Source organism: Carettochelys insculpta, chromosome 1, assembly GCF_033958435.1.
Source record: "Carettochelys insculpta isolate YL-2023 chromosome 1, ASM3395843v1, whole genome shotgun sequence".
NCBI lineage: Eukaryota > Metazoa > Chordata > Testudines > Carettochelyidae > Carettochelys > Carettochelys insculpta.
In genome coordinates, this window is record NC_134137.1 from 79,287,552 (window position 1) to 79,359,640 (window position 72,089).

The window sequence follows — 72,089 nt, forward strand, 5'->3', positions numbered from 1 at the left end:
ATGTCACATGACCTCTCCCCAGACTGTGGAAAGGCCAGGACAACCCCCCCGCCACTTCCCTGCCCCAAATCTCCCTAAATCTGCTCCTCCCCTCCCTGTCCTTGTGCTACCCTCTCCCCTCCGTTTTCCTGCCCTTGCTCGGCCCCCACTCCAACCAACGTGGCTTAAGGAAATAGTGGGGTTGAGAGTCCTCCACTGACAGCAGGGGGTCCGGCCCTTCCCCCTGCACACTCACTGGCAGCCATGGTGGAAGCGGAGCAATGCAACCGTAGCTCACTCTGCTCCCCATGCCCTCTGTCACTCCACTTCCTGCTGGTGATTGTGAGGTGGTCCCACCTTTCCCTTGAGCAACCTGCCAGGAGTCAAGAGAGAAGGGGCTACCTTGCTCCATTTTTCCTGCTGCTATTGGTGAAGCGGGGGCTGGACCCCTGCTGCCGGTGCCAGGCCCCTCCACTGGTTTCCTCAGACTCCCAGGGACTCTGGCCCCACTGGCTAATGGCTGGCCCCTTGCCCCTCCCACCCTTGGCATTTGTGGGTATGTATCACCTCATTTCCCACATGTATTATCCCTGCTCTTAAAAGCCACATGTTGGTACACTCCAGGGAGTTCACCCCCATGTGACAGAAGTCCATCTACTAAGATAGGTGAACTAGAATACCTAAAATTAAATGAGAATATTGATAGAATGGCATCACCAAAAACCTGGTCGAATGAGGGAAGGCAATGGCACAAAGTAACACAAGGGTACAATATATATACATTAATAATAGAGTAGGTTGCATTGACATGCAGTAGTGGCACTATATATGAAAGTACACATAGACAAAGTAAAAATCTTAAATGAGACAAACTGTACTATAAGCTCCCTATGGACAGAAATTCCATACCTGAGCAATAAAACCACAGGAATGGGAATATACTTCTCAACTCCTGACCATGACAGAGACGGTAACTGTAAAATGCGCAGAAAGATGAAATCATCTGCAAAGACAGAAAATGCAAAAATAATGGGAAACTCGACTATCCTCATATTGCCTGGGTACTTTTCACCTCGGGAAGAGATGCTGGTATAAAATTTTAGGCACCGTAAATGACTGCTTCTTGAAGTTGCTCGTCCTGGAACTCTCAAAGGGAGAGGCAATTCTTGATTTAGCCCTCAGTAGACCAGAGGATCCAAGAGGTGAATACAGCTGAACCACTCAGCAGTAGAGACTCCTTTGACAGGGGAAATGCCAAAGGAGCCTACCCAGTAGCATATCATTTCAAAAAGGGGAACTACAGAACAAAAAATGAGGAAGCTAGTAAAGCAAAAATATAAAAGAAGACTTGCAATAATAAAATATTTGGAAATTTCAAGGAAACAATTTAAAAACAATGTAAGACACGTTCAAATTATATGCAAACCCCAATTAAATAAAAACAGTCACAGGACCAAAAACAGTAAGGCCTCGTCTACACTAGCAGGCACTTTCAAAATAATTTTCGAAAGGCAGGCTTCTTTCAAAAGAACATACAATGCATCTATGCACAAAACACGTTCCCATATCAGGAAAAGCGACCCCTATGATCTTTGCCTCCAGCCACTTTTAAAGATTCTGGGACCCAGAAATCCTGTGGTTGGAAGCTGAGAGTGTTCTGGCTTCAGGGAGAGCACAAGCCTCCAGCAGCACACCCTCCTAGAGGCACCAGAGTAGCAGCTGCAAGGCCACTGGCACCATGGCCAGTACCCAGGAGCACTGCACCCTTCAGGGATCCCCCTTCCAGGCATCTGAGGGCTCCCAGGACCCCATCCAAGGGCCAAAGAAAAGGCCCCCCTCCTGGAGTGAGGCTGAGGTAAGGGACCTGCTAGGACTCTGCAGGGAGGAGGACGTCCTCCTCCATACCACCAGCCCTCATCAGAACGCAGCAACATTCATCCACCTCTTCACTGGCCTGACTTCCCAGAGCCACACCACCCACACCCCTGACCAGGTCCACTCAAAGGTGAAGGAGCTGCGGCAGGCCTGCTGCCAGGCCTAGGATGTGGTCAGCCCCTTGGGGGCAGCGCCCACCAGCTGTCCCCACTTTGACTAGCTGGACAGCCCCCTCCAACGGCAAATGAGGCAGCCCCCTCAACTGTGGTCCTGGACACGAGAGACCAAGACTGAGCCCAAAGACCTGGAAGGCCCCACAGGCAGCAAGATCCCCCACCAGATGGGCCAGGAGACCGAGGCCACCAGCAATGAGAAAGCCTCCCTCATCACCTCCATGCCATCTGGGTCATCCTGACAGGCCCTCTCCACCTGGGCCTCCCCTGAGTTTCTGGAGAGACCCTCAGGTAGGTCCCAGGCACTTTGGACATCCCAGTGTGTGGGGAGGGGGCACCTGTGTCAGCCACAGCTGGCAGTGGGCTGCTTACACAGCCACTGTCCCCGGTCCAGACCCATCCCAAATGGCTGTACTCCACTCGTGCAGAGACCCCAGAAAAGAGGTTCCCCCAGGGCCCGCCAGTGGACAAGGAGGCAGAGGCGTCCTTGGGTGGTAGGGGGTATGACCTCCAATGCCGGATCACAGGACTGATGGGTCATCCCTTTGTCCCATTGTGTCTCCACAGATTCACCATCTGGGGGCTGGCTGAGCCCCATCCATGGGCTGGGGAACCCTGCAGCAGTTGGCAAGAGGGCTGGGGCACCCAGACCTCCTGAGTCCACACAGAACCACAGCAGGGCTGTGCAGCAGCATCATCAAGGGAAGGAGACCACTGCCATCCATGTGGAAGCCCTGCAGGACCAAAATATCATCCTGCAGGAGAGGCTAGTGAAGAAGTGTGAGGCCTGGGGCCAGGTGACAGGCGCCCTTCACACCCTCACCCTGGTCTTGACCGCCTGCCTATCCCAGCCTCCTGCTCCAACACCAGCCACTGCCACAGCCCCCACAGCTCCCCCCTCAGCCTTCCCTGCAGCTCCCCTGACATCCTGCAGCTGCTGACCTCACTGCCATGATCTCAGACAACCTCCCTCCAGCTGCCTGCTGGCACTGGCCCAGCTGATTACGTCCGAGGTAGATCCCCCCTCCCCAGTCCTCTTCAGGGCCCTTTCCCCTTTCCATTGCATGGCCCTCATGCCCAGGATCATCCTTTCCCCTGCCCCATGGTGGGTGTGTGACCTAAGCATGGCTGCCCTCCAGAAGGACAGCCCTGACAGTGGCCTTACCCCCTCTGAACTGGTGGCAGATTGAATGGTGGCTGCCTAGGATGGCATTTTCCACAGGGCACTGGCTACCCTCTTCTGCGGGGGAAGCGCAAGCCACATCCAGGTGCTATGGTGCTGGCAGTCTGGGGCAAGCCAGTGACATAGCTCCAGAAACATCCATTTGGTCATGCAAGATCTGGAGCTAGTAGTCATTGACCCAGTCCCCCATCATCAGCCAGTTCCACCACTCGCTGCTATTGGGGTAGCCCCATAGACATTGGATCTCCTGAGGGATAGGTCTCAGGAGTTGCCCCATGGGGGTGGCCCGCAGGAAGGCAGCTATATGGGTGGCCCCCCACAGCAGCTGGAAGACTGCCCCTAGCATCATAGCCATCATAGCTCCCTTTCATAAGGGTGGGCTGGTCTTCTGAAAGAGCAGATTGCATCTTCAATCTCTTTTCGTTTGTTTTTTTGGAAGGAGGGTGCAAAGAAGCACACATTTCATAACATTCTCTTGCCTGGCCACCACCACTGCCAAAATAGGAGTGGCAGCAGCCAGATCTCTGGGCCCCTTTGAAATGCCAGGTCCCTGAGGTAACTGTCCCCTACCCTGTTGGCAGGCCTAATGTGAGGCCACAGCTGGCTGATGGAGGAAGCTCTGCCCACCTTGCCTACCATCACTATATGCATCTTAGAGACTTCAAGTGTCATTTCCCGCAAAACCTGAATATTCGGGTACACTTTGCAGCACACTCTGGCTGCATCTACACGTGCATGCTACTTCGAAGTAGCGGCGCCAACTTCGAAATAGCGCCCGTCATGGCTACACATGTTGGGCGCTATTTCGAAGTTGAAATCGACGTTAGATGGCAAGACATTGAAGTCACTAACCCCATGAGGGGATGGGAATAGCACCCTACTTCGAAGTTGAACATCGAAGTAGGGCACGTGTAGACGATCCGCGTCCCGCAACATCGAAATAGCGGGGTCTGCCATGGCAGCCATCAGCTGAGGGGTTGAGAGACGCTCTCTCTCCAGCCCCTGTGGGGCTCTATGGTCACCGTGTGCAGCAGCCCTTAGCCCAGGGCTTCTGGCTGCTGCTGCGGCAGCTGGGGATCCATGCTGCATGCATAGGGTCTGCAACCAGTTGTCCGCTCTGTGGATCTTGTGTTGTTTAGTGCAAGTGTGTCTGGGAGGGGCCCTTTAAGGGAGCGGCTTGCTGTTGAGTCCGCCCTGTGACCCTGTCTGCAGCTGTTCCTGGCACCCTTATTTCGATATGTGCTACTTTGGCGTGTAGACATTCCCTCGCAGCGCCTATTTCAATGTGGTGCTGCCCAAAGTTGAAGTTGAACGTCAATGTTGCCAGCCCTAGAGGACGTGTAGACGTTATTCATCGAAATAGACTATTTCGATGTCGCTACATCGAAATAAGCTACTTCGATGTAGCGTGCACTTGTAGACTTAGCATCTGAGTTATTTTTGAGATTACATTCGTATCAGCCTCACACCCTCCTTTCATTAAATCCACGACACTCCAGTTCAATATGTGGTTGTACAGCCTGGGGACAGAGGCACCATTTGAGGTCTGAACATCTTCAGTCGCTTGCAACTATAGAGGTTGAAAACTTTGTCAAACTCAACCCAGAGTTGGCCTGGCACCAACTTCAGATCATGGAACTCAGCACTAGAAGTTGGAAGCACTATTTAATTAGTGGACTACCAGAGTTTGGTGCAGCCTCAGTGCCTCTGTTGATTTCAGGCATAATACCATAGAAGCAGTAATCTCATTCTTAGGTGACAGAAAATGTTTCACAGTGTGAAGGTGTGCCTCCAAAAGAATTAAAAATTGCAAACTGCTAGTTAGACAGAGAGAAAAAGCATGCCTGGTCACTTCACCTATGTGGTCTTCTATCAATAACTGATCTAGGATTACTGCCAGATTGTGCACACAAGTTAAAAAGGTCAGACATATACCATCAGTTATAATACTGCTATACTAACAGCATCCCCCTTTCTCCCAGTAGCCTCATTTCTGTCTCAACCTGTTCACTCTAATGCCTATTCCAGACACTGGATTAGGTTTAGCAAAAGCAGAGCCAATCAGAATGGAAGGAATGGGAGGGCCATTTGGCCTTGGCGGCTAGCTGAAAAAGAGCTTCATATTTAGACATTTGTTTTTGGGGAGTGTTTTTGTTCTGGTTATTTGTTGTTTTTTTTTTGGCATTCAATAAGTTTCATAGATTGTTTTCATGTGCACCCCTTAATCATTAGCACCTATGCACAGGAAAAGGCTAGAAAAGCATTTGTTAAATAAAAAATATTCAAATTATGTATCACTCTTTTTGTGCCTCATTTTATTTTCATGTGTTTTTTTTAATTATTTATTATTATTATTATTATTATTTTTATTATTATTATAGCTAGAGCCCTTGAAAGCTGCAAGTGTCGTGGACCTCTCTGGGCTTCTGAGAGGGCCTGGGCCAAAGATTTCTATTATCTACAAATATAGCATATAGCCTGTCTCTTCACACAAACCTAAACTCTTTCTTGACAATATGGCCCACTGCCTCAAGACAAGGGGCTGCCATTGACACCCTCATATGCACACAAAAATAGTTTCAAGAGAGGGAAGGCAGCTTCAGTACAGAAGACAGAACGTGTGATATCACCACCATTCTTCCCAGGCAGTTCTGTTTAGGGAGAGCTGCTTTAAGCCCCCTGCCCTGGTTCTACTGAAGCTTCCAGTTAAAGGGGACACTCAAGGGAGCACATCTCAATTAGTGCTGCCCTGGCCCTGTTGGACCAGGTCCACCAATTCTGCAGATAGAACAGGGGTCTAGAGCACCAAATGTTACATCCTTGCTGTAGTGTAAGTCCATTGCTTTTTTATTCTATCCTCTGAGGCGAAGAACTTTTTCTCTTTGCTTCTTGTATCAATCTTTTACGGACTTGAAATCTGCAATATCCCCTCTTATCAGTCTTTTCTTTTCCAGATCAAGAAACCTCATTTTTTCAATCTTCCCTCAAAGGTCAATGTTTTCTAGACCTTTAATTATTGTTGGTATTCTTCTTCAATTTGTCCACATCTTTCCTGAAATGTGATGCCCAAACTGGGTGTATTACTTCAGCTCAGGCCTAATCAGTATGGAGCAGAATGGAAGAATTACTATTTGTGTTTTACTTACAACACTTCTGCTGTTACATTACAGAATGATGGCTTTTTGGCTTTTTGTGCAATGTTGTACTTTTGACTCAGATTTAGCTTGCGATTCATTGTGCCCCCAGATTTATTTTTGCAGTACTCCATCATACACAGTCATTTCCCATTTTGTAGGTGTGCATCTAATACACTTTCTAGTTGGAGAACTTTGCATTTATCCTTATTGAATGTCATCCTAGTCACTGTTTATTATTCCTTGTTTGTCCGTACTATTTTGAATCTTAATCCTTTTCTCCAAAGCACTAGAAACCCCTCCCACCTTGCTATCACCTGCAAACTTTATGACTATATTCTCTTTGCCACTATCTCACTCATTAGTGAAGACACTGAACAAAACCAAATCCAGAACTGATCCCTGCAGGACTTCATTTGATAAGCCCTTCCAGTTTGACTGAACCACTGATAGCTGCTCTCTGGGCACAATTTTCCAACAAATTATGCACCCATATTGTAGCACCTTCCTGTAGGTTGTATTTTTCTAGTTTGTTTATGAGAAGGTCATCACATGACACTGCCTCAAAAGCTTTACCAGAGTCAAGAAATACCACGCCTATAAGAAACACCCTCTATTGCTAGCAAAAGGAACTTTATACCACTGTTACAGCAAGGACCATTACTTTCTTTATACACAGATAAGCCTGGGAGCTATGTGATATCTCTGCAAACACAACAGACTTTTACTTTCATTAAAATATCCTCATTTCTTACCAGGCAACCATATCCTCAAGTTACAAGTTCTCATTACTACCTTCATTAAGCATTATTTTACCTTCCAATTTACATGATAAAGAATTAAGCATTAACATGTTAAACAAATGACCTTTCCTATATCACCTTCCCTCATGCACCACTACACATGATCTAGAGATTGAAATGTGCATCTATTTCAATTTCACTTTATCCATTTAAGGAGTGCTATCAACAAATAAAGAAATAATTTGTTTTTCTCTGCAAGGAGGCAAGGTTATTTGGATTTCCTAATTATAACTGGTATTTGGAATTACAGACCATTTCCTTCCTTTACAGGAAACAAGGAAGCATTCTGAAGATGTTTTTGATTGGTTGTGGGGAGATATGGCCTTTTTCGTTGTTGTTGTTGTTGTTTGGGGTTTTTCTTTCAAGTCATGTATTTTTATTCCCATCTTCTTAATACAGAATTTTCCATCTACTCAACTGCATGGCATAAAAATTATTTTCTTTTTTATGTAGAAAAGGTAGAGAATGTTTTTTTTAAACCGATTATCCTCTCTTGCATTATCTTTTACTTTTTTGCAGCTTTCTTCATTATGCCTGAAGCATGTCCTTGTTTCCAGGGCCTGCTGTATAGATCTAATGTCCCTCAACACAGTATCCTAGGACTGGGAGTCTGATGTTGTATTTACTGCATGAACAACAACTTAATTAAGTGGTGCTTTAGAAATATCATCAGTGCTTTGTTGCTGGTATTGCACTTGGGCATGTATCACATTGTTTTGACAAACGCATTGGGAGAAACGCTTTGTAGTTAGTCATGTTGCTGGAACACTACTGGCTAAGAACCCAGGAGCAAATTATTTCTATCATACAAGTAGGGATAATACCTTCAGTTCCAAAAATGAGCACAAAAGACACAGGATGAGGATGAAGGTTCTTCTGAGGCAATACAAAACCTGAATAAAAATGAGACTTACTTCACTTTCATTGACTTCTCGCCTGCCTGCTGTAGGAGATTAATTTTCTCTTTCTAATACTTTAATAACACAAAAGGGCCAGATCTTTCTCTGCCCCCCACCCCCTCATTCCCACAGCCATGCAATGTAGAAAAAATTAGAAAGCAAAGAAGTGACATTATTACGAACTCTGGGTAAGCCAGTGCCCGCATTTTAAACTCAAGTGGCCTGACTCTGCACTGCCTTTCACATTGTATATTCTTTTTACCTATGCCGCATGAATGTAAAACACTACTTAGTACAAAAATCAGATCCTGATTCTCCCTTGTCTTGCAGCCTGTGTAATCATTTATACCTATGAAAAGCCAGTGCACAGCAGATTCAAATTGTAACTGAACCAGAATGGTAGCATTTTTAGTTACATGGCACTCTATGGATGATGTACAAAACCACAGCACTTCTGAAAATCAAAATTGGGGATCCCAGAAAAGGATGTCTCAAGCTGCTGTCCATCTATTACTTAAATTGTTGAAATACTGAAAGAAACGTCATTTGCAGAGATAAGTTTCTTCTGATACTTCTCTGTTTCTTCTTTGCAAAGTGAAATTTAAAGATTTTCTTCTCTATAAAGTCTTTCCACTTTTTTTTTATGTTACTGTTTTAATTGTAGACATCTCTCACCCCTTTCTGGTCTTTCTGAGTATAGTCCCTCAGGTGATGGGCCTCAAGTCTTGACCAATCTGGGTTGAGATCATGCAGTTTTCCTGTCTCTTACACTATTTTCTGGGCCATCAAAATCTATGATAACCCTTATATGCCAGCCATGCTTAACCCACAGGCATACCTGAGCTCTTTTCTTTGGGTCTATGACTTGTGATCTATATGTAGGGTTGCAAACTTTCTAATGGCACATAATCTAAACACCTTTGCCACCTCCTCCCCACAGCCCCATGCACATCTCATCCTTGCCCTGAAGACTTACTCCTCACTCACCCATTCAAGGGGCCCACACCCATCATTCCATCCTCTCTACCCCTCCCTCACATTCACTGGCAGGGACTGGGGTTGGAGTATTAGATGTTAAGAATTCTGTCTGGGGCCCTGGGCTCCAGGGTGGAGCCAAGAATGCAGAATTTGCTGTGTGGGAAGTGGCTGAATGCTGGGGTAGGGGATTGCAGTGCAGAGTGGGGCACAAGAGCACCAGCTGGCAGTGCAGACTCCGGGGTGGAGGCAGAGATGGAGAGTTTAAGGAGTAGGAAGAAGCTGTGGGCTAAGGCCAAGGGGATCCAAAGCAGGAGGAGATGCAGACTCTGCGAGGCAGTTTGTGTGTTGTAGGAGGCTCAGGAAAGAGGCAGAGTGTTGACATGCAGGGGCCTGGTATGGGACCTGGAATGAGGAGTTTGAGATGCAGAAGAGGCTCCAGGCTGAAGTGGAGAGGTTTGGGGTGCAGGTGAAGCTCACAGGAGGTTGCAGTGCAGAAGGGGTGTCAGATATGTCCCTGTGGATCCTAGTTGTATATGGACCAGAGAGGCTCCATGTGCTCCCCACACCCACAAGCACTGCCCATGGAACTCCCATTGATTTTGGTTCCTGGCCAATGGGAGCTGTGGAACCAGTGCTCCAGGTGGAAGCACTCACAGCATCCCATATGCCCAGGACCTGCCACCCAGTTCCCAGGAGCTGTGAGAACCCAGAGCAGTTAGGGAGCCTGCCTTAGGACCACTGCACTACTGACCAGGCTTCTAATAGTCTGGTCAGCCAGATGCACTGGGATCGCTTTTCAAGCCTGACCACCCTATGTATATAGTGATCCAACAGTCTTCTGAAATCAATATATTTTTATTTTCTAGTTAAAACAAAGAAATTAGAGACAATAAGGTTGTTGTTTGTTTTTTTTTAAATCAGTCTATACATTTCTATCCCATCTAAAGGCTTATGGTCCATTGATACCACCCTAGGTAGGCCTGACTTCTTCAGGTATTGCAGCAGATGCCTGTTCTAAGCTTGATTCCTCCAAATAATTCTGAGGAAAAGGGAGAGAGGGATAATTTTTTTCAAACTTCTACAGTCCCTCTGTTCTTCTGCCCCTCAAGACTGTGGCCCTTTTGGACAAAACTGCCTTTTGAGATTGGATGGGGAGGAGTTAAAATCTTCAAAGTTAATAGTTTGGCATCATTCCCTAGCTACATTTGAGTGTTTGCGAGGAGAGGCTTATCTTGAGCCATTCTTTTAATTTCCTATTTTTGAGAGCTTCTTATTTAGCAGAAAACTGATATTGATATTATATTAGCAGAAAACTGATATTTTCATATTATAAACATCCCAATAGCCAGTTCAAGATGCAAAATTAAAAAATTATTACAAGCAGCTTGAGTTCTATGCAGTTCCCATTATTTATTTTTTCTTTGACTTACATGCTGGACTTACTTCATCTAACAGGCTGTCATATTCAGCTCTATGGCTACGTCTACACTAGGTGAAAAATTTAAAATGGCCATGCTAATGGCCAAATCACAGAATATTAATGAGGTGCTGAAATGAATATTCAGTGCCTCATTAGCCTGCTGCCAGCCACAGCACTTCGAAAGGACCCTGCAAATGTCAAAATCCTCTTACACGTATCAAACAAGTAATATAAAATGGTAAATGTAATTAATGTAATACTGAGCAAATACATTTGGCCAACCTCAGGGCTTTTGGATGCAAACCAATCACAAAAATGAATGGTTCTGCAAAACTGTTCTCTTTTGTTTCAAATGTCAGCACAAGTAAGGTGTTTTTGTTTGTTTGTTTGTTTGTTTGTTTGTTTGTTACCATATCATCAAAACACAGAGAAAAGGGTTGACTTCAGGAGCCAGACAGCAAGACCACGTCTTGAGGACATGAAGCTATCAGGGCATCCCACATTCCAAATGAAGAAAATAGATGTTGATTTCATGCTTTGTGCAGTCGGTGAAGTGAAAAGCTGTAAGGAGAGAGAAGCAGAGGAACAGTTGTTTTTCAGCTACAGTGGTGTTGTGGGCTCTGTCTTACGATTTTTTCAAAAGTCAGTGAACTATTTCTATATTCAGAATAGAACTGTACAAATAACATTTTAGTTAATAATAATTCTGTTGGTAATTAAAATAATAATTTTGGGAATCAAATAGAACATATTGTCAAAATTTTCAGCAAATCAAAAATCAAAAAATTAATTTGGGGGTGAAAAATGTTTCATTTTTACATTTTCTAACTTAAATGTTTCTATTCTGACCACTTTAACATAATTGTATGTCTTTATGTAGAATTAAATACCTTTTTGAAATAAACGCTTGTTTTGAATTAAAAAAAATTAACATTTCCTTTTAAAATGTTCCTTTCAAAACAAAACATTTAGATTTTTCAAGTTTCGAAGGGATTTTCTGAGTATTTTTCCCTCTCAGCTGAATTAGTTTGGTGAAATCAACATGAGTTCACAAGATACTTTGGCGTCTCCAAATCTATATTTCCTTCAGGAAAAAGTTTTGACTAAAGAATTTTATCCATCCCTAATTAGAAGTAATACTTCTCTTTTTCTCCAACAGCCTCTATGTAATTTCTGTAAATCTTTGTACAGTTTGGTCAAGAAGAGATTACACCATATCTGGTGTACTAACCTTTGTTGTGTTATTGATTTCTCATAGAAATGTAACTGTCATTTCAGCTTTTCATTTGATCAAAAAGGCAACAGGAATCGCCTCACATATTTTAACAAGAGAAAATTGTTTTACTTTAAGCAACTACAAAGAAGAATTTCCTCTTATTTTTATGTCTTAAGCAGTTGTTTTTTAGTCTGAAGCTCACCTTCTCAGAAGCGTGGAAATGAGATTATTATTTTATCTATTGAGAGTTTGGATACATATGCACAAAACTGATATACTTTATTGCATTTGTCATGATCCATACTTTCTAAGTATTATCATCACAATATTAAACTTACAAAGTAAGACTCTCCAAAACAGTCAGAAAATTCAAAATATTAAGGCTGATCTAACAACACCGGTGCTGCTGCACCTGGCTCCTGGCTCTCCACCACTCGCGGTATCCAGGAAACAGACCAGCACAGCACTTAGCTCCTTGCTGCACCCGACTCCCAGCTCCTGCGAGCCAGGAGCAGCAGCACTGGTCAGTTTCCTGGCTCCCCTAGTCTGCGGGGACCCAGGAACCAGGCAGCAGGGTTAGCACTGCCAGTGGTGGGAGTGTAGTAGGACCCAGTGGAAAGGTGCAGAATGTGGAGCTGAAGGAACAGTGGGATAGGTTCCCACAATGCACTGCTTCAACAGACAGTATTTGGCCACTCTGGTGTGGCACCATAAACTCGACTTTGTGTAGACTTTGTGGGAAGAGAGGATGTTCAAAACTGAATTTATAAAACACAGTTATAAAATCAAATTTAATAAAATCAAATTTATCTGGTAGTATAGACATAGCCTAACTCAGCTATATTGTAAATGAAACATTTTCTATTCCTTTCTCTGTTTGAGACTAAACTTTAATATTTTGGCTGTAATTAAAATATACTAGAAAATACAGCACATGTGTAACTCTGGCATTGACGCTTCAAGATCAAACACAACTTTTATCACGTAATGGTCATGTAGCATTACCAGTACTGGTAAATGTTTGTTAAGCATTAGATGTTAACACAAAACTGCAAAAAAATTTAAAAAATTGTGCTTTTTCTGTTTTCAGCTGCCAGGGCAGATCTGGTGGTTGTATTCAAATATGCATCCAAGACTATCTGCAAAGCTTTTATGGTGTACTTTAAGCGACTGCACATTTTGGCTTTAAGAAGGAGCTTTGCCCTGAAGGAGAAATCCTTCGGAGATAAGAAGAGAGGGAACACAAGGACTCTGAAAGTTTTGCAACTGCAGAGAATGATTAGTAACAGAGAGGAAGGAGGAGGAGACATCTGTTGGTGAAATGGTTTTTAGAGATAATTAAGTGCATTCATCCAGAAATAACAAACATTATACATCATTTGCAAGCACACGTGGCTTTCTTGAAAACAAGAGAGACTTTAAAGGTGCCTATAAAAATAATTAAGCAGCTTGGGGCCAGTCAAAACTGTGTCACTGGAATGACCTTCCTCTCCCTTCCATTTCCACCACTGTGATTTTGTCTGTGCTTCTATGAAGCCAAAAGAGCTACAGGGCCCTGTGTTTGAAAAAATCAGGCCACCCAGTCAGGGTCCTACATATGGACATAACCAGTTGGCTTTGCACATTTGTTTTTGAACAGCTTGGCTAGTATGACACTGGCAGCTAGCTATCTCGAGTGACAAGCTCAAGGGAGTATTAAGTATACCAATTCACTTGTTAGAACAAAAAAGGGATGGTATCACATTGCATGTGTTTGGCATGTTCTCCCAGAATCCCTGAGTGTCTTCCAACCATTCCAAAGAACACAAGACATCATCTCCACTGCCTGACAATTGAAAGAAAAATGTTGAGAACAAAGCCAAGCCTTATACATGAGTTTCATTGACCTGACCAAAGCGTTCAATTCAATCAATAGTGGTCTCCTGTGAACCACCCTCTCAAAGATCAGTTGTCCCAAAAAGTTCATTATCATACTGAGGCTGCCTCATTACAACATGACTGTGACAGTATTGAGCAACAATGGATACCAAAGCAAACCCTTTGAGGTCAAAATGGGAGTCAAACAAGGCTTTGGCATTGTCCGAGCACAGTTTTGCATCTTCCTCACCATGACCCTTCAACTCATTGACCCTTCCAGCTGGTGCATGGCTTTTCAGTGAATGGGAGATGTTTCAGTCTCAGGAGACTGAAGGCTAAAAGCAAGACCTCCATGATTGTGATCGTGGGGCTCCATTACACAGATGACAACATAGCTGCTGCTTTTTCTCCTTTCAGACCACCTTAAGCATCTTCACCACAGCACATGAAAATCACAGCCTTACACTGAACAGCAAAAAGACCAAGATGCTCCACCAACCCTAGATGACAGGACAGTCTCAGGTACCCTCTACTGAAGTGCAGGGAGAACTCCTGAAAAGTGTTCAGCATTTCCCTTCCCTTGGAAGTCGTCTTTCCGCCAAAGTCGACAATGTCACAGATATCCAGCATCATCTGAGAGGTGCAAGCTGTACTTTTGCCCTTCTGAGACAAAGGGTCTTTGAGGATCAGGGCATCTATGACAAGACAAAGCTCCTTGTATACCATGCAGTGACTGTTCCAGCACTAAAGTATGCATGTGAAACTTGGACAACAAACAAGCAGCACGTGAAGGCACATGAGCAATATCATCAATGCTGCCTCAGGAGAATCCTAAATCTCTCTTAGATAGATAGGCACACGGACACTAGCATTCTGGAACATGACCAGCATTGAATCCATTATCATTCACCAACAAATTCGCTGGACTGGTCACATGATTTGGATGGCTGATCAGTGCCTCCCAAAACAGAATCTGTTGTCTGAGTTGGAAGAAGGACAGAGGAGAGTTGTGGGGCACAGGAAGAAATATAAGGCCATCTCAAAGGTGTCAGGATTTTTAACACCTGTGGACATAATCGTCCCCATGGGCCAGGGATTACATGCCTTTGGCTGTGTAAAATCAGTGCAGACACATGAAATTCTAGAGTGTCACAGGCTGCCATTTGGCAGCATTACCAACAGTCACTTTTTGTCAGTTAGCTCCCCCTGGCAACCTGAACTCATGAATATTCTATAAGCAGGTGTTTAAAATCATAGTTTCTGATTGGGCGAACACCTGACTTTCTAGAACCTTCTAAGCCCGGGAGGACCTGACTGAGAACTGTGAAAATATGGTAACTGAATCATGAATATGAATATAGAACTTTGAATCATTCATGAGACTCCTGGATAAAAGCAGGAGTCTCTGGCCATTCTGTGACCCTGTACAGGGAGGTGTTGGCCGCTTCGTGCGGCACCCACCAGCCCTCAGGCCAGCTCTTAGGAGCGAAGAAGCTGAAATCACCTAGCTGAATGACTAAAAGCGCCGCCCTGTTATCGCGGCGATGACCTCTCAGCGCCACCATCCAGCGCAAGCGGCCTCAGAGGGGAAGTGACCGGGTGGTGAACTGGCCCACCTCATGATGGGTACGGCGTACCTGGTCACCGATCCCTGAGGTCGCCATCATACCTGCAATACCGCCATTTTGTCTACTCTCCTGAACTTCGACAGCCTACCAGACTTGACCTGCAACCTTTTTTACTGGACTTGACAACTACTGGACACGTAATTCTATTCACCAGCCCGCGTTTTCATGTGGTGCTCATGCATTTTGCTTCATAACCAGCTTGAGACACTGGGACCCTCCATGAGGGAGCATTGGTAGCTCCCCTGCTATGTACTCTCCCCGACGGGGGAGGGGCAGTTCCTGGGGGCCTGACCCCGGAGGCCAAGCCTCAAAGCCCAGGCTGGGTTTACACGTATATATAGATATATACTGAGGCACATTTAATTAATAAGATTAATATTGTTAATATTTATTAATTAAGTATACATTCAATTAATAGTTACAATTATTAATATTTAAGTTTAGTAATCTTAGTAGGATTATATTTATTATTGTTATAAGGAGAAGGCTTAACCTCTCTTACCCACATTACCCTCTCACCCTTTTACCTATCCCTCAAAATACTGCAGGTGCAGGCACAGCCTCCCTGCCTCCCATTGTTGTTCACCTATAAGTGGCCTGAGGACGAGCAAATTGCCTCCCAGGACCCTATGTAGTTGGGCCTATTGAGAGTAGCAGGGGGCCTCCCAAAGAGGAACAGCCCTGACCGCCTCCAGGCCTCCAACCCCTTTGGGGCAGGCTAGCACCCTGCCCCCGGTAGGAGGTGAGGCCTAGCGACCTCACCCCTCCTTTTAAAGGGAACAACAGGGATTTAAATACCCATACCTGAACACACTTACCTTTATTTATTATCCTAATCCATTTTTTGCCTTCTGGAATAATAAAAAAACTCAAACACTGGTCAAGAAACTACAAGGAAACAATATTAATTGTAAGTTTTTAGTTGTTGATAAAACTTTTAGTGTTGATACTTTTTAAATCTAATTTCTGTTATTCAATAAAGATATTAATTACTTTGTTTTAAACTTAACCCTTGTCCTGGTCTCATTGTCTCTGCCAGCCATTTCCCTCTAGGAGGCCTTAGCGAAGTCCAGAGTGTACCGGGGCGGCGCTCTTCCGTCCCGGGAGTTGCAGCAGGGTTTGAACTTGGGTCCTGGGATTTGTGCTAAGGAGGTTCACGTTCTCCTCATGAGGGTCTCATTTAAATATTATTAGTACCCTGTCCATAAGAGACCCCGACAGAAGACAGGCACATAAAAAAGTGCAGCATGAGTAGAAGAACCTTGCCCAGGACTATTCCCAGTGGAGAGTGACAATCTGTAAGAGGGATGGCACAATTTGAGACGTCCTGCTACAGTGCAGACAAGGAAAACCAGAGAAGAAAAGAGCAACAAAAGCTGCCCCAGGCCCCTCCAACAGCTACCAACACTTTCCCCTTCTGTAATAAGATCTGTGGCTCCAGAATTGGGCTGATCAGCCTGGACTCACAAATAGGAAGGTGACATGAAGATGTGCTACTCGTTATTGAGCAACTGCCAAGAGAGGGTATTTGTATAGAAGGCAATGTTCCCTGATTCACTCACAGTGGAGTTGTAGTTCCATAAGTTGTCATGGCTCTACTTCATGTTCTGCCATGTCATACCGCATTAGGCTCTGCCACTTCCACCAAATGAGCAGTTAGACAGGAATACTAATAAGTTGCTAGAGCACGAAAGATATAAGACAACGCCATTTCAATGGTTAGCTTTGCAATAGCACAAACTTCTCCATCCTGCTCTGTGATGTGATCAAATTAAAGTTTTACTTACTTGTGTTTGTTCCTGGGCATTTCAACATGTGCATTTGTAACACTGATAGGCAGAACCGAATCTGGGACCTCTGGAGCTTAGTGCATGAGCCTCTACCACTTGATCTAAAAACCAGACAGCTCTCAGCTAAGGCTGTAGAGGAGACTCATCCTTTCTCTCTGTAAGTGGTCTAATATCACTACATGGAACAGTGGACCACAGCCAGTAGGTGTGCAGGTTACACATGCAGTTCAGAATCTTGTTTTCTATGCTTAGGGTAGTTTCTTGTCAGAAAAATCTAGGGTTTCCAGTGGCTTCAGGCTATGTTCCATGCTTCAAATGAGCTTGGGACAATCTGGAACCCATTGAGTCAAATCTATATCACCATCCACTTTATGAATAAAATGATTACATGAACAGGCAGAGTGGGAAATGAATTTTTAAGTCTGGTATTACATGCTCTAATGGTACTGTTTGTCTCCATGCTCACCCAGGAGCATCCTCAAGGCATATCTCCCACATCTCTTATCCATAACAAGATATGCCTGTGTTTAAAAAAGGAATCTGTTCTTCCAGTTCTCTTCATTGTACTACATTCTTCAGAGTCAACAGTATTACTGCAGGCATGAGTGGTTATTGACAGGGCAGGTGAAATACTACTTAAACATGGCTGAGCTTTTGTAGAGTTTTGAAAATAATCCTAAACAATCCTTCTGTTTCGTGGCAACATCTGACAATGGGTTTTCACAAATGGATAGCCCTCTCATTTCCTCCCATCGTTTCCTCCTCACAGCTTGCAGCAGATTTCTTTTCTTCAAGAAGGTCTCGTTCCAAGCTCCAGTGAACTTCCTCCGTGTATCAAAATCTGCATGACTGCAATATGCAACCTGTACACTCCCTTGCTTGAGTTCACTCCAAGGACTGTGCAGTTGTACTGGTCAAAAAATTCCAATTGGGTTTCCCCCACAGGCAATTTGGGGGAGTAGCATCTGTTTTTTAAAAGAGGAAGAGTTATCAGGTTTTCAACAAAAACTGAAACATTTCCATTGCAAAAACCAATTAAACAAAAATATTCTAGCGTTTGGTCAATATTTTTTGATTTCAAATACTTATCAAACCAAATATTTTTATTAAAAATATTTGTTTTCCCACTTCTAATTTCAAGCAGAATGAATTTTTTTTCCACAAGGAATAATTTTGGTTTACAAATAATTGTTTAAAACAAAGGGGTTGTGCATCTGTACTATGCAGTGATAATAGAAGCACTTCCCTTGTACACTAAAAAGCTTTGACACATCCACTCCTTTCATGAACTGGAATGTGATGGCTTCACATCATTCCCACTGAAAGCGTCTGCTGACAAAGTAAAATTCAGTCTGGATTCTTCAAGGTGCTGAGTGCAATTAACTTTCATGGAGCTCAGAATATATTGTACAATACAATTTTGAATTCATTTCATGTGTGTAAAATTTTATAAAACATATGTAGGGAAACTAGAGATGAGGGCTGAGCTACATAAACTGGAGCCAGTTATCCAGGCCCTAACCCAGCCCACAAATGTCAGGTGTGTTAGCATTCAGCATTTTTACTGGAGACCACTTCCCATCCAAAGTGCTATTTTCTAACTAGCAAATTTACCAAGTATTGCATGTCAAACAAGGATTTTGTTTTTGTTTTTGTCTTTTTGAAAACCTATATGGTTTATAAAATAAACCATAACATATTACTGGTAAATAAAGGGGAAAAATGTTGGTTGTCATAAAACTCTGAAAGTAATTCAAGGAATTTCTCTGAGTTCCTCATTCATGTTTACTTGAGCTGTTGGCACAGGGATTTGGTGTTGGTGGGTGGGGTCATGGTAAGGGGTAGGAGGGGAGAAGTGACAGCAGGGATTTCGGTTTGTGGGCTCAGCCAGGAGTGAAGGGTAGTAGAGTGAGGGAGTGAAAGAGGGCTCAGGACAGAGGGTTTGGCATGTTGCAGTGGAGTAGGGGTCCAGCCAGATGATGGAGGTGACAGAGCAGTGGGTTAGGGAATGGGGTTGGGATGTCTCAGGGTGCTTACCAGGGACATCCACAGTGGTGAAGGTGGAGCTGGTCTGTGGGGGGTCAGGGCAGTGCTGCTTGGCCCTTGCACATCTTCATGGGGGTCCATGATGCAGTTCCTGACCCCAGAATCTGTGGCAAGGAGGGCTGGGCCAGGTTGCCTTCTTCAGCCCTAACCTTAGCTCCTGGGGGAAGTATCTTTCCATAGTCCAAGGGAGTCTGGTCTTTATTGAGAGGAGTTATGGCTTCAGCCCATTTTGGAGGAGCTGGCTACAGTCCCAGCTCTTGTGTGGGGATTGTGGGGGACATACATAGGCCATGGTGCTGGGCCCAATGTGAGCCTTGGACCCAGATCTAGGGTGGGAGAGGGGGTGCCATGGGGGCGAACACTGACCCCAGACTTGAGGGGTGTGCTGTGGGGACTCACCCAAGCTCCTTATTGGGGGAGCAAGTGCCAGGGAGGCCAGGGCCAGGCCATGGCACTGGCCCTGGCCCTGGCACCAGGGTGAGCCTGGGGACCTGACCATAGCTCTGTGGAGGACCAACTAAGCTTTAGAGTGTAGGGAGCACTGTGGGAGGAGGGTCATGAGGCTGGCACTGGTCTGTGGCACAGAGCTGTGACACTGGGCCAGCCACACCCACAGTCTCAGCAACAGCCAAGGGCTGGCAATCAAACTAGCAAGAAGAACCCTTTTTTTGAAAATTGGTGAAAAACTCAGTAATTCGGGAGCCACAATGCATGTGAGTACTAGACGGAGCTTAATAAATAATGCCAAACCATACTTTTTATAACTCCTATTTTAAGAACACTGTGCACACAATGATTTGTAATGTGATACACGTTCACTGTGGGATGTTCACAAATATTTTACATAATCTATTTCCTCATACTTTATGAGTGTGTTTGTACCACTGTTTTCCTGACTTTCACTCCCGAACCTTCTCTTTCTCTGGAGGACTGTAGATGTCATGTGCTTCTGCCTGTCAAATACAATAAGCATATAGAGACATCAGTTATGTCATTGCAAATAAATACATTGTTAATGTGGATTCATATCAATGAAACAGGACATTTAATTTTTTTTAGCATCTTAAGTACACTGATAAACCGGCTTACCAATATTTTATTCCAGTTTCTGCTGCTGACTTCCTTTGGAGAGTTGTTCAGTGTTTGGAGAGTATGCTGTCATTTTCATTTTCAAGCAGGATTGTAGACTTTCATCATTCATTTGGCTTCTCAGTTTGCGTTTCATGAAATTCCTACTTGAAAATGCTTCTACAGGTAAGTAAATCCAAAGATGGATAGGATATCAGATTCATATCTCTTCTTGCTACTATGGGCCCCTGGGAAAGAATTCCAAACTTCATAACTTGGTCTTGTTTTTTTAAGATCAAGTATTTCAGTCCATTTGTGTTAAAGTGCCAGGGTAAATTTGTGCCTTTCTAGATCTTCAAGTTCAGTCATCAAGCTTCTGAATTTAGAAGTCTCCATGTCCTGGTCCTGCAAATCAGCCAGTTCCAGTTCTGTTTCTGCTCAGTCCACTCCTGCAAATGTTGAAAAGTTGGTGTGCAGAAATATCAGTTTCAAGGGGTTTTATCATAAATACCATATATCTGAGAGGTGGCTGTGTTAGTCTGTATCTTCAAGAATAACAAGAAGTCCTGTGGCACCTTATAGAGTAACAGATATTTTGGAACATAACTTTTTGTGGGTAAAGACCTGCTTTGTCAGATGCATCAGACAAAGCACGTATTTACCCATGGAAGCTTATGCTCCAAAATATCTGTTAGTTTATAAGGTACCACAGGACTTCTTGTTAGAAATAACATAGCTGTCTTTTCCTTTCTAAATTCCTCAAATCACCCAACAAAGGCTTCTTGCATTTTCAGTATCATATTTTTTAGGTTTGCAATGTTCTTTGCATTGTTTCTGTGATACTATCTGTGAACAGCTCTCCCTATTCCACAGTCTCTTGAGTTGCCACAAAACTAGCCACAGTCATGCTACCTGGTGATGTCACACATTTGGCAAACATCTTCTTACTTTGTTCTGCTTTGCATAGCAGCTCCTCCATGGTTTTCTTTTTGGCATCTCCAGCTGGATACTGTTTGGCAAAGGTAGTGGGGTTTTTTTGAGAAAATGCTTCTTGAGGTTGCATTTTTTGTAGTTGGCAAATTTCTCATTGCAAATGAGGAATAAAGGGAGTCCAGGGCTACGTCTACACATGCAGCCAACATCAAAATAGCTTATTTCGATGTTGCGACATCGAAATAGTCTATTTCGATGAATAACGTCTACACGTCCTCCAGGGCCAGCAACGTCGATGTTCAACTTCGACGCTGCTCAGCCCAACATCGAAATAGGCGCAGCAAGGGAACGTCTACACTTCAAAGTAGCACACATCGAAATAGGGATGCCAGGCACAGCTGCAGACAGGGTCACAGGGCGGATTCAACAGCAAGCCGCTCCCTTAAAGGGCCCCTCCCAGACACAGTTGCACTAAACAACACAAGATACACAGAGCTGACAACTGGTTGCAGACCCTGTGCCTGCAGCATAGATCCCCAGCTGCCGCAGAAGCAGCCAGAAGCCCTGGACTAAGGGCTGCTGCCCACGGTGACCATAGAGCCCCGCAGGGGCTGGAGAGAGAGCATCTCTCAACCCCCCAGCTGATGGCCGCCATGGAGGACCCAGCAATTTCGACGTTGCGGGACGCGGATCGTCTACACGGTCCCTACTTCGACGTTGAACGTCGAAGTAGGGCGCTATTCCTATCTCCTCATGAGGTTAGCGACTTCGACGTCTCGCCGCCTAACGTCGAAGTTGGTGCCGCTACTTCGAAGTAGCGTGCACGTGTAGACGCAGCTCAGATGAACTCAATAGAAATGGGAAGGATTGGGTCCATTCAGTTTGAAATTCTCTGTTTTCATCTTTGATTTTCCTCTTTCTTGAATCCTTTCCAACCCCACTTTACTTATGTCAATTTTACTTCGTATTTAACTTCATGTTAACTTCATGTTTTCTTTTTGAAAATATGTGTTGACCTTTAGAACAGGAATGCCACAAGCTTCACTTTTGTTTTCAAAATCAAGGCTTTATTAACAACACAATCAAAACATAGATACAGCATCATCTCCCACAATGCACAGCACTTATTAAAGGGGGACTTATCCAACGTTTTAATCCTGGGATTTTGTGCACTTTCCCCTGTCCAGGCACATACAAACCCTGACCTTATCTTAAATTAGCATCAGAGGAAGATGCATACCAAATTTTGTGGCTGTAGCTCCTACTGTTTAAGAGGAGTTCTTGAACAAATGTAGCACTGACAGATAGTTGCACCCTCTAAAATGTATTTTTATGACAGCAAAGAAGCAAGCTTTGTTTTACACCAATTTTAAAGGTTTCATTTGCAAACTCTTTCAATATGAATTACAGAATTTTTTTTTAAAAGTAATCTATACCCTCTTCCATTAAAGATTTGTGAAGCTGAATGCAGCGGTTGTGATAAGTACTAGAATGACTGTGATAGAAAATGATTACTTCTGTTTACACAGCAAAAAGGCAGAAGTGCAAGCTTTCTTGACAGGCCTAAAAATAACATTTCTAAGAAGACGAGAATAGTTCACTTTCTATGTCCATTCTATCCTTTTCCTCTTTACTAAACTGTTCATTCTCAGAATGGTGGGGGGGGGGGCTAGTTTGTTGGGTTTTTTCTTTTTTTTCTTTTTTTTTTTGTTCTCTGCTCACTGAAATCTGCAGAGACCAGTAATTCAGTTCTCATAAACTGCTGAACAGCCATCAGATGATAAAACCACCAACTTTGTATAGATTACAAGCAGTAATTTAGAGGTGAAAGGATTCATAATTTACCATAATCCCCCTTAGCCATTTCCTCTCCCTATTCTTTGTGATCACTAAGACACATATAAAATATCAGTTATTACATATGGACCTGGCCAAGGGTATTAGGAATGAGCCCCTATGCACTGTATATGGGATCCAAAGAACTAAAACTACTTTCAATTGACTCCCGAGGGCTAGACACTGTAAAGACCACAAATCCCATTATGCAGTTGGACAAACTCTGGGACAATTTGGACTTGGCCCTGTGATCCCGTATCTTCTGGGAAGACGTGGAAAAGTCAGGTGATTCTAAGACTTCACTGACACATTGGAAGATTGGATGACGATTGAGGAGGAGAGAAGAGACTGAGCAACAACTATCCAGTGCCTAAAAAAGAGAGATGAGAGATTCCTGAGAAGAGATTGAGGCTGGAGTCTGCTGTGCTACCTTCTTGTATGTAGGTGTTCAGCAGGTAGGAATTAGTAGAGGTCATCTGTGTTTAAACACAGAGATTTGCCTGGATGTCCCCATGGAGACCATGTAATCAATATTAAGGCAATGGTGCACCTCCAGGCCTGCAAACACTGATTTCCAGCATGCTAACTCCCTTTTAGTAGCCAGCCACTGAAAACTGCAGCCAGACAATGCAAGTTGTACTGGCAGATCCTGAGTTCCACCCAGTGGCAACTGGGGAGAGTGTGAGTACCCCGACTACCCTTTTATTCACAGAGACTCTGTTGGATTGCTTGGCGCTCTGGAGTAGAAGTCTCATCACAGGGTAGCCACAGTGAAGGCCAGGCAGTTTCTAAGAAAAGTGATTGCTTGTTTAGGACTGGTAGTTGTTGTTTTATATCTGGGATTACCAGTTGCCACTGCCGTTAATTTTAGCTGAATTGATATGTAAGTGTCTCCGTTCTGTTATCTGGCCTCCCTCTACTAATTCAAAGATACTTTGTGCTGCCCTTGAACTCCCATTCAAGAAGCTTTCCATCACAAGAAAGTGTCAAAGATTTTAAAACTACAGGGGAGTGCTCAATCCAGGAGGGTCTGAGTTTGTATGGTAACAAGAGGGAATGTTCTTGTGCACACTTAAGTTTTGTGTTTTACATAAACTTCTAAAGCAAAAAATAGTAGTGAGGTTTACTTCAGTGTTTTCAAGTCTCCACCATTAACTGAACTGTTGTGCTTCCACGTGGTGTCGTGTCACAGTCATCACAGTAGGTGCTATTGTACCTATCACTATCATTGTAACGCTATCATTGTATTTTGTTATGCTATATCTAAGTGAACATGTTTTTTACTTCAACTGCAGTTGCTTTCCTAAGAGTAGTAAGTATTATTTATCTTTATGTACTAAGCCTACTGCAGGGTTTAGGTTGACATTCTTTCCTGGCAGCCGCCAAGGTACCCAAAGAGAGGTAAACAGTGCATATCCAGGTGGAGGCATTTCCAGTTATCATTCTTCCTGTGAGCAGAGAGATTCTACAACTGGGTGGATAGAAGATGCCCAACAATCCAACAACACTCTTGGGATCTCCTCAGGACCTCCATTGTCCTCAGAAATGTCAGGTACACAGACAATAGACACATAGTTGCTTGTGCTGTTGGGAGGATCTGAGAAGGAAAAGGGGTTTACATATGTATTAGGTATTCTTTCTTTACTTTGAATTAATTTCTTACATAGAAGACATATCTCTGACCAGTTATCTATGTCACTTGATTACAATAGACCTGAATTAATGAGCTAGGAGTTATGGCTCACCGCTGGCTGCATCTGACCAGAAGATATTTAGGTTCTTGTCCCAGTTTAGGTGACAAGAGGAGAACCTGGAGAGCTCTATCTCCGAAAGGGAGTTTCAGGGTATATAGCAAGGGTGCTTAAATTGCGGACAGTACCAATTCATTCAAATCTTTATTAAAATACATGAAAGACTAATAAACATACGAAAACAAGGTTATCAGAACATAATACAGTTCTTGGATAACATTACTAAGATAAAGAATTACTTACTCTAGAATACTCACACCCCTTCGTGGAAACCTGATGTTAAAGAGACATGGGACCAGCCTCACCCTGGCATGCCCCATGAAGTTGAATGTATCATCAAGTAGAGTGTTGAATGGCTAAACTATAATGTAAAGCGAAGATAATTGACAGAAGGTAGAGAAGTTTGCATCATGCATTCATCTGCAGCACACCTAACAGTAATAACAAATGAACAGTGCTAACCACTCTAGGCAAAGAGCCTGGATATTTGATAGGGCCTTGGCATCGTTTGATCCTAGCGCAGCTCCTCTAGAAGCTTGTCTTCCCCGATGTGTAGCTTGGGGTTATTACCTGTTTCTGCACTGGCTGAACCAGCAAAGCTTTAGGTTCCATTCCTTTATCTGGTTCCTCAAAATTAAGTCTCAGTAAATATTTTATTTGGGACAAAGGTTACTTATGCTAACTTTCTCTACTAATATGTTTTAGCTGTTAATACAGAATACAGGCCTGCAGTTTTCTTGCATTCTTTAATACAAGGAATAACCTTAAAATCATAGAAGCCTAGGGAAAGAAAGGACAAAACCTGGGAAACATCCTGATTCCCAAGGTGTTCCGTTGACATTAAATCGACAGAATGCAGCACTTTTGTTGACAGGTTTAATGCACTCCCCACAAGGCATAATGCCTCCATCAACAGAGAACTGTCAACAGAAAGACAGTCTGGATGTTCTGGAGGGCCCTCTGTTGACAGTCAGGGCTTCCAAGACACTGGGCAGCCCTGTCTGTTGTGCTTCTGGTTGGCAGCTTTGCCAATAGAATGGCTGGGCAGTCCAGCCACCTTCTGGCAAAAGAGTGGATCACTCTTGCCATCCACTTGGTAACTGGGCAGCGATCTGTCGACAGAAGTTTTGTCAGAAGATATCTAGACATCTAGATATTCCTGTAATCTAGACATAGCCTCTGAAATTAAGCTATGTATATTTTGGAAATATGTTTTAATCCAGCTGTTCAAATGTATCATATTAAAAACACCTTCTGGGAATAATTTTACTAATTTTCAGTCAGCTCTAGTTTTCAAAATGGACATTTGACTTAGGCAAATGGAGTAAATGCCTTCCCTTGGGTAACACGACTGAATTCTATGCAGCTACGCAGCTGAGTAATGGTTGTTGGATCAAGCACTATATCTAACTTAAATCATCAGCTTAGAACTACATTAGCATATTCTAAATGATACTTTGTTGTTCACACTGCAGCATATAGTTTTGCAAATGATTGTACAAATGTTTGATCCACACTTTGCAAAGTCTGAGTGTACAGTAGAATCTGACAGTTTACAAAATAGTAAAAAAATTTAAATTTCAAATATGACGGTTAAAAATGATGGTTTTGGATTCTTCAGAAAGCCACAAAATAAAAATATGTTGTCTTCCTTCTTCTGTGAGTTTGAAATTACCCTACTACCTCTTTCTCTGTTTTCCATTGAATCCCATAATAGATCATTTCACATTTTGTGTGTGCTTGGCATCCCTTAGGTAACTAATAGAGCTGGTTGAATGATGGCAATTTTTTATCAGAAACTTTATAAAGACAAATCACCTGTTCCAAAAAGTTTATAATCTTTGTCTCTGATCCTGCAAAGATTTAAACGTGTAAATTTACATATTTGTGCAATTACACTAAAGTCAATGCAGTTGTTTTGTGTATGTAATGTTATACACATTCTTAGCTATTTGAAGATTCAGTCTAGTATGTCTGTATGGGCAGCAGTGCAACAGCACCTGATGAAGATGCTCTATGCTGATGAGAGAGAACTATCCCTTTGGCATTATAAAAAAACCCACCTCTACAAGCTTCTCCTGCTAGCATAGATGACTTGTGCATTCTCATACTGTGGGATATGGGGGGGTGGGGAGGGGGAGAGGAGCATAAACTAGAGGAAAGGACATGTGAACTCCTCAAATGACTCCTCTCCATCCTGTCCCCTGTCTGGGGTCCCTGCACACTCCCCAGCCCTTCCTCACCTCATTTTGTGAGTAAAGGAACTTCGAAGTTGTACAGGTACTTAGAAGTCCCCATGTCTACATTCATTGCCAGCGCTTTGAAGTTAACAACGTTGAAGTTTGTGTGGTGGAAATTATACTAATGAGGTGCCGCATATGCAACACAGCCCCTCATTTCTGTCCTCTGATCAGGCTCATTTACATGCCCCCTTCGAAGGAGGGGACTAGGGTAGACAAGCCCTTAGGCTACATCTGCACTAGCCTCTTCCTTTTGGAACGGGCATGGTAATGAGTGAGTTGGGAAGATGCTAGAGGTACTTCCATGAATGTGCAGTGCCTCATTAACATAATGATGGCCAAACACACTGCCCATGTAGACAGGGGCCTTTTGAAAGGACCCCCGGACTTCAAAAGCCCCTTCTTCCTATTTGGCTTTAGGAAGAAGGGGCTTTCAAAGCCAAGGGGGTGCTTTTGACAGGCCCCTGTCTACACAGGCAGCGTGCAATTCAAAAGCAGTGATTTACAATCACATGAGGCTGCCATTATGCTAATGAGGTGTTGCATATGCAGTGCCTCATTAACATCTTCCCAACTTGCTCATTACCATGCTTTGTGGAAGGGGCTAATGTAGACGTAGCCTTAGAGTTTGGTGTAAGTGGTACATAGCACCAGTGCTGACTCTTAGCACCAGGGTAAATTTCAACATCAGGAATCAAGTTTAAAACCACTGTACTATTGTTGTCTTTTTGATGATGTACAGCTAATATATATTATTCTCTCAGCTTGAAAAAAACATCAAAACATGGGTTGCTCCACCCAGAACAAAATAAAGAGAGCAGTAATAACAAGAATTATGTTGCTAGATAAGGAACAAAATTAATGGATCGGGCTGCAACATAAAATAATGCATGAGTGAGACGATCCAGAGCAACAAATGGTAATGTGCAAGAAGAGTCACTAACAGAAAAGATGACAGATTGATGAAGACAATTCTGGAATGTATGCCAAGAACTGCAAATCCCAACAGAGGTGAAAAAAACAGCACCATAAAGCGAAAGAATTTGGAAAAAAAATCAAAAGCAGCAGGAACACAGGAATAACCAGACAGTCCAGAAGATGTAAGATGCAGGGAGTCTTCTGTCCAGCAGTGGATTAATAGTGGCAGATACGCTAAAATATGCTATATTTGTGTTTCTCATGTACCCATGTGATGCTGCCATATTAGATTATGCTGCTTCACACTGAGTTAATGTCACATATTCCAAGTTCATGTGAGCTGCATGAGGCACCATAAAAAGACATATGGAGCAGAATTGTGTTTTGTTTTGTTCTTTGTTTTTTTTTAATTTAAATGGATTTGCTGTCAGTTTGGATAACAAATATTTAATTCAGTTTTACACTGATTGCCTGGTGAATGATTATATATCAACGTAATAAACAGAAAATGGATTCCATTACTATAACAGGCAATTTCAATTTCCTCTTCACTGAATCCTGGTCTTGCAGTTGTTCCTCAAATATAATTCCCATTTGCTTCTACAGAAATTTTGTCTACATTAGGAGTTTGAAAGCCTAGAGCAACAATGAACAACCTAGGGTAGTGAGTGGGTTGCTTGAGAGGCCCTCCTTCATCTCGATAGGCCAGAAGACTGTTATAACCAACACAGCCTCCTGGAGTAGGGTAGTTTTACAAAATGTGCTTGCTTGCCTAGAAATTGTGGAGTATGCCATTTGAACCACAGTAGTGCTTTGAGTGAATGCAGAGGGAGTGCATGGGTTCTACATTCAATATCGTGTGCAATCAGCACACACCTCATTTCATGTACCCATGCTTCATGTGTGTATCACTTTATTAAAACCAGTAAAAAAAGAAAAAAATACATGGATGGAAACCAAGGGATTCTGGCAACCCGTGCAAGAGCAATAGTGAACAAAATGCCTTGCAGCCTGCACTTACACCCCCTGATTGGTCATATATGGCTCTCACCCCTCAGGTTGCCCACACATGGCCTGGAGTACTGATCCAAACCTGTTGAAGTCAACTGGAGCTTTTCCACTGACTCTGACAGATCCTTTTCACATAGGCTGTTTGTACACAGGCAAGATCTTCCAGAAGAACAGTGCCTTCTTCCGGAAGATCTAAGGAACAGCTACACATGCAAGGCACTCTTCCAGAAGAAATCCGGAAGAAGGTGCCCCCTCTTGTTCATTCTGTACTCTGCTTCAGAATCAGGAAGAGGGCCTTCTTCCAGAAGAATCTTCCAGAATAGGCATATGTAGATGTTCCCGGACCACTTCTTCTGAAAGAAGCAGTCCTCCATGGACTTTTAAAGCTGCAAGGACCCGGAGACCCCATAACAGGAAGCTTGAGAGTGTGAGACAGGCAGCATGTGCAGGGCTGCCTGCCACACTCCCCCAAGGCCCTGCAGTGCCCAGCGAGTCCCACCCGCAGAGATGGCCAGCAGCCCACCACCCTGCACTGTTCAGGGGAACCCCAGGAACCCAGACAAGACCCCGACCAGGCTCCAAAACAGAGGACTCCCTCCCGGACTGAGCCAGAGCTCCAGGACCTCCTGGGGCTCTGGCACAATGAGAAGGTCCTCTGGGATATAAGTGGACACTGTAGGAATGCCCCAACTTTTGCCCGCCTCACCCAGGGCCTGGCTGCCCATGGCCACCCCTCCCAGACACCAGAACAAGTGAGGTGTAAGGTGAAGGAGCTGCGGCAAGGGTACATGTGGGCCTGGGAGAGCACCCACAGATCCGGCCGTGCCTCTGCCAGCTGCCCCTTCTACTGGGAGCTTCGGGACCTCCTTGGTGTGGGTGACGCCTCTCCACTCCGCACTACTGTGGAGACAGCCGCACCTGAGCCCTCACCACAACGGAGGAAATGGAAGAGGGACCCACCACTGTGGACGTCCCATCTGATGGGGAGTCCACAGACAGGTCCCTCATCATCATGCTACCCTCCACTGCCAGCAGCCAGGCCCCCTCCAGTTGGGCATCACCCAATATATACAAGGCCACCTCGGGTAAATGTGCACTGTGGCAAAATACAGCGGGGGGAGGGGGACAGCCCAGCCCTAAAGCCCATCCCCAGCAGGGCCTAGGGCACACCCACGCCTGCAGGCAGCACCCAGCTCCCTCCCCAATGGAGTGCTCCCCGAGCATGCTGAGGCCTCCCCAGGCAGCATAGCTGCATCTGGAATCTCCCATGACCAAGCACACCCCAGCCTGCAAGCCCATTGCCAGGGTGGGCCACCATAGACAGTGCTCCAGCCCCAGCATCATGCCCCAGGGGCTGCAGCAGCGAGTGCATGCAGGCCTGCAAGGTGGCCACCCGTGGCACATGCACATCCATCCATGGAGGGGGTAACCTGCCAGATGTGGCACTGACTCCCCCTCTACGCCCACCCTCTCTCTCTTGACAGTGGCACCATCTGAGGGCCGGGGCAGCTGGACGAGGAGCCCAGGGTCTGCCACCCCCTCCAGACTGGATGACCCAGCAGCTCACCAGCTGGGCCCACATCAGCCCCCACGGTGTGGCAGCCATGGATGCACCAGATCAGACACAGCCACTTCAGGACTAGATCATAGCCTACACCGCGGCCCTCCACCAAGAGAATTCCCTTGCTGAAAGGCGGCTGGCCCTCAATGAGGCCAAGCTGCAATGGAGGCAGGACACATGTGGGGAGGTGGTGGGGATGCTCTGCACTGTGTGCAGGGCCCTAACAGGCCAACACCCAGCCTCCCCCAACTGCTCCCCACTGCAATCCCCCCTGAGGATCCCCCTGCTGTCCCCCCGCTACCCCCTGAGACTCCTCCCTGCTGTTCCCCCACTGCTGTCCCCCCTACTGGCCCCTTGGCTTCTCCCATGCCCCCAACCCATGACTCTGAGGCTCTGGCTGCCCTACTGCCCCTGGGCCTGCCCGATGCTGTGCTGAGAGATCTCACAGTATGGCTTGTGGCCATGGTGGGCTCTGTGGAGGATCACCTGAGCCATGACCCACCCTGCCCCCGGCTCCTCCGCTGAGGCCGGGCCACGTGCTGACCAGCCCCACCGGCCGATGCTTCTGGCCCCATTAGTGCCCCACAGGGGACCGCGCACCCAGACCCTGGAGTGGGAGGGGGATCTGCAGGCACTAGGGCTCGCGACCTTCCACCCCGTCCCTTGATTAGAGCCACTACCATCCCTGCCCCAGTTCCCCTCCAGGTTTAAGTGCCCCTACCCTTACCCCCATCTCTATAGTTCACTCCATATGAGGTTTTAGTAGTTATTTATATAATTCCCTATTTACTTTGGTCATGGTTGTTAAAGGTTGAGGGTTAAAAACATGTTTACATTTTGCACCCCCCGTGTCCCTGATTACTGTGGAGAGGGTGGGGGGGGTGCGCATGGGGGTGTGTAGGGGGGGGCCTGTGGGGAAGGGTGCAGGGGTTAGTAGTCCCCTCAGCTGAATGCTTCCCAAAGCACCTCTTGGATCTGGAGCCCATCACACTCGAGCCACCTGTCATGGGCTGCAGCAGGCTGCTCTTAGTGGTGGGGGCCAGCTCCGCCATCCAGCCATGGGGGCAGGGTCCCCTCATGTGCCTCGATGAGGTTGTGGAGGGCACAGTAGGCAGCCATGACCTGCAGGACATTCTGCACCTCCACATCGAGGCACGTGAGGAGACACCTGAACCATGCCTTCAGATGGCCAAAAGTGCACTAGATGGGATACCGGGCCCATGCGAGCCGGGCATTAAACAGCTCCTGGAGGGTGTGAGGTGGCCATGTATGGGCACATCAACCAGGGATGGAGTGGGTAGGCCAGGTCGCCCAAGAGGCAGAGAGGCATCACAACATCCCTGACCTCGCATTCCCACCGGGGCATTAATGTCCCGGCCTACATCCTGCAGAACAGGGGTAAATTCTACAGGATCCACCCATCACGTGCCCTGCCTGGCCAGCTGACATAAATGTCTGTGAACTTCCCACAGGCATTCACCACTGCCTGGAGCACAATGGAGTGACACCCCTTGCGGTTGACATATTGCCCACCTCTGTGATCTGGGGCCCTGATGGGGATATGAGTCCCATCAATTGCCCCAAAGCACTGGGGGATCCCAAGCACAGTGAAGCCCTCAATGACTGCATCCAAGTCTCCAATGTACACCAGCCACCGCACCAGCATGTGGTTGATGGCAGTCATGACCGTCAGGGGAACAGGAACAGGAGCACTCGTGGGCGTATGCAGAGGGGTCCCTGCTCCCTTCCCCTTCCACCCCCTCCCACCCTACCGGACCGTCCCGCCCCCCGTTGGGGGACCCCTCTGGCAGCAGCCATGTGGTATCCTTTCTGGGCTAGGCCTTCCCACTCCCCTGGCCCTGCCCCCTCCCAATTGGCACCCGAAGTCTCCTGAGCCTGCCAGCCCCCTCCCTCCCACCAGTAGGGCAGGGTCTGGGGCAGAGCTTACCTGAAGGACAACAGCCCTGACAGTGCATGTGCCCAACCCGAACTGCTGCCCAATGGATAGGTAGCTGTCTGGGGTGGCCAATTTCCACATGGTGATGGCCACGCATTTCTCTGGAGAGAACGCTGGCCTCATCCATGTATCCTGGTGCCATAGCATGGGGGCAAGCCAGCTGCAGAGCCCCAGGAAGATCTCTTTCTTCATCTGCAGGTTCTGCAGCCAGCGGTCATTGGCCCACTCCCCCATGACAACCCTGTCCCACCAGTCCATGCTGTTAGCGTGGGTCCAGATGTGCTGAACCAGTAGGAGGAGGCCTGGCACGGGTGGTGGGGGTTCAGGACCCATAGGCCTGGGCCTCTGTTGCCACAGAAGGCTGAGGAGGGTGGCCAGGAGGATGGCTAACCTCTGGGTGAGGGCTAGCCTCTGGGTGAGGGCAAGCCTGCTGTCCTGCAGCTGCCGGGGGTCCATGTCTGCTGATCAGCAGGCGCTGGACAGGGACCTGTGTTTGGCTGGCTGTGCACAGATGTGGCTGGCCTCAGCAGCATTGCAGGGAGGAGCTGTTTGGGTGGGGCCTTTAAGTGGCTGTGTGGCTGGGGGCCCCAGAAGGGCTCCCTGGTTGTACTACCCCATCCACGTTGTTTCCTGCCCTGTTCTTCCGGGAGAGCACCGGGTGGCTCTTTTGGGGTTCTGTTTGATGTGTAGATGCACTTTTCAGGAAGAGAATCTTCTGGAAGACATCTTCCAGAAGATCTTCCAGAAAACGTGCCATGTGTAGGACTGGCCATATTCTTTTACAAGCTTCCTTCTAATTAAATATATTATTTGGTGTATGAAATATGTTCTTTTAAGAGTCTGAGCACTATTCTTTAAAGTGTATTCATATAGTATTTATGCATTGTAGAAAAATCCTCTTCTGAGGTGATTTATATGTCCCTGTCCATGAGCCGTGGTGTCTGTGTGGTTGCCCTGCATCCTGACCAAACAGCCTTTAAGCTGAGCATTTAAAATTTATAATCTGCTTTACCAGCAGTGGTGACATATTTCCCTCACAAACCACATCAAAATTAGATAAATTGTAAAGTATATTTACTGTCAAAATGGTGTTTAGATACACAAAATGGCCGCTGGAAAATGACAGTTGCAATTAATATTCGGCAGGCTATGAATATGTATGAAGTTATGGTTTGAAAGGTTTCAGACTGATTGGTTAATTTAGAATCCTTATACATATGTCGTAGTCAAATGCCCCTTTGATACATTGTGGCACTAAGGAGGACCTAGCAGGCAGAGGTTGTCAAACAGGTCCACCCAGGCTGCATATATTCAGGAGAGCAGCCCTGCTTGGGGCATTCTGGACCAGACCTCAGAGGAGAACAGACGAAGAAGAAAGAAGACTACAGAGAAGGACTGAGCTAAGAGCTGGACTGAGCCTGTAGCCGAACATCGCTGGAGGAAGAGCCGAAGCTGACCTGCGTGTCAGTCATCGCTCGCTAGCCGCCATGGGCTGACGAAGAACAGAAGAGTTCCAGCCAGAAGACCAGAAGAGCTCCAGCCAATACAAAGCAAAAATCACTAGTAAGGCTCCGGTTCTTTTATCCGGAGGGTTTGCCCGGCAGACCGCACCACCTAAACAATGGTGCCCTGCACGAGGAAACTGCAGCAGCGACCCTGCCCTTCCAGTCACCAACCTTAGCTCGGGCCGGTGTCTGAAATATCACGGTCGTTCCTGAAAAGACACAGGAAGTTTTGTTAACCAAGCCGGTTTTTCCTCCTGGCTCTCTTTTTCTTCCTTCCTCCTTTACTATCTGACCTGACGCGGCTGCCGTACAAGCGCGCCGTGAGGGTCATAACTTCCTAGCTCGAAGAGAACTACAGGCCCAGCGCCTGGATTACAGAGCAGGAATAAGGAGGTATTTGTGGTCTGGGTTTAAGGCTACTATAAGTAATTAGGTGAGCAGTTAATGTTTTTATTTAGTTTTGTAACAGAAAGTGGATTGGGACTTCCCCAAGTCCATGATCTGCGTCTTAAATTTTGTATCCCTTGTCTCTTTGTAAAGGCACAGGAGGCCAATGCTATTGGTCTAGCCTAAAACTATTACATGCACACAGAAGAATAGTTAGGCAAACTGCTTTATAATTAAAATCCAGAGCTATAAGTTCCCCCCTATTTAGGAGGGTAGAGCGGTCAGGGATAACCCTATACAGGGAAAACCCTGGTGTTCTTAGTAACCCTTTAAGGGTAATGAAGGTCTGCAATAAAAGGCTACCATAACAAGGTGGTCGAAATAGGCAGTACCTTTTTGAGGGGATAACCTTTAACTAGGAAAACCCCACTATTTAACTAAGGGGATAACCTCTCAGAAGGAAACCCCGCATATACTGGGCTCTCCCCTGCTTGGCCAGCAGGGCAACCCACTTAACTAGAGAATTGACCTAGCTTAGCGCAGGCAAATTCTTATTCTAAGTAAGATCTGCTCCCCACGGTAGTCGGCCAAGGGTTGAGCGACCTGGTGAACCTCAGGAAGATCCAGGAATAAATAAATACAATATTCAGCTCTGAAGTTATCCTTTCCATTTTACAGCACGCATCGAAGGCTGCACGGCCCGTCCCGGAAGCACAGTAAGTAGCTAAGGGGTTAGATAGCAGTGCTGTTATAGCAGTTACCTATTGTTTAAGGCTATACGCCAATTAGTATTCAAATCCTGTGCTTATTTCAGAAAAACAAGGGTCCATATATTTTGTGTCACCTAGCTTACCATAATCCACACTTCTACTTTGTTAAAAAACCCTTTCTCCCTGTTTGAACCTAACACCTTGTCCGTATTTCTTCCTTGGGTAAACACACCGCAGCAGCGCAGTTCACACACCCTGAAACCCCGTTGTGATTAGACCCACCGTAGACGGCGAGCAGGGTCGCGGGGTAAAATCCTGGGAGCATTGGTAAGGACTCAGTTTTAGTCCAGTCCATTGCTCTGGTGTGACTGACTTAGCCTAATCAATATTCAAATTTATTCTTACGTCACTCACATCCTCGATATGGCATCACGGACAGGATGTGTGACGTTAGACGCTGCGTGTTGCCCCTGAAAGAACGGTCAGGTTCAGGGCAGAGAACTGAGCCACTTAATATTTCACGCCCAAGAAAAGGGAGACAAAAATGAGTATACCTTTGCATTTGAGGGTAGTGAGACCATAAGGAGTACAATGGAAAAGGTCACGTGGTCTGGGTTGGCTTGCCTGATCAGCTGCCACCAGAACCTAACGTTCTACCCAATCGATAAAGAACCACAAAGAGTAGAATATAATAAGAAGCCCCAAGCAGGGACTCCTGAAGAGACTCTGCAACAAATTAAAGAAATGGTAAAGAAAAGTGGGATAGATTATTCTATCCTAAAAACCTCTACTCTACTTAGGCCTGGAGCTAGGGGGACCACCATCTTAAATGAATGGAAAGGGGCCTTAGCAGGTGCAGGGACAAGGGGCCTGTTCGGTCGAACTAACTACGATACAAAAGTTATGGCCAGGACCCTCCTTAATTGTTTAGTGGAGACTCTTAACAAGTTCACTAGGTTGGAGTCCACACTAGACAAGACTCTGTGTATAGCTGGGAGTGAGACATCCTCCCTCAGCACAATGAAACCAACTCAAAATGTTAGTGAGCAAGTTGAAGCTTGCCCTGTCACTGTGATAAAACGTGTCACAGATGCAGTAGGCAATGTTAACAGCACAATAACAGATCGAAGCAGGACACAAGCGGAGATGAAGTCCTTAATGGACGACACCAGCAGAAAAGACAAAGAACCAATCATGGTATGGTTGGGAAGGCTGATATTAGAATATGGTCAGGAATGGATAGACCAGCGAGAAGCCTATTATCTGGCCCAAAACTCTAGCTGGCGTGGTGGCGCAGGATCCACCACGGAGATAGACCTTAACATGCGTTGGCCCATTCTAGTCCCAAGTCTTGCTTTGCTGGTAATCAAATCCACTTGGCAAGCATATTCGCTCCCTCAGGGGACGGTTACTACCACTAAGGACCTAATTAGGGCCATAGCTGGGGTAACAGTGGCCAGCTGGAGGCCAGAGCAGGGAGGACCAGTAGGGCTTAATGCAGAGGAGGCTGCACAACCCAATTTCTTCTGTTACATCTATGACTACTCTAGAGTGCCAGTTTCCAACTTAGCCATAGAGGCAGGAGCGTCGGGGCTCCCTTATAAATCCCCGACCACTAAGATCTGGCTACGGTCAGTAGAAGGGAGACCAATAGGAGCCCTCTACGATGTAGAGGGAGAGCTGCCAGTAACCTTCCGGCAGGGAGACCAGTATGACGGGTTTAATCATGACAAGCATTTGGCATAGACCGGCCGCCAAGGTTCTTTTTGTTTGGGCTGTATGTCCGGCCATCTAGACACCGCCCGATTTATATTCAGCAAAGCTGTGTCTAAATAGGTATGCCAGCCCTTATAGTCTGCATTGGGGTATTAAAAACTCGTACCTGGGGCATCATGGGTCGTACCTAAGTGGATGCAGTCATCATGCAGCTCCTGTTCATGGCCACGGGGGCATGCATGTGTTTAACTTTAAGGCTACACAACTCTAATTGACACCAAGTAGATTTAAGTATATGATTAATGTTAAACCTATGCTTTTGTGCTTTCTTGAATACAGACATTAGGTAGGTGACATTTTTAGATGCAATCTTTTGTCCTTTATTCTTAGGTGAAACTGCACTGAAAATTAATATCAGGCTGGGGTAACAGACAACACAACATTTAAAAAAAATATTGTGAAGATAGTGAATGCTGTAAATTATAGGCCAATCCCAAAAATGTGAAGTCACAAAAGCAGAGCTATAAAAATGTTGTCAATGCAGACATTTAAAATGATCCCAAATCAGAACTCCAAGAAAAAGCAAAATAGCACAAACCTGTAAAAACAAAACTAGCAAGTACGTTTTAAAGCATTTTGACATATTGAGCAGTTTTAAATGCTCCCTTCAGTTTTAGAAGAGAAGGAGTCACAATGGCAACTAAACCCAAGGCACCTTCCACATCTCTCAGTCCACCTATTTTTCTCTGTAAAAGCTAGGATGAGAAAACCCTGCTGACACAGAGGTTTAATTTGGAATAGGCTTCATAAAATTTGATGTCTCCTTATAGGTTTTTTAACCCTGACACAGATCTGCCATATTCTACATACTGTATAAACACAGTTCTGAGGGTATTTTTCACACTAAAATTAGAAAAAAAGAACGGCATACACATTTAATACCTCCCTGAAGTGTTTTACTTCAGCAATAAAACATGGCACTGAGGCAACAAAAAGCTTGCACTTGCTTTCCTGTACAGTTTGCCCAAAAGGGATTACATTGCAGCCTTTGTTTTATGTTGTGGAAGTGCATTTATTATAATGGAAATGTGCCGTTCCGCACCCACTCAGTTAACAAAGCAGCCAGTATACACAGGCCAGGGACAAGATTTGATCTTTGGCAATTTGGATTTAGAAAGACTGCAGCCTTGGAGAAAGCAATCTGTCTTCAATTTAAACTCTAGGCTATGCTCTTAACATGTCTTCTCTTTCAGAATCAAATGTGAAAGTAGATGGTTGAACTCCATCTCCAGTTAGTGCATTATGATACCATGTGTAATTTAATTAAAGTAATGGTACAAAGGGAAAGACCTATATACAACCTATTAACTGTGTTTTTCCCAGACTCATTATATTTTCTGGATTCAGAATAATGAAGTGAATTATTACTTACACAGCAGTATGTTGGTGTATTTCCATCTGCCACACTATGACGCTGAAATGCCATGTAACAAGTTCCCCGGTTATTATGGGTTTCCCTTTGGCATGAAAGGAAAAAATACAAACACATTCTAAACCATTGCTTGTATTGTAGATAACATTGTCTTATTAGTGAAGGATCTTTTCTATGACATTGTAACATAATTGTCGCAAAGGTTACCTCTGAAAGAGTCTGGACAGCTATACTAGGATAACGGGAAATTGACAGGTAATTGTGAACACTGTGATCCACCTAAAGGACAATTTAGAAACTAAATATAACTCCTGGATTCAGTTTGTACTTTTTAAATTACATTCCAAAGTCTTACAGGCAAGCAAAAACATCCTAAATGTTCTTCTCCAACAATAATTTATGTCTTAGGCAAATCAGGCTGCAAAGAGATATGCCCTGCTAAAGTTAATTAGCAAATATAATTAAAAATAAATAATTTTTTCCTAAGGGTTAAATTTGGATTTAGTTTTCAGTGATGTAAATTTGGCTGTCGTACACTGAAGAGAACAGTTCTACACTGTATGAACAACAGTGTAAATGAGAACTGAAGTGGGCTTTATAATGCCAACATTGTATAGAGTTCAGCAATGGCAAACCCACCGTCTGTCTTCATTTATGAATATGATAGAGTGTAACTAACTCACACTGCAACTAAAGAGGTAAGGAGCAATTCTTTGCCCAGGTGGTCCCTCATGCCCCTACCTGCAAAGCTGCACGTGGAGCCTAAAATGGACGCACAGTTCAGAGGGGACCTAACTGGGCAGAGAAGAGACTTTCTTGAAAGCTCCTGAAAAAGGATGCTATAGAAACCTTTTAAAGGCACAGCAATGAAGTCATGCTCAAAACTTTTCTGTTAGTCTATAAGGTGCCACAGGAACCTTCATTGCTGTTACGGATCCAGACTAACACGGCTACCCCTCCGATACTTTAAAGGCACAGAGACTGTTTGCTGAGCCCAGAGGGGCTGAAACTTTGGTCATGCTGTTTATTTATTTATTTTGCCTCTGTTTCAGTCTATAACTTTTACCTCTCTGTGTCAGCTTCCCCAGATGACTGAAAATCCCTGGCAGGTGACATGGCTGCCAAGGCAACTGCTGCCCCTGCTAAACCTGTTATCCTGATTTGGTGCCAATGTATTGTTTTGAGCTATCCGGGATTCTCTTTTGTCTTTCTTTGGCCACCAGCCTTTGGCATTTCAGCCCAACATGGAGGCAAACAACCAACGAAGACAAAAAGCCACACGTACAAAATGGAGTTGACATCCGGCTAAAGATGTTAACAAAGAAATATCCGTGATATAGAAGTTTTCACCATAATATCTATGTCAGCCACAATTCATAGGTTCTTAAACAGTCACCATCTGCTAAAGCTGCACTGGAGCCAACTGTTAAGAATATAGAATAGTAAATTCATGGAGCCCTGCAAATCCATGGATATCTGCTTATATCCACAGGTATCCGCATCTTCAGATGTTAATACAGATATCCATGGCTCATTTTTGCCAATATGGGTGTAACTGTGGATACAAACATTTTGTATTTAGAATCCTGCAAATTTGCAGCTATTTGCTTTATATCCAGGAATATCTGGATTGGCACATGTCTATGCCAGTCTCCACAGCTCCTTTTTGCAGATACAGGTACAGACAGAAATTTTGCATCTGTACAGGGCTGTATAAATCAGGATTTGCACAAATGGAGCAAATTGGGGTCTTATGGGTCAGGATAAACCCCAATTAACTCAATGGGTGCAGTCCACTTACTATTTTTGTCCACGCACAGAATCAGCAGTATGAGTTTAGCAACATAGATGCCTTGCCATAGCGGACTGGTCAGGGATACTCCCAAGACCTTAGATTAGCCCATAAATATGAACAAAATATTTAATAATTTTGCTCTTTAGTTTTCAATAACATTATCGGACTATTACCTTCTTCAGAACTCAGAGTAGCTGCATTAGTCTTGTGGCAGACCAGAAGTTAGATCTGGCAAGTGCCTAATGGAGGGTGAACATTTTGGGTCCCTACTGGGGACAAGGGAGTTAGGACATCATTTGAGTTAGGTAGGCATTACTAATAGTGTGTAATATTGTGATAGCATCTGTGGGTAAAAGCAGGATTGTAATATACTGTACTTCACACTTGGGTTATGTTTACACTTAGAGAAAACTTTGCAATGGCCATACATTGAGTTTATGATATTAAAGAGCCCTTTTTGTTATCCCATCATCCTTCCCCTCCTGGATCACTCACTTGTTATATCTCACTTGTAGCCTGTACATTCTGTGGGGCAGGGATTATGCGTTTGTGTAGGTCGTGCATGTTCTCAACCTGAAGGAAGCCTGTAGACCTGCCTCAATGGCACCAACAGCAAAATTTTGTTTTGCTATATACATACCCAAGCAGCTTAGAAAAGTTCCATTTATAAACTTGTTTATTTTCATTCCAAATAGGTTTAATAGCACTAACAATTACTAGTCCTGACAAGGGGCTGGATAAGCACTAAGGGAGGCAATGTATCTCAGTGCGTGATTTACTTTGAGCATTCAGGCCATACAAACATTAACTGAGCTAAAAAACAGAAGCTGTATCAGGGAGGTTGTTACAGAAGCTGAGAAGGACTGAAATCCAGTAGTTTTGAAGCCAGAATAACTGTCATCTATTTTGTAACAAAAGGCTGGTACATTTTAAGTAACATGACCAATGTGACAAGTTTATATTTAGAATCTCAGACTGTATTTCCCCTGCAACCTAAGCAAAATATGACTTCCTGACAGGTTGGTTAGGGCCTTGGGCCAGCCAACCTTTGAACGAGACCCAAGAGACATCACATGTTTTCCCTACAAAAGAACAGTAGGGAGAGGCAGAGAGCAAGAGAGTCTTTTGTAGAAAAGATATCTGATATCAAGGAAGCTAGGATACCACAACCTAGTGAACAGGGTGCTCTTGTGGGAAACAATGAGTGAGTGTGGACCTGGAGCCAGGAGAAGTGGGATGGGTTAGCTGTGAGAACTTTGGTTGTGACAGAAGATGACAGAGCTAAGTTGGACCTTTTGTGTTGTGGTGATGGACTTTATTCTGAGACTCAAGGATTGTTTTGAACTGTTTTTGTTATTAAACCAGCCCAAAATGGGGGTGGTTTTAATGGAGAAAGAGGACAGTATACAGATCTTTCAGAGGTTCTGGAGAGGGTGAAAAGAGGTAGAGAGCTGCCGAGTGACCTTTGACCACAAAACAGACAGCTAAGCTTGTTACAAGCAAGGAACTTAAGCACCAAAATGCCAGTTTTTATGCAGTAGTTATAATTCCTGCCATTGACATATCAGAAGACAAGGGAAGTAAAAATACTAAATCCATTAAATTTGCTGTGACATTTAAAATTGCTAACAGGGATAGAAAAGGCTGTTCATTTAAAAAAAAAAAGACTATGAGCAAAGTACTGGTTTCAGGTTACAAAAGATGACTTGAAGCCCTGTTATGTTATATTCTGTTCCCCTAGTCAGTCAAGATCCAGAATCCCAGCAGTATATTTTAGTTTCTTCCTCTAAATATGCCAGACATGACTATTATGTTATGATCTTCCACCAAGTCAAGGAACTCCTGCTGCTGGGACAATGGCTGCAATGCCAGGTTACCACTGTGAAGGAAGTGACAGCATCACAGAGCAGTATTTCTGCTGCTAGAAAAGGTCAACAAACCTGATCACTGTTGAGGAAGGAAGTCAAGCTTCATTTGTTCCTTTCAATTAAAACAAATGAACACCATAGCAGAGAACACTAGCATGCTGCAGTAAGATTTGTAACCTGTACAATGTTTGCCATCTGGCCTATAAGCCTTTTTCCTTTACAAAAAAAAATGTACACAAATATTATTTTTTAGATAACTTTGCTATCGTCTACACTATGCATACACTATTTTGAAATAAGTTCAAATAGTAGGCACCTTATTTCAAATTTTGTAAACCTCATTGCAAGAGAAATAATGCCTATTTCAAAAGAGCAGAATGGCACTATTTCAAAATAAGCCATAAAAACATCTAGTGGCACTATTTTCAAATAGACCCTGTGACTGCACTTACTGTACAGGATAAATTCAAAGGTAAGGCAGTAATCTCAATATTAAAATATTATTGTCTTCACCATTACTACCCTTAGCTCAGTTTAGGGAGCACTAATATCAATATCAAAATACTATTGGTACTTGCTGGGTGTAGTGTCAAGTTTGAATTTAAAATTTTGAATAAAGGCTATTGTGGAAGCTCCATGTCTTCAAATCAAATGTATTACCCTCCAGCAGTGTCCTGTATATATCCCACAAAGCTATCCAGTCACCCACCATGTATGGCCATGTCCTTGTCTTCTGCTCTTCAGCCACATGATCAGGAAGAAGGTCACAGGAAGCCTATGAATTTTAGATAAAATTTGAATTTGAATTCATCAGCACCCAGGTGCACAAATATAAAGGGCACACACAATGGAAAAAATACTTTTACCCAACTCATTGCACTGCATCAGTAGCCATCACACTGCATTGGTGGCAATCTTATCACTAGCCATCTCCCGCAAGCATGAGCACTCATGGTAGCAAACTCCCTAGTAGTTCTCAGGCTCCCAAGAGAACTCCAGTGTGAACCCATCAGGAAATTCTGGATCTTCTTGCAGTTTGAGAAGACAAACTGGTGGCAAGGAGACTTAGGGTGGCCAAGATAAATGCAATAATTTAGGATCACCTGACACATGACATGACCACCAGATGTTACTCCTGGGACTCTAAGCAACGCTGGGTGAAGATGAAAGAACTCCGGCAAGCCTATCACAGAGTCCAGGAAGCCTACTAGTGGTCAGGATCATCTCCATAAATCTGCTGCTATTTTGAATAGTTGCACATGCTTATTGGGGGTGACCCCACCACAGAGCCTAGTATTAATTACAACACTCATGGAGACACTGGTCTGGAGTCTTGGATGATCCAAGAGGAGCTGGGGCTGCAGGAGGAAGGGGCCAATGGACAGGAGAAAGGGGACAACAAGCAGGGCCCTGAGGACATTCGTCCTGACAGTCCAAAGCTCTTCAGCCTAGATCTGGAAACAGTCCCCTCTATACCAGTCCCCGAGCCCCCAGGATGAAGCTGTTCTTGTGAGTATTGTATTCTGAATGCTAGCAGTGGGTTGCAAGCAAGTATAGGGTTAGGTCCAGGTCCAGGTTTTCTATGGATCTGTGTCCCTCAGAACAGTGTCTTAATATTTCTTGGGATGGAGCACTTCTCCTTTTTGGAGATCTCCTCAAAGGCCTCATCCAGGCATTCTTGTATTTTTTGCCTAAGGTTTTTGGGCAGGCCTGACTTACTGCAACTTCCAGAGCAGCACACCTTGCCATTCCAGGCAACCAGATAGAGATCTGGTGTCGTGGCACCACACAGCAGTTTGGCAAATTTTCCAGGCTTGTGGTCACGCAGGATGAGTAGCTGTTCTTTGTTGATTATGTTAGTTTTAGGAGGGTGATGTCATCTTTGGCAACCTGCTGATCATCCCAGGACTCCAAAAGGATGTGGTCCCACCAAGGTGTGCTGGTCTCAGAAGTCCAAAACTGTCACTCCACGGTCATCAATGGATTCACGACAGCCAGCATTTGAGAGTTCCTTGTCCACACTTGAAGTATTTCCTCTTCAAAACCATCATTATCACATCGAACCATCATTGTGCTTTTTAATAGAAGCCAAATTGCATGACAGTCCAGGAAGTTGCTGTAACAGTATGTGCAATGACTTGAAGCATTTGTGGATCCATGCTTGCATTAGTGCTGTGCCAGAGAAAATGCTGCAGGAAATGGTGCAATCAGCAGTTCCTTTCTGTGAAGTTACTGAGTGCTCTGGATTCTGTGACAGTACATTGCATTCTGGGATTCTGACACGAAACACCCACAAGCAACTGGGGCGAAGGCACTGTGGGGTAGGCACACACAATGCTCTCCTCACACACTCAAACTTGGATAAGGCAATGAGGACATGGAGAAGCAGTGGGTCAAATTTCCAAAAGGTCTGTGGACATTGAAATTTTAATTCATAAGAACGAGGTTAAAAATTGAATTTATTAAATGTCAAATTTATCTCATAATGTAGATGCAGCCTATGTGTCCAGACATGCTATTTCACAATAGCTGGGTGCTATTTTGAAATGCATTCTTGTGAGTAGTTGTATTTCAAAATAAGCTATTCCAAAATGGATTGTTTTGAAATAACACTGCTGTGTAGATGTAGCTCTACTGTCCTATTAATGATGGAGTTTGGCGACATTGGGAGTCACCACATCATTCCATTTAATTTTCATATGGTGGAATCTTTTTCTTCAGTGTTTCATCTGTAATCCTTTTCCTGAGAGGACAATACCACTTCTGATTTCCGCATTACTTTTTCACCTGAGAAGCTCAAAGTGTTTTACAATAGTAATCAAGTTCCATGACACTCAACACAGGTAATTGGTACTCCCTTCCCTCTTTTACTGGTGAGGAAACTGCAGTATAGAAATAAGAGACTCGATTTTACCCACATTGATTAGTACCATGCAAGTCTGGCTCTAAATTATTTATCTAAGGTTACATAGGCTATGTCAACACTAGAGCAATCTATCGACAGATGTTTCCGTTGGAAGATATCTTCCAACAAATCTTCTGTCAACAGATTGCGGCCAAACTGCCAAGTGGATTGAAAAAGTGATCTGCTCATTTGACAGAGAATGGCCGGACTGCCGGGCTGCTCTCTTGACAAAATGGCCAACCGGAAGTTCAGCAGGCAGGGCTGCCCGGTATCCCAGAATCCCTGTCTGTTAACAGATGGCACTCCAGAATGTTCACACTGGCTTTCTGTTGACAGAGGCATTCTGCCTCATGAGGGGAGAGGCAGAATACTGTCAACAGAAGTGCCGTGTTCTGTCTACTTACAGTTGTCAGAATACCTTGGAAATATGGATACTCCGTGGGTTTTGACAAAACTTTCTAGTATAGACATAGCCATAGAAAAGCTGGGGATAGAGCTCACCGTTCTTTTTGCTTAAGCATGAGCTTCACCACTATATCACACTTCCTGCTTCTGTCCTTATTATATCTATATAACTCATTCACATGTATTAACTGTATTAATTATAATATAGTAATACGTAGAAGCCCTGATAGTTTTTTCTGCAGATTGCCCTGAAAAGTCTGCATTCTAAGTATACATGGCAAAGGAAGGGAGGAAAAAATCTTCAGAAAGATGATATAGTGGCACATCAGTGACAGAATCAGGATGCGAGAGTAGATCTTCTGAATCCCAGTTCAGTGCCCGTATATACTGGACCACATTTTCACTTATTCAGAAGATAAAAACACATACACCATTAAGAAAATTGAAAGTATGAAAAATGGATTCTGCATTTCTTCACCCCTCCCACAGGAATCAGGAACCAATTAACCTGTTTCTTTGCAACGAATGTCCTAAATACCTTATTGATGTTTGTTCTTCTTCCTTCCAGCATCCCCTCCACTTTTCCCAGGTTGTATTTTTGCCAGCTGGATTTCATCTGGGCATTTAGAACATGATGTCTCTTGACAAGGCTATATATGGTTGTGTTTCCTCAGGATACGCTAGCAGTAGAGTTCATAGTCTTACATGAACTTTCCTAGGGGGTCTCACATATGTGTTGAAAAGGCAAGAATATGAGACTGACTTTTTCAGGATTCCACATGTGAGGGCCCTGGGCTCCACGCTCCCTGAATGAACAATAACTTAATATTTATTCCTGAAATGTTCATTTGTGTGGACTTTTTTTGGACTGATTTCCACCATCATAGCAGTGAAATGGCTCAGATATGACAGAAATTACAAATCAGTAATTAGTTTACCACTTCAGGAATTAACTTGTGCTTACAAGAAAAGAAAAGCCTTATGGTTACTGCTTTGTGCTCACACACTCCTACGTCATTTCCTGTGTTACTCCTTTATATTTTGTAGTTCACCTGCACTCAGGAAAAAGTAGAAAGTTCAGCCACAGCTGCAGCATTTTTTTTCTGGGTTACACCTCAATTCATTATGTACTGAATAGGTCAATTGTTACATCTATATTGTGTCTTTTTTTTTCTCCCCCGTTTCATTCCCAGTTGCTCAAAGCAGCATTTAGGTTTCCAAATGAAGTGACCAGATTGTTTGGTGCCTGTACTTACCCACAAATAAAAACCCGATTAAAAAAAAGAAATCACTTTCTGTTGATCTGGTCATTTACGTGACATGCATGATCAGATTTGAACAGCTACCATGGTGGATTTCTGAAAGAATTCATGGGGTTCAAGAGGATTTTTATTCAGGGCAGCCATGCCAGTGCTGCTCCTGCTTCCATGCCCACACTGCTATTTTTTCAGACAACTTCAGATGAGCACTAGCGCAAGTATATCTGTAGAAGCTGGAAATCACACTCCTACTTCATAGTGTACCCAATTAACCATAAAAACAGTAAGAAGTCCTATGACTTCTTATAGACTCACAGATTTTTTGGAGCATTTGCTTTCGTGCACAAAGACCCATTTCACATGCCTCTGACTCTGTGGGTCTTTGCCCACGACAGGTTATGTTCCAAAACATCTGTGAGTCTCTAAGGTGCCACTGGACTTCTCATTGTTTTTGCAGATACAGACTAAAACAGCTACTCCTCTGATACTTGTAACCAACTAACCATGTAATAGCATGCACAAGACAGCTCTCTTGGAAATCATCCACTGACAAATGTTGAAAATTTTTTTAGAATTGAGGAGAAAGTCACACTCCTCTTTAGATGACAAGCTATTTCTAAATGCTGCTGTGGCATTGGTAAGTCAGAATTGTGTAATAATGGGTTAAGTATTAAAAAGTGCCCAGCATTGGTCTAACTGTGATTCTGGATGCCCTATGAGGAGACATTAACAAGATGGGGACTTTTCAGCTCAGAAAAAAGATGACTAAGGGGTGGGGGAATATGACAGAGGTCTATAAAACCATGACTGGTGTGTAAAGAGTGACTAAAAAGAGTTATTTACTCCTTCCCATAACACAAGAACTGAAAGCCACGTGGTGACAATGCTGTGATGTCCCTTGAAGGTGTAGGCAAGAAGCAGGGAAACATGAGAAATGGCTGTCCACAAAGGGCAGGAGGTGTCCCTTTAAGCACCAGCCTCAGACAGCCTCAAGCAGCAACACAGGAAATAATTGTTGACGTGATGCCTGAACTGCTTCCGAGTGGCCTTAACTGTAGTTTAGCATCCAAAAGGAATGGATGCTCTGCTTCAAAATAGCCAAATCCTATTTTGAAGTAATTTTCAGGCGTGGCCATTTTGAAATATGTTATTTTCTAATAAGGCTGTAGTGTAGCCATAGCCCATCAGAAGACAGGATACTGGTCTAAAAGGGCCTTTGGTCTGACCAAGCATATGGCTCTTCTTATGTGGAAGTCATTGGTGAATCTCCTGTTAATTGTTATTGCAGTTGCTGCAGTTGCTTATTGCTGAAGTAATGAGCACAGTGATGTTTCACTGGGCAAGAACCAGATGAAGAAGAGGCATGTATCCATCTCAATTTTATATAGAAGAGATAGTCTAAAGTATACAATATTTGAAATAAATTATGTTTTATCAACACCAAAAAGGGGAGGGAGGGAAAATCCATTTTAAACAGTATGTTAACTTTCCAATAATGTAAACCCAATCATCTGTCTTCATTCACATATCACAGCTATATATATGCAAAATGAATGCTGAATGATGCAGATATTTTCCACACACTGCAGCAAACGAAGGCTGTTTGTTGTGCTTCACACAATGAATTATATTGTTATTTCAATAAACCCAGGATTTGCACAACTTGATTCAAGTTTTTCAATGTATTTGGATGCCAGTTCCATTTTGAGATCTTGCTGACAAAAAAGGATTGTTACTTCTTGAGTCTTTTCTTCATAGCCTTTTTGATCCAATTAGCTTAATTAGCTTCTGAGTGTATGAAAGCAAACACACACTTGTTGAGAAGCATACAGAACTAGACAAGCCAGGATGTTCTGAGACTTAAGAAAGTCTCTCAGGAAAGAAAAAAAATCAACAAACAAAATATACAGTAACAAAACTGGATATTAATGAGAGGAAAAACAGTAAGCGCAAGCTCAGCCAAGACTAGGTAGCTCATATGCAAACATTTCTGAAATAAACAATGATCATGTGCTAATAACGACCGAATAAAATAATTAGGATGACGATGTAGAGGTCTCTTAGTAAAGTGATAGCCATTATGTAGTCTCTTCAGAGGAAACCTGGAGGGGGGGGAAATATATATGAATATTATATTTGGAAATACTGTGGTTAATACATGAATCATTACTTTTAAAATAGAAAACCCATCCCTTGCAAAGCTAAGATAAATTGGTGTGTTTGATTCCATTTGTAACATTCCTGTTAAAAGGAGGCAACACTAGGCATATTAATGTTTTTTGTTCTCCTTTGCTTTATGATTCTCTTCCCACTTTAATGAGATCTGCTCCACAGCCCATAAAATAATTGTTATGGTAAACTGACTTTTTAAAATTAGCTACACACCAGTTGGTCCAGAAACCTATTCCTCTGGACTATTCATGCACAAAATACCTTTGCGTGAAGCTCTTTCCAAATGGGTAGTGGCTGGAGTAAGGCCAGAAGTTTGCTTGCAGAGCCTCTCTGTGTGATTGCCAGTAGGAGCAGTCACACAGTTTCTTTCCTCCACAAAGTACATCCAGAATTCCTGAGATGCAGAAACATCACTTTCAGCTGGCAATGTAAACACTTCTTAACCATGGCACCTCTTCAAATAAAGTTAATCTTCTTTAGCTAAAAGAGAAGTGTGATTGTGACTCACAGTTCTCCACCAGTATGTCACAACTTTCTGGTGGAGAAGCTTTACAAGACTTCTCTGGAGTTACAAATCTTACCACCTTATTTCCTCTACATTATCGTTGTCTTATACCAGTGTACTACAAAACTGCACTTTGTCCATCATCCCCCCATTCCCCACCCCCAATTATGCTTCGCGCTGTGATACTTATTTTACTACAGCATTTCCTATTGGGACTGTCAATCAAGGTTACAAACAATGATACTTACTAAACAGTACTAAAAAAAGACAGTATCATATCATGATATTCTGGTCCCAGGAATAATCACTCCAGGCCCTCAGGATAGCCACTTTGGCTTAATGCAACTGAGCCATAGACTATTTTAGTGTTAGAGAGCAATTGAGGAAGCCCTTCTCAAGGATACTTCACAGCTCACTAGCTAGTGGGCTCTATGGGGCATATGGAGCCCCAAATTCTAATTCCTCCGCAGTACTAGGCAGAGTGGAGAATTAAATTCATATTTACTACATCTGGAGTAAGTAAAGTAAACTAAACTTTGTAAGCAGCACCTTCATTTCTTTTTCTCCTGGTTATTTTGTGAATGGAGCCAAAGATTCTTTATGAATTTAACCTGAACAACTTTTGGAGGCTGAAACTGTTGAATTTGTGTCAACTTTGTGAAAAGTTTTGGATTAATTAAACCTACATTTTCAACAAATATGCTGTTCTTCCAAAAAATCAAAAACAAAACCAAAAAAACAAACAAAAAAACCCCATCTAGTACCACTAAGCATTCTTCAATGGCTGTGTGACCTGAATTCATCCCTTTGCTGTGTCTACTTAGTTTTCTCTTGTGGACACAGGCACACAACATAAATGAAGGCTCTAGATGTCCGTATTGGTTTATAAGAAAAGCTAATCAAGGAGGAAAAAACCAAATAATTCTTAAAACGATCTTGATATTAGATGGTTGAGGTAGTTCTGAACATGGTTTACCATTTGCAGTGTTGATCACATGGTTCTGCAACTGGGGAACAACAGAAGCTTATTTACTGGCTGGTAGTGATGTCACACTAATGTCTAGTATTCCTGATAAACCCACTGGTACATTTCCCTTACTTCTCAGTATAATTTCTGTCGAGCCAGTTCAACCTTGGATGGATTAGAACTACTGCTAGTGCAGGGACTGAAAAGGGAGGCTTTCCACTTCCATTATTCAAAGGACACAGGGGACTGGGATTCTTCTAACCTTTGCCTTCTGCTGCTAGAGTCCCATACAGCAGAATAAAACAGTTCACATGACGACCACAACAGCATCTTTTTCTACTCACCTCCTGCACATCAGCCCCTGCTTTTGGAATTTCTGTGCAAATTACTCAATGGCATGGGTGGTGGGTGAAGTTGATGTTTGGGGAGGCAAGCTCCCTAGGCTTTGACCCTACCCATACTCCACTCTTGCTCTGCCCAAACCCCAGCCCTTTCCCTCTGCCTCACTGTCTCCCTCTTCTCTCTGCTCATCCATTCCAGCCAGATCCCTGAACCTAAATGCTGCAAATGACATTTGGAGGAACAAGTCTTCTAAATTTTCTTTCGAAAGAAAAATAGGGCATGATTTCCACTGCATGCCAGATTGTGAAGATTGGACATGAAAAAGGTACTTAATTAAAAACACTAAATATGGAATTGAAAAATGTCAGTCACAGGTTTTTTGATATACCCTGAAGTCTGTCATGTGCAAAGACTCTGTAGAAAGGGCAAGTCCATTGTCCAGTTGAATACCATATTAAATATTATGGAATACATGATGAAGCCCTACTCTGTTTTACATTTCCTTCATCAATATTTGTAAGCTGATTTTATATTTTAAATATACTCAAGTTCTTCATAAAGAAATCATACCAGATTGCCACATATTTAAACTCAATGAAACAAAGACATTATTTTAAATTAATCAGAGTGGTTTAGGGTGTTCATAACCAAGTTCATTGTTTTTAGAAAATGGGAACACTAATTTATTTTGTGCAATTTTCAAAACAAGACATGTTTATGAAATTTCACTATATTTTAACGTTTCCAAAGATTTTATGCATAACAAAATAAGGTACTGATTTTGGTGGAGAATTCTCTTAAAACTAGTTCATTAAACAGTCAGAAGTGAAAAAGGAAACTCACTTGTCCAGATATCTGGAAGAAAAAAGTATGTTGTGCATTTAAGGGCTGTCTTTTCAACGGGGAAAGAAAAGGGGGAGTGGGGATAGATAGAAAGGACAGGAAGACTTTTAAAGCAACTTTTTGTACAATAGTAATTAAAATTAAGAATATGTATATATTTTAGATCAGGGTGGTCTGTAGAAGAATTTATTTTTAAAAAGCTCTGTCTGCAGATCCAAGCATTTAAGGCGAAAGTGGAATACTCAGATTGTGCATCTAAATAATCATGCAAGGATTTTTAGATCTGTGATTTTTTAGCTTCAGCCACAAACTAATGAAATATTTAAAGCAAATTTTAAACTAATGTCCTGTAGACATAGTAATACAAAACTGTTTTTGTCAGTGAATTCAGGGTTGATTCATGCCTGTTAAATAGCTTCATTACCCAGTTAATGGATCTTTCACAGGTTCTATGTTATGTTAATACATCTGACAAGCTGAAAGACTTTCCATGTTTAAGTTAACAAATCCAGTTTAGGGGAGAGTCATGAATCTGAAAACTGCAAAAGCCTGCTGTGGGAGCCTTCTGGAATGGTAGCTATGTCTACACCAGAAGCATTTGTCTACAGAAGTTACTGTCAGAACTTCTGCTGACAGAGTGCATCTACACATAAAAGCCAATCAATGTTTCGCTCCTCTCTGTTGACAAAAGGGTTCCCCAGAGCATTTACACAGCTTTTTTGTAGAGAGTTTCTGTCAACAAAACATATTTTGTGTGTGGATGTTCTGCAAATTTTGTTGACGTAACCCCAGTTCTGCCTACAAAACTCTGTACTGTAAGTGTAGCCTGTCAGAATAAGAATAGGAATGAGAGATGTGAGCTACATCTACACTACAAGGTAAATTTGAATTTATTAAAATCAAATTCATAAAGCTGTTTTTATTTGATTTTGAGTATCCTCACTTTCTACAGGCTCCCAACAAATTTGACATATTACTTCCACATTGAAATCACCAAACACCGACTGCTGCAGCAGTGCATTGTGGGAACCTATCTCACACTTGCCTCAGTCCCTCATTCTGAGCTGGGAGCCAGGTGCAGAAGCACTGTCAGTTTCCCAGGTCCCTGCAGCTTGGGAAACCTGGCAAGATGACAGCCCAGCAGCACTGGTCAATTTCCCAGCTCCCCCAAGCTGCGTACCTCGGAAACTGACAGCGCAGCAACCCTGGTCAGCTTCCCAGCTCCTGATAGTAGCAGGGAATCAGGTGCAGCAAATAATGTTTTATGGGATACATATGGGACAGTTGCAGAGACAAAAAATTCAAATTAAGGACATGGCACTTCCACACTAGCCTTTATTGAAGATTTTAAATTCAAAATTGATGCTATACACATCTGTTAGTGTTCACATTTTGTTATTGATATTAGGGCAAACTAAATCGAGCTAATGACATCTAGAGTGAAGATAGTGATGTTTTAATGTCAAACTAACTCCTTTAAATTGTATTTTATCTTGTTGTGTAGATGCAGCCGTAGAGCACTAAGAGCCAAGAAGACATTGCCTCCCTTTGCCTTTTTTTACCCTCTAGCCATGCTCAACGCTGGTGCAAAGAAGATTTGTGCCAGTGCTATTCCCTGCAGTGCTTGATGCCCTTCCTGTGATTCCTTTTCACTGGCAAAGACAGCGCATTGGAATAACAGGGCAAGGCTAAATTTTGCCCTAGGTAACTTATGGGCTGGGTCTACACATGCCCCTTCCTTTCGAAAGGGGCATGTTAATGAGCAGGTTCAAAATATGCTAATGAGGCAGTGCAATGAATATGCAGTGCCTCATTAACATAATGGCAGCCACGGCGATTCGAAAGTGCGGCTTTTCGAATCACACGCCACCCGTGGAGACAGGACCTTCCGAAAGGACCCCCCCTAGTTTTTGAAAGCCCTTCTTCCTAGAATTGGTGGAGCTGAGGGAGGCAGAGAGGTATGTAGACCAGGCTTTCCAGGACATGGTAGAACTGTTCCACTGCCATTCAGCCAGCCCCTGTGTTGTTGAGGGAGAAGACTTGGGGGGTGGAGGGGGGAATATTCAACTGGAGCAGAGGGAAACCATCCCATAGTTGGGACCCTCTTTCCAGATGATGTTTTGGTATCCTCTTGCACAGAGGATACCTCTCTGGAGAAGGAACTTCTGTCATTGGGAAAAGGCAGGTGTTAGTAATGTGGGGATTTGATCATTAGAAACATACACAGCCAAGTTTCTTGATGACTGGGGGAGACATATGGGAACTTGCCTCCCCATTGTGAAGGTTGTAGATTTCTTGAGACTCTAGATAGACATGTAGTGTGTGGAGGAGGTATATGTAAATGCCAATGACACAAGGAAGGGTAGGTGAGAGTTTCTGGAAGCCAAATATAGAGATTGAAATCCAGGATCTCTGTGGTAGCATTCTCTGAAATACTTCCAGTTCCATGTGCAGGGGCAGCCAGAACTTCAGAGTATCAATGCATGGTTGAGACAATGGTATAGGGAGGAGGGGGTGAGATTGATCAGGAACTGGAGAAGCTTTTGGGGAAGAGGGACCCTATACAGGAAGGATAGCTCCACCTGTACCAAAATGGAATCAGACTGCTGGCACTTAACATTAAAAAGGTCATACAGCAGTTTTTAAAATAAGGGCTGGGTGAAAGTCAGGGACTGGACAGAGTTCTCTCTTAATGGAGGGTCTATTAAGAGGATTTGAAGATGTTAAACTATGAGAAAGATCAGATGAAAAACAATCAACTGAAAAAGAGTCTAAAATATGAGGAAACGGTAGGCAGATGAAAATGAAGTGACAAATACTAAATTGCTTGTACACAAACACTAGAAGTCTAAATAATAGGATGGATAAACTAGAGTGCCTCATATTAAAGGAGGGTGCCAATTTAATAGGCCACACAGAAACTTCGTGGAAAGAGGACAATCAATAGGACACAGTAATACCAGAGTAATTGGATTGCAAACAGGAGTTTTGAGAGGGGTGCTCTCCAGGTGAATGAAGAGCAATTCACAGCAACTTGGGTTAAGTGGCTGGCTGGCTGGCTGGAGTGTGTGTGTTTGTGGGTTATTTGCTACTGTGCACTAGGCTTATTTTTGTCTGTTTCTTTGTGTATTTGGACATCCATGAGCTGGTTGGTTGGTTGATTGGTTGAAAGACCATGTGCTCAGGCCGGCAGTTAGGATTTGAAATCTAGAACTCTCTGCTCATTGATTGACCCATAGGCAGGGCCAGCAACCAGGAAGGCCAGAACTTTATAAAGTCTACTAGTAAGCGACCAACGGATCTTGCAAACAAGGCAATTGCAAAAAGGAGGGAGTTTTGGGAGGGAAATGTAGAGGGGGAGTTTAGCGGGTGCTAGTTACTTTAAAACTTTTATACTAAACTACTGCATTTAAATATTAGCCTCATATATAATCTAATTATCCATAGAAAATGCAAGTATAAGTCCAGCAGCAGAATAGGGGTTATCCTGTTTATTGCATCCAAATGTAACATGTATGTGTACTCCAAGGTCAGGTGATGTGTGCATGCATTCAGTGCAAGGAGCTCCTAGCTCTCAGCAACTGAATGGTTGAACTGGAGGACTAAGGAAGGCAGAGAAGTATGTTGATGAGGCTTTCTGGGACACTGTAGAATTGTTCCACCTCCAGTCAGTCAGTCCCTGTGTTGTTAAGATTGGAGGATGAAAGGCTCAGGGAAGGAGAGCAATCAACAGAAGCAAAAGTAAACCATCCCATAGTTGGGACCCTCCTTCCAGATGATGTTGTGGTATCCTCTCACACTGAGGATGCCTCTCCAGCAGAAGGTACTTGAGTCAGTAGGAAAAGGCAGGGGTTAGCAACTGGAGATCTGATCATTAAAAAACAGATTACTAGGTTTGTGATGATCAGGAAAACTGTATGGTGATTTGCCCGCCTGTTGTAAAGGTTGCAAATCTCTCAAGACATCTAGATAGACTTACGTGTAGTGCTGGGGAGGGGCCAGTGGTTGTGGTACATGTAGGTACCAATGACATAGGGAAATGTAGGAGACAGGTTATAAAGAACCAATTTCAGCTGCCAGGAAAGGGATTGAAATCCAGGAGCTCTATGGTGGCATTCTCAGAAATGCTTCCAGTTCCACATGCAGAGCCACATAGGCTGGCAGAAATTCATTCTCAATTTGTGGATGAGAGAATGATATAGGGAGGAGGGGGTTTAGATTTCTTAGGAAATGGGGAAATATTTGGGATAGTAGGAGCTTATACAGAAAGGATGGACTCCGCCTAAAACAAAGTGGAACCAGACTTCTGGAACTTACTATTAAAAAGGTCATAGAGCGATATTTAAACTAATACATGGGGAAAAGCTGATTGGTACAGAGGAGCACGTAGTGCTGTTGCAAAAAAAAACAAACATGATTCTGGGATGCATTAACAGGTGTGCTGTGAACAAGACACGACAAGTCACTCTTCCGCTCTACTCTGCACTGGTTAGGCCTCAGCTGGAGTATTGTGTCCAATTCTGGGCACTGCAGTTCAAGAAAGGTGTTGAGAAATTAGAGAGGGTCCAAAAAAGTGCAACAAAAATAATTAAAGGTCTAGAGAACATGACCTATGAAGTAAGGCTGAAAGAATTGGGCTTGTTTAGTTTGGAAAAGAGAAGATTACAGGGCGATCTAAAAGGGTGTCATAAGGAGGAGGGAGAAAGCTTGTTCTTCTTGGCCTCTGAGGATAGAACAAGAGGCAATGGACTTAAACTGCAGCAAGGAAGGTTTAGGTTGGACATTAAGAAAAAGCTCCTAACTGTCAGGGTGATCAAATAGGCTACGTCTACACTAGCCCCAAACTTCGAAATGGCCACGCAAATGGCCATTTCGAAGTTTACTAATGAAGCGCTGAAATGCATATTCAGTGCTTCATTAGCATGCGGGCGGCCGCCGCACTTCGAAATTGACGCGCCTCGCCGCCATGCGTCTCGTCCCGATGGGGCTCCTTTTTGAAAGGACCCCTCCTACTTCGAAGTCTCCTTATTCCCATCAGCTGATATATGCATTTCAGCACTATATGCATTTCAGCGCTTCATTAGTAAACTTCAAAATAGCCATTTGCATGGCCATTTCGAAGTTTGGGGCTAGTGTAGACACAACCATAGTGGAATATATTGCCAAGGGAGGTTGTGGAATCTCCATTGCAGGAGATATTTAAGAACAGGTTACATAGATGTCTATCAGAGATGGTTTAGACAGTACTTGGTCCTGCCATTGGGGAAGGGGGCTGGACTCGATGGCCTCTCGAGGTCCCTTCCAGTCCTAGTATTCTATGATTCTATTATTCTAATTTGTCAAGGGAGAAGACGGAAGACCTTTTTGTGGATTGATAACTGGTTAAAAGACTGGATACAAAGGATAGAAATAAATGGTAAGTTTTCAGAATGGAGACTAGTAACTAGTTGTGTCCCCCCACGGGTCTGTACTGGGACCAGTCGTCAGTTTGTAAGTGATCTGAAGAAGGGGGTAAACAGTAAGGTGGCAAAACTTGCAGATGATATTAAATTGCTCAAGATAGTTTAGAGCAAATCAAAGCAAAAAGACCTCACAAAACTAAGTGATTGGGCAACAAAATGGCAACTGAAATTTAATGTTGATAAAAGTAAAGTAATGCATATTGGAAAAAATAATCCCAGCTACACATACAAAATGCTGGGGACTAATTTAGCTATAACCACTCAAGAGAAAGATCTTGGAGTCATTGCAGATAGGTCTCTGAAAACATCCACTCAATGTGCAGCAGCAGTCAAAAAAGCAAACAGAATGTTAGGAATCATAAAAAAGGAATAGAGAAGAAGGCAGAGAATATCATACTGCCTCTTCATAAATCCATGGTACACCCACATCTTGAATACTGCATACAGATGTGGTCATCTCATTAGAAAAAAGATATACTGGCATTGGAAAAGGTTCAGACAAGGGCAACAAAAATGATTAGGGGCTTGGAACGGGTGTTATATGAAGAAAGACTAAAAAGACTGGGACTTTTCAGTTTATAAAAAAGGAAACAAAGGTCTAAAATGGCTAAAGTCATGACAGATATAGAAAAAGCAAACAAGGAAAAGTTATTTATTCTGACAATGTAAGAACTACCAGTCACCAAATGAAATTAATGGATAGCAGGTTTAAAACTAACAGAAGGAAGTTTTTGTTCATGCAGGGTGTGGTAGGCCTGTGGAACTCCTTGCCAGAGGATGTTGTGAAGACCAGGATTTTAACAGGTCTCAAAAACAGCTAGATAAGTGTATGGAGGACAGGTATATCAATGGTTATTAGCCAAGATGGGTAGGAATGGTGTCCCTATTCTGTCTTTTTCAGAGGCTGGAAATAGATGAGGGATCACTCAGTGACTACCTGTTCTGTTCACTCCCCCTGGGGCATCAGACAACAGCCTCTGTTGGAAGACAGGATACTGGTCTAGACGGACCTTTGGTCGGACCCAGTGTGGCCGTTCTTATGCTGTTATGTATAACTCACTCATTTTTGTGCATCTGCTTTTTCCCAGGGAACAGATTCTTAGCAATGAAGAGGTTAAACTCAAGAGTAACTTCCCGTAGGATGAAGACTAAGAAATTACTACAGCAAAAGCCCTAGAGGGACTTTCAGTTCACAGAGAATATGCAGCAAATAGAAATAAAACGAACGCATTATAAGATTACCAAATTGTCAATAAACATAAACATGTAGTACTGTAACCAAATAAGACACCAATCACATCATTAAACTTCCAGAAACCTCACACTTGCAACCAATCTGTCATTATATTTTAAAAAACTGCCTTAAAAGTTAATGCAAATGTATCAGCATTTGTTTTCAGGAGTGTTTTTTTTTTTAAATCACCTTCAGGCAATGGAAGTATTTGCAAAGCATCTCTATAAGACACTTGAAGTTGATCTCATATGATTTGCCTAAACTTGCTGGCTGTGTCTACACGTGCCCCAAACTTCGAAATGGCCATGCAAATGGCCATTTCGAAGTTTACTAATGAAGCGCTGAAATGCATATTCAGCGCTTCATTAGCATGCGGGCGGCAGCGGCGCTTCGAAATTGACGAGCCTTGCCGCCGCGCGGCGCGTCCAGACGGGGCTCCTTTTCGAAAGGACGCCACCTTCTTCGAAGTCCCCTTATTCCCATGAACTCACGGGAATAAGGGGACTTCGAAGTAGGTGGCGTGCTTTCGAAAAGGAGCCCCGTGTGGACGCGCCGCGCGGCGGCAAGGCTCGTCAATTTCGAAGCGCCGCTGCCGCCCGCATGCTAATGAAGCGCTGAATATGCATTTCAGCGCTTCATTAGTAAACTTCGAAATGGCCATTTGCATGGCCATTTCGAAGTTTGGGGCACGTGTAGACGTAGCCCAGGTGTTTTTAAACACATACATTACCAAATCTTCTCTATGAAAGTCTTAGTGTCAAAATGTTATGATGGAAAAAAAAGCTTACCCTCACACTAATTGCTGAAGAAATATTAAACCTGTAAAATATGTAAATATCTCTTTTCAATTAAAAATTACAATTCAACATAATTACAAAATTAAACTGAAAATGTAAAAATCACATTCGTAGAGGAAAAAAAACAGTCTCATTTAAATACTTCACTGTAAATCAAAACCCAATGGACCAGGACCTAAGCTGAATGACATTGAAGTCAATGGAAAGACTCAGATTTCAATTAATGGGTTTTGGATCAGGCCTTTGTACAAATGTACCAAGCCCACCTCAGTCACTGCCTGCCCCGTCCTGGGCAAGTGGAAAATGAAAAAACAAATCCACTCCCTGCCTCAGTTTGCCTATGTATAAAATGGGACGAATAACACACCATCACAGGACTGTTGCAAAGATTAACATTTGTACAGTGCTTTTACCTTAGAGAGCCAATGCTGAAAAGTATTGAGTGCCTATTGCAAGCACCTGAAGTGCTCTCAATTCCAGTTGACCAACAGCACATAATGGAGATGATGGATTCTGTCATTAAAGGATACAGACACTTTGCCAATTCAGGTCCTATAAATCACAATAGTAGGTGATGATATTATCTGGGCAGGCAGGGAAAGGGAGTTTTGGCACTGCAATAAATAAGTACAGTTGCAATCCCAGCAACATAAATTCAAAACTTTCTGAACAATTCCACAGATGCCAACGCAGCTGGATTCCCAACCCCTATAGAAGTATGTGGGGAAAAAACTCTTTCTTAAAGGAAAACCCACCTGACTGGCTGTCCTGCCAGTATGTCCTTGCTTTCAGAGGGAAGGCAGTCAATCAAGCTATGTCTATACTACAAGATAAATTTGATTTTTAATAAATTGAACTATTTAACCTTGATATTATGAACTCAAATTATGTTTACAAAGTTTATTGAAATTTGACCCACTTTTTTTCCTTGTCGAGTCTCCACGTCCCCATTGCCGCATGTAAGTTTGACAGCGTGAGCAGTGCATTGTTACCTATACCACAGTGCCTTAGCCCTGGTTGCTTGCAGATGTTTCATGTTTGAATCCCAGAACACCAAGCGCTGTTCCAGAATTCAGAGCACCAATAACCATGTGAAAACCAACTGGAGATCAGGCCATTTCCTGTTGAGGCATTCCAGCACAAGCATGGATCCCAAACACTCCAACTCACAGCACAGATCGTTTCAGCAAGCACACAGCCTGTTGCTCAATTTTGCCTTCAACTACAAAGCTCAGTGATGGTTCAGTATCATAATGGTGCTGCTGCTGATGATGACAATGATGGATTGAAAGAGAAAATCTCCCAACTGTGGTCCAAGAACTCACAGCTCCTGGCTGCCCTGGATGCATTGGTGACAGTGGAGAGGAAGTTTTGCACTCATGAGAGAAGAACACACTGGTGGGACCACATCATTTTGGAGTCCTGGGATGACCAGCAGTGGGTGCAGAACTTTTGCATGTGCAAGCCCGCTTTTATTGAACTTTGTGATGTGTTGGTGCATGCCCTGAAGCACAGCAACACAAGAATGACAACAGCTTTAATGGTTCAGAAGTGAGCGGCAATCACATTGTGGAAGTTTGCAGTTCCCAACAGTTACTGATCAGTGGCAAATCAGTTTGGGGTGGGCAGATCTACAGTGGGTCCATGATGATGGAGGTGGTCCATGCAATCTGTCGGTGTCTCTTCAGGAAGACCATGACCCTAGGAGATGTACAGGTAATAGTGGGTGGCTTTGCTGCTCAGGGGTTTCCTAGCTGTGGTGGGGCAATAGATGGCTAGCACATCCCCATCATGGCCCCGGACCACCTGGCCTCTGAGTATATAAACCAAAAAGGGTACTTATCGATGGTGTTGCAGGGTAGGTAGATCATAAAAGTCATTTCACCAACATCAATGTTGGCTAGTCAGGCAGGGTTCACAACACACACATTTTCCAAAATTCTGGCCTGCACAGAAAGCTCCTGGATTCATCTTTTTTCCCAAAATCACAATTGGCAAAGTGGAGATGCCTATTGTTATATTGGGCAATCCTGCTTACCCTCTGCTCCTCTGCCTTATGAAGCTCCACACAGGAGCCCTGGACCTCAGCAAGGTGCAGAATGATGGTAGAATGCACCTTTGGACATTTAAAAGTGAGGTTTAGATGTTTATTGACATGTTTGGACCATTCTGAAACTAATGTCCCCATCTTGATTACAGCATGTGCTATTCTGAACAACATGTGTGAATCCCGTGGGGGACTTTCCCATCCATCTGGAATTCTGAAGTGGAGGCCATAGGCAGGGCTTCTGCACAGCCACCTACACAACCATCCACCAGTAGCCACACTGAGGCAGCAGCAGTAAGGGACGCTTTAAAAATAGCTTCATTAATGAAATTTAACACACATCTACCCATGTATTTCTCTGACCTAATGTCAATAAATCATAGCTTGTCTTAATGAATGAATGCTTTTAATTAGTGGGAGGGGGTTAAGTTGCAGTAAGTAGAAGGTATGTGGTAGGCAGCTGTGCCTTCAGCTTTCCCCCAACAGCCCAGCTCGCTTGGCCACACATCTGCTGCAGCCCAGGGAGTATCAGTGGGCAGCTGTGGCTTCAGCCCTCCCCTAACTCACCCAGTTTGATTTGTGTTTGTCCCCGACTTGCTGCTGCTGGAGTCAAGCATTCTCTGGTTAAACTCAGCTTGAGTCTGACACCACTCAGCTGTGCTATGATGCCACTGAGCAGAATCCTTTGTCAGCTTGGTGTGCTCTGCCTCAGTCTTTTCCATGTGCTGCAGGATAAGATCTTGTTTGCACTTCTTTCTTCCTTGTTCTTCTCTGCTATGCTGGGCATTGGTTCTGGAAAAATGAAGGTCAAAATTAAGATGCAATTCAAATAATGTGCTTTGAAATGGAATGAATGGGTTTCTGTGTCTACTATCAGGGAAAGTTAACTTTTTGAAGGCCACTGAAGGCTTATTATGGATGGGACAGTAAGTGTGCATTTCACAATACATCTTTTGCCATCACTTACCCAGCACATTTCTTTGTGGACATGGTAAGCTATAAGCAATTGCCCACTTTTTGGGGAAAAGGGAGGGCTGCAAAGCAGGGATAGCTGCCAGGTGTCCTGGGGTTTTCTTGTGGCAGGGGAAAAAAATTTCAGCCATTCCTGGTGCTATCCTCCCCAATGACCAAGCCATGTGCAGGGGATGATGGGGAAGGGTTCAATTACACCTGCAAGAATGGTTGTGTGTGTGGATTTGATGTACAATGTAAGAAATGGAAAGAAAAATAAAATAAATAATCCAAAGAAAGGTTGGATATGAAGGGACCTGGGAGGGGAGATGCCCAGCAGTGCACACTAGCTGTGTGGTGACGGGGAGTTCTGAAAAGTGAAAAGAAATGCTGGTGGAAAGGGCCATGGGAGGGGAAATGCCCAGCAGTGCATGGCATCTGTGTGGCATGCGGGATTCCTGAAAAATTAAAAGAAATGCTGAGGGAAAGGGACATGGGGGCGGGGGAGAAGCCCTGCTGAACCTGTAAACCACATTGGGGAGTGGTGAATGGAGTGCCCACCAGCTGCTGCAGGCAAATGTAAATGTGCAGGAAGCATGTTAAAAAAAATGATGCAAATTCACATGCTTCTGCAGGTTACCAAAGAAGTCATCACCCTCCCAAAACTATCAGATATGAAGAAAGAATAGCTATTCCTGCTGTGTAACCAAAAGTCTGGAAAATTTGCTAAATTCACTGATTGCCTGGCATGGCAAGGTGTGCTATTGTGGAAGCCACAACAAGTCAGACCTGCCCAAGAACCTTGTGAAAAAAATACAAGAGTGTCTGGATGATGCCTTCAAAGTGATCTCCAAAAAGGAGAAGCACTCAATGCCAAGAAACATTAACACTCTGTTCTGAGGGGCACGCAACCATAGCTAGCAAACCCATACCAAAACACAACCCTACAGCTATACCCACCCCCAAACTGCTTCTAGCTTGCAGAACACATACTCACCCAAACCACTTGGTCCACGAGGCTTGAGGACTGGCATGGAGGTGACTGGTGTGGAAGGGATCACCATGGAGGGGCCCAGCATAGAGGGGACCACATCCAGGTATAAGGTGAAGAGCTCTGGGCTGTCTGGAAGAACTTCCTCTGACCCCTGCTCATTGCCCCTTTCCTCCTCTCTGTTGCCGTCTTTGTCCAGGGCACCCAGCGCCTCCAGGCTCACCCCGAACTCCATACCAGGGTATCCAGAAGTGTCATAGTTCAAACTGGGTTCCGTGGTGGGGTCACTCCCCATAAGCATGTGCAGCTGTTCATAATAATGACAGGTCTGTAAAGCTGCCCCTGACCACTGGTTGGCTTCATAGATTTTTTGATAGGCCTGTTGGAGTTCTTTAACTTTCATGTGGCATTGCATTGAGTCCTGGGAGTAACCTCAGGTGGTCATCTTGTGTGACACCTGATCATTGAAACTCATTGAAACTGATGAAGTCTTTCCAATTATTATGAGCTCAGAAGGATGAGTGCTTCTGTAGTGCTTTCAGTACTTCAGAAAGGGGAATGAGGAGTGATCGTTTTTCTTGGCCAACTGAAGTCTCTTTGCCACCAATTGGTCTCCCCAAATCCCCAAAAGACCCAAAGTCTTGTTGTGGGTCCACACTGGGACTATCTTGCAACCTTGAGATGCACTGAGCAGATCACTACACTGAGTGCTCATGATTGCAGTAGATGGCTAACGATGCAATGACTACCTATGTGGTGTGATGCATAAGCAAAAAATTTTTTTCATAATGAGAGCCCTTTGTGTTTGCAGGACTGGGTGCTTCTGAATTCTAATTCTAATTCAATCAAAACTTTGCGGGCTTCCTGTGACCTTCTTTCTGGGCAGCTGGGTGGAGAGCAGCATACAACAAAGCAGCCATACATGGAAGGTCACTGTGTAGCTTTGTGGGTTACATATGAGACCCTTCTGGGGGCTAATACATTCAAATTAAGGACATCGCACCTCCACACTACCTTGATTTGAGATTTTAAATTCAAATTTGATGTTATGCCCGTCCCATAATATTGATATTTTGTAATTGGTATTACAGCTCAATAAATTCAGATAATAGTATTAACTGTGAAGGCAGTGACAGTTTAATATCATGCTAACTCCTTGAAATTTGATTTTATCTTCACAGCCTCAGAAGTGGTGGAACAGCCTATGATGCCTTCCCACTCCCCTTTCTGAAGTGCTGAAAGCACTACAGAAGCGCTCAGCCTTCTGAGTTCACAATAATTGGAAAGACTTCATTGGATTCAATGGGTTTCAATGCCTTCACTGCACATCTACTAACGTGATATATGCCACCATGTGCCAACAACATCCATATGTCACATAAAATGGACAAACTGGACAGTCCCTGTACCAAAGGATGAAAAGACATAAATCAGACCTCAAGAATCAGAATACACATAAACCTACAGGGCAGTATTTCCCAATTTTATTTGGCCACAGAACTCTTTTATGTTTGAAAGAATTTTGCAAACCTCAGTCCCAGACTATACTCCCCTCAGCCCACAAATCTGCCCACCATCCCCAAGCTTTATCCCTCAGCCTGAACTCCCCCCTAACCACAGGATCAACCCATCTTAGCCCCAAACCCTCCCCGCTCCAATCCACAAGCTGACCTCCATTCATCCCCAAACCCACACCCCATCCCCAGATATAGACCCATTCAGCCCCAAACATGCCCCTCTATTACCAGGCTTAGACCACCTCCACCGCAAACCAGCCCCCAGCACTAACCCATCCATGGCACTGGCTGGGGAGCCTATGTTGGGTGGCCACATGCACCCAGCAGAAGGAAAGCTGGTGTGGAGGTGTTCTGCTGGTGGGGATGAGTCACGCCACACCCACTGAAGGGGTGTGGCCACTCATATAGCAGGCTGAATGTGAGGCTTTCTGCAGCTCCCTGCCCTGCTGCTGCTGAAATAATGGAATTAAATTCAGTTGCTTTACGAGACAGATTCCTTCAACCACCTGCTGACCGCTAAACTTATTAAATATAGTTCTACTGTTTCAGTGATGGCAAGCCAGGGAGCCACAGAGGAATTTTTTTGCAGAACCCTCATTTTCACTTTGTAGAACCCCAGAACACCATTTGGGAAACACGGTTGTAGGGGAACATTATAATCCCGCAGGTCATACACGAATAGGCCTCAAAGTAACAGTCTTGTTACAAGGAATTTTACCATTAGATTTCAAAGTGAGACTACAAAGGTAACTCATTTGCAAGTTTGACACATTTAACCAGGGGCTTAACAGAGATCTCAGTTATCTTACACATTACAGGAGTATCAAAACAAAAAGCAGTAAAGTAGCACTTTAAAGACGAACAAAATAATTTAGTAGGTGAGCTTTCGTGGGATAGACCCACTTCTTCAGACTATAGCCATATCAGAACACACTCAACATTCAAGCCATAGAGAACCAAAAATAATAATCAAGGTTGACAAATCAGAAGAAAAATTGTCAAGGTGAGCAAATCAGAGAGTAGAGGGGTGGCGGGGTGGGGGAGGTAAAGAATTAGATTAAGCCAAGTATGCAAAAGAGCCCCTATAATGACCAAGAAAATTCGCATCCTGGTTCAAACCACGTATTAATGTGTTGGATTTCAATATAATAGAGAGTTCAGCAGCCTCCCTTTCCAAAGTAGCGTGAAAATTCCTCTTCAGTAAGATGCAATCTCTTAAGTCATTAACAGAATGGCCCACTCCATTAAAATGTCAGCTGACCGGTTTGTCGATCAGGAGTGTTTTGATGTCTGTTTTGTGCCCATTAACTCTTTGTCTGAGAGAGTTTGAAGTTTGTCCAATATACAAAGCATCTGGACATTGTTGGCACATGATGTCATATATGATGTTAGTAGAGGAATATGAGAATATGCCCGTGATTCTGTGACTAACCTGGTTAGGTCCAGTAACGATATCTCCAGAACAGACATGTAGACAAAGCTGGCAGCAGGCTTTGTTGCAAGGAAATGTCCCAGGACTGGTGTTCCCGCGGTGTAGACTGTGGTTGTGAGTGTGACTCCTCATAAGGTTGGGAAGTTGTCTGTGGGTGAGAAGAGTCCTGTCAGCTAGGGCCTTCTGGAGTGTGGCATCCTGATTAAGGATGGGTTGTAGGTCTTTCATAATGTATTATGGGGGTTTGGGAGCTGTAGGTAATGACCAGTGGTGTTGTGTTCCTGGCTTTTTGGGGCCTATCTTGGAGTAGCTGATCTCTGGGTGTTCATCTGGCCCTGTCAATTTGTTTTTTTATTTGTCCTGGTGGGTACTTCAGGTTTATGAATATTTGGTAAAGATCTTGTAGTTTTTGGTCTCTGTCAGTAGGATCAGTGCAAATGCGATTGTACCTAAGGGCTTGACTGTAAACAATGGATCTAGTTATTTGTGCAGGATGGAAGCTAGAAGTGTGTCGGTAAGTACAGCAGTCAGGGGGTTTCTGGTAGAGTGTGGTACCTACCAGGCCATCCTTGATATGTACTGTAGTGTCCAGGAAATGTATCTCTCGCATGTAGTAATCGAGGCATAAGTTGATGGTGGGGTGCAGACTGTTAAAGTCTCTGTAGAATTCTTCTAGAGTCTCTATACTATGGATCCAAATCATAAAGATGCCATCAATGTATCGTAAGTAGAGGAGGGGTAATAGGGGATGAGAGCTGAGGAATCATTGTTCCAGATCAGCCATAAATATATTAGTATATTGTGGGGCCATGCGGGTGCCTATAGCAGTTCCATTAATCAGAGGTATAAATTGTCCCCAAATCAGAATTAATTGCAGGTGAGAACAAAGTTACAGAGGTCAGACATCAGATTGGCTGTAGTGACATCAGGGATGATATTCCTGATCGCTTGTAATCTGTCTTTGTGTGGAATATCAGTATGCAAAGCCTCTACATGCATGGTGGTAAGGATGGTGTTGTCAGGAACTTTTCTGATGTTTTGTAATTTCCTCAGGAAAGTCAGTGGTATCTCAGAGATAGCTGTGTGAGTTGGTGGCATGGGGTTTGAGGAGAGAGTCCACATAACTGGATAGTCTGGTGGTAAGGGTGCCAATACCCAAATGATAGGTCATACAGGGTTTCCACGTTTGTGGATTTTGGGAACTAAATAGAATAATCCAAGATGGGGCTCAGATGGTGGGTCTGAGTGAATAAGGTCCCTAGTAGCAGCAGGGAGTTCCTTAAGTAGTTGTTGTAATTTCTTTTGGAATTCCAAAGTGCGATCAGAGGAGAGAGGTCTGGAAAATGTGGTGTTGGAGAGTTGTCTGTCTGCCTCCTGTTCATAATTTCCCCAACTTTGATATTCACAGGAATGGCACCCAGCCCACTTAATTCACTGTTTCCAAAGGTTGTATTAATGATAGGTGACTCCCCCCTGCTCTTTTCTTCTTTCTACCCCCTTCCCACCATATGTATACTGTATTCTCATTTTTCCTCCAAAATCTGAAGTGGGTCTTGCCTATGAAAGCGCATTTGCCTAATAAATAAAATTGTTAAAGTGCTACAGAACTACTTGATTTTTTTGTTAACTTAATTCACTTCTTCCACTGGTCCTATTAATGACAGTCAACTCTGTTTTTGTTCCCTCCTCCGTCCTTTACTCCTCTGCCCCAGCTATATAAACACTGGATTCTTATTCTCTGCTCCAAATGTGAAGAAGTGGCTCTTATCCATGAAACCATATTACCTAATATGTAAATTTATTAGTCTTTAGTGTGCCACAGGACTGGTTATTTTTAGAAATGCCTGTAACTAAATATAGTCTCATGCATGCCTTGTATTCTGTCATGGCTTAACAGTAAACCATGTTGTACTCATGAGATTCAAATGAAATTAGTAAATTCAAAGAATGGAAATGTAATGATTAATTAGTGGCTTTTCAATTTTCCTTATCAAAAGGACTAATGGAATGGGTCTGTCATATGTGGACATAATCACTATTTTGACTCTAAAACTTTCAAAGAAGAAAATAACTCAGTTGATAGAATCATTATTCCTCATATTTTCAAGGCATAACACTGTGGAGATAAATTCAGAGTTCTGTCAAGACTCTGTTGACAGAACAATTTATATGTGTAGATGCTCCCTGAGTTATGTCGAAACTGTCAACCAAACTTTCTGGTATAGACACAGCCCAAATGGGCACATAACGGAGATGACAGATTCTGTCATTAAAGGATGAAGAATAAACACTTATTCCTAAATAATCTGTCAGCAAGATTTATTGGTTCTGCCTGGTTGGGATATGGAGTTGGGATTCGGATGGAGGGTGAAAAGTGGAGAGGTATGTGGTGTGGGTTGTGCACAGGTGATGGTGATGAAAGCTCCAGAGATCATTACATGTTGTGTTATAGGATACACTCATATTTCCACCCACTTTCTCCTCCCCATTCTCTTCCCAGACCTTCAGCAACCCTTCCTCCAAAAGCCTATTACAAAACAAAGTAACTTCAATGTGACATACTCCATGGTACAGCCTGGGTTGCTGGACTGCTGTGTCCCCAGCAAGCCCAGTTTTGTTACACAGTTTTGTTAGTAACTAGGAGACTTCTCCAAGCTATGTTCATTCCCAGCTGAGAACAGGAATGCTATGCCCACCTATCACTGAATAGATACAGGGCAACACCCTGCATATCCCCCAGTCCCAGGCTTTCCCCCAGAAATGTGCATCATGTGTCATTCAGTAGCCCACTGGACGATAGCAACTCATACATTAGCTTGTGATTCCAACAGAGGGTAATGAATATGCATCAGCCCCCATTGATCTATGTAGAGATTTCCTGAAAAGCTCAATAAAGCACACTGATTTAGATAATACAGTAAAGTAAGTTTATGCAGTAGAGAAAGGTAGATTTTTAAAATGCTTCACGAGTGATAAAGCATGACAATTAGAAATAGCTGCAAAAGACATAAAAACTTAAAACTGCAATCTGATTTCTAAACTTTCCAAAGGCTAATATCTCTAAAAGTAAAATAGGTTGACTCGCCCTTAGCTGAAATGCACTTCGTGAGATGCTTCTTTTTCCAGCTTTTTCCCACTTCCCTTAGTTAAATATTCTTCAGGTATTCCTGGACTCCACAGGAAGTACAGAGGAGTGGAGGGGTGGCCAGTGCCTGCCCCGCTTCTTACATTCTGACCCTATTTCCTGAAGAGCTTTTGCTGGACCACAAGGTCAGCATACAGGCTCTACAAGCAGTACTTCACATGAATTGTGTATGCTTTGTTTATAACTACCTTGCTGGTGAGTATCTAGTTAACCAGGCCTTTTGGCATCTAGCTGGCATGCCAGTGTACCTTTGTCTTTCAGAAAATGGTCTGAGGGTTTTACCCAAGACTATAAGTATTTCAGTAACAATCATAAGTAAAATCTTATTGCTCTATTTACAACATCGAGACACACATTTTAATGACAGTGACTTTCAGTATATTATGCACTTTCAAATGATAATTTCCAAAGGGTATAAAATCACATAAAAAGTGGTTGGAAAGAAATACAGGGCATCACACTCATTACTTCATATAGAAACTGTAGAAGAGGTTCCTTGAGCATACGAAGCTAGAGTCTTTTACTCACAATATATCCCTATACCAAAATAGAAAATGTTTGAAGCATAAGGGACTGGAGACAGATGGGGGGTTAGCTGGCAGAGGTACGTCCTCACTGCCTCTGCAGTGCTGGCACCCCTTTCTCCTGACGCTGAACTCTCGTGGGGCTATGGTAATGAGCTTTGTGAGTATGCAAATGGCACACCCTTTGCAATCTCAAGAAGCTCATTTTGCATAACTCTGCTGGTAGCTGTCCTGGTAGTGTAGACCCAGCCTCAGGCTATGTCCACATTAGAAGCATCTGTTGACAGAAGTTATTGTCAATAGGGAAATCTCAACAGAACCTCTGTCAACAGATTGCATTTACACACAACTTGCTCTGTTGACAGAGAACTGCCAGGCTGTACTGCCCTTTGGTGCCAGAAAGCAGAATGGCAGCACTGCAAAGAGGGCTGCACAGCAACCAGAAGGCCTCTCTGTCGACAGAAGTGTTTACACTGCACTTCTGTCAACAGCACTCTGTCGACAGATTGCTATGCCTCAAATTTTTGAGGCAATAATACTGTCAAGGCAAATGCAGAGTTCTGTTGAGAATCTGTCAACAGAATGGTTTAAGCGTATAGATGCTCCCTGAGTTACATCAACAGAAAGCCCCTTCTGTTGATAAAACTATCTAGGCTACATCTACACTAGCACACTATGTCAAAGTAGCCTATTTCAAAGTAAGGACATCGAAATAGGCTACTTCGACATGTATCAGCTATACGTCCTCCAGCGCTGGTGCCATCAATGTTCAACGTCAAAGTAGCAACAGGGAACATCAAAAGTAGCCGACCCAGAAGGAAATGTGGAGCGTCCACACACACAAGCACTCCCCATTGAAATAAGGGGCCAGCAAAGCCCCAAGCCGCTCCCTTAAAAGGCCCCTCCCAGACACACTTGCCCTGCGCAGCACAAAATCCACAGAGTCAACAACCGGTTGCAGACCCTGTGCATGAAGCATGGACCCCCAGCTGCAGCAGCAGCAGCCAGAAGCCCTGGGCTAAGGGCTGCTGCACGCAGTGACCATAGAGACCCGCAGGGGCTGGACAGAGTGTCTCTCAACCCCTCAGCTGATGGCCGCCATGGAGGACCCCGCTATTTTGAAGTAGCAGGAAGCGGATCACCTACACATGCCCTACTTCGATGTTCAATGTCGAAGTAGGGTGCTATTCCCATCTTCAGATGGGAATAGCGATTTCGACATCTCACCACCTAACGTCAATTTAAACGTTGAAATAGCACACGGTGCGTTTAGACGCGATGCATGCTATTTCGACGTTGTGCCAGCTACTTCAAAGTAGCCAGCTAGTGTACACACACCCCTAGTGTAGACCCAGCCCAGAAGTGCAATGTAGACACTTCTGGCCACAGACAGGCTTCCGGTTGCCAGGCAGCCCACTTTGCAGAGCTGCCATTCCGCTTTCTGTAACAGCAACGAAGGGTCCTGTGGCACCTTACAGACTAACAGAAAAGTTTTGAGCATGAGCTTTTGTGAGCACAGACTCACTTCATCAGATGCTGGTCTGTGCTCACGAAAGCTCATGCTCAAAACTTTTCTGTTAGTCTGTAAGGTGCCACAGGACCCTTCGTTGCTGTTACAGATCCAGACTAACACGGCTACCCCTCCAATACTATTCCACTTTCTGGCACCAGAGGGCAGTGCAGCCTGGCGGTTCTCTGTTGACAGAGCAAGTTGTGCAGATGCAACCTGTTGACAGAGGTTCAGTTGAGATTTTCCTATTTACAGTAACTTCTGTTTGACAGATGCTTCTAATGTAGATGTGTAGATTCTCCCTGAGTTATGTTGACAGAAGGCCTCTTCTGTCAACAAAACTCTGTAGTGTAAACACAGCTTTAGACATGGTGGCAGCCTACCTGAGAAGGCAAAGCATTAATTTTCGTAGCTTCCTGTATAAATGGCCAACCTGAGTGGAAGAGAGAAAGCAGATCTGAGAGGAAGACAGGAATTAATAAGAAATAAATGCTAAGTCTATCTGTCTTGCTTGGCCCACACCTCACCTGTGGCAACCTCATCTCTGGCTCTGGACAGTTTATCACCTAAGGCGGCGTCAGCTGGAGGACTGAAGTCAAAAGAGTTCTATTAGCACTGTGGCTATGGACTCTAGCCAACCATAACCTCTTTACGTATTCACAGAATTGACTACAGTGCAAAATGAAGAGAAAAAAGGAAGGAAGCTTCACATGTTTCAATAAAGGAGCTTCTGTATAGAGTAGAAATAAGATTTTTCCTCATACCCCTTCACTCTCTTACCTTCTGTGCACCAAAACATTTTCTATGTGTATGTACATGAAGATTTTTCCATGACACTCTGGGTCTCATTTTCAACCTGGCTTGATGAAATGATACCAGACTTGAAAACGGGTGCTCAGGCTAATCCATCTTCCTTTGAAATGAAAGAGAGTTTTCACATTTACTTCTACAGAGTTGAATTGTGCCCTTGTAGTTTAATGACTGCATTAACAGCTTCAACGGCAAAGTGGAATACTGTTGGAGACTCTCCTTCAAGGGGAGCAGCAGCTCACCTTGATGTGAAGTATCTTCCTCACAACCTCAAGATCTGTTCATTGGCTACCTCAAACAAGAGTCAACGTGATGAGCCATAGAGGAGGTGAGCAAGTGCAAGCAGTGCAGCTTCTATGTGCCCATGATACATATTCATTGACTGTGTTCATGCTACCATGAGCACAGAGCTACAACATCGTATGGGTATCCGCACACCCAAACAATTTTTCTGTGCCTTATCTCTGTTTTTCTTTCTCCTTCTGTTCTAGTGTTCTTTTAAAAATATTCTTCTTGGATCCTTTGCTTCAAATACCCAAAATACATCAAGGTATTCACAGCAGAATTTCTATAATTTTTGAAAAGGTAAATTTTGAGGCCTA